At 35.6% G+C, this 72089-nt stretch overlaps 2 protein-coding genes across 2 annotated transcripts; both read right to left on the reverse strand.

The window, feature by feature from the left end:
• Positions 1–15223: 15223 nt before the first annotated feature.
• On the reverse strand, positions 15224–28296 carry LOC146135651 (uncharacterized). The gene is made up of 17 exons (XM_083396105.1): positions 28168–28296; positions 27404–27462; positions 26791–26887; positions 26270–26428; positions 25455–25573; positions 25040–25125; positions 23880–24019; positions 23101–23159; positions 19997–20082; positions 19425–19579; positions 18764–18822; positions 18104–18200; positions 17849–18007; positions 17364–17512; positions 16814–16899; positions 15624–15785; positions 15224–15399 (listed from the first exon to the last, which is right to left on the reverse strand). Exons 3-17 carry the CDS (start codon positions 26836–26838, stop codon positions 15224–15226), a joined length of 1740 nt encoding a protein of 579 aa, XP_083252231.1. The 5' UTR covers positions 26839–26887; positions 27404–27462; positions 28168–28296.
• A 482-nt stretch (positions 28297–28778) lies between these two features.
• Positions 28779–39144, reverse strand: LOC146135652 (uncharacterized). The gene is made up of 13 exons (XM_083396106.1): positions 39027–39144; positions 38054–38109; positions 37278–37374; positions 37007–37171; positions 36539–36678; positions 36259–36344; positions 31544–31689; positions 31079–31137; positions 30400–30496; positions 30141–30302; positions 29815–29933; positions 29330–29415; positions 28779–29044 (listed from the first exon to the last, which is right to left on the reverse strand). Exons 4-13 carry the CDS (start codon positions 37085–37087, stop codon positions 28779–28781), a joined length of 1242 nt encoding a protein of 413 aa, XP_083252232.1. The 5' UTR covers positions 37088–37171; positions 37278–37374; positions 38054–38109; positions 39027–39144.
• Positions 39145–72089: the final 32945 nt, after the last annotated feature.

A 72089-nucleotide genomic window follows, 5' to 3' on the forward strand; every position in this document is an offset into this window, starting at 1 on the left:
TGTGCCCAAATTGAGGGTTTCCATACCTAAAAAGAACCTTTCATGGTTAGAAACTGATAGTTAAGTTTCACGGATGGCTGTATTTATTTGTATTATTGATGTATCTTCAGTTATTAGTCCAAACATAGATCTTAATGTTAAAAAATTTGTTCAAAATAAAATTCCTTACTATTCTTACCTTGTAGGTTTTTATTAAAGAATAACAAATCCATGACATTTAAACCAAGTCTATTACTGTGTTTAGGACATTGGCTGGAAATACTCCAAGCTTTGTTTAAAAACAACCGAAAATCATTTTGTTTAGTAGATTTTGTTAAATACATGTGTGATGTATACCTAAACCGGTGGTTTAAAAAAAATTAAAATTTTTTACAAATTTTTTTTCCACATTTTTTTTTGACCAATTTCTTCGGTTTTCTGTCTGATTCTTCGGCCGACATAGTCGCTAAGTCGCCAGCTTTCTGCCATGCTGAGTATAATGTTACAAAGGTACGACATTAAACATTACTCTTACAACACCTGTTGTTCTTGAGCAAACTTATGCACATAACCAGCTCAAATGCAGTTAAATCACAAGTAACATAAAAAAATACTGTTTTTGTTAAAAACTTTAATTAAAATGATCATAAAAGACATTTAAATGTTGATATAAATAACGGTATTTATATTCTATTTTAACAGAAATTATACTGTAGACTTCATGAATCATATGACTTGTAATGCCATAGAATGCGTATAGTCTTTTGTATGAATGGATTTAAGTAAACAGATTAAAATTTGTGCCAAAAAATTGATGTTTTGCAATAAAATTTATCCTTACATAGTTAAACTTGGCTAAGAGAATAGGGCGGTGGTATAGTCTGGTGGCCCTGTGATGCAACAATGTACAAAGATAAAAACTCGCTGTACCAACTCTAATTACAGTAGAACAAATGTACGACTATAACATGGCCCACAAATGCATAGTAGAAATAAAATACTATAAAAAAATAGCTCCTTACATATAAAAAAAGCCTAAAAGACCAACATTTGGGCTGCCAGGCCACAGTTTTCCGACCACTGATTTAAACAATGAATTATATATATTTTCAGTCCTTTACCTTTCTATATTCTAAAAAATTTTAGCTTTTTTTGGTGACTGTGGTTAAGCATAACCCTCACTTGAATGTAAGTTATGGCAATTTAATCAAAAGTTGCGAAGCAGGTGTATAATATTTTGTGACATTATTTACATATGGGGATGCAAAACTCCAACCTGTAGGTGCACAATTCTGATTTTCATGGACACTGTTTCATAGGTTGGTTTTACTCGAACTTGTGTGCAAACATGCAGCTGAAATCCAGTATAAGTTTGCGATGCAAGACAAATGGCTTTTATTTGGTTAAATTGCTAGAAATTTTGAAGCGACACATTAGGCTCCTAAAAGAGATTCGCATATTGCCGGAAATATAGGTATTTATAGTCCAATTTAATGGAAATTGAAAGTTCTGATTTACATAACAAAACATTTCATTTCCGCTTTGCGCTTTTGTGCTCATCAGATTTGCCTAATACATAGACAGGACAGGAACATAGCAAAACTCAATTAGTACGCACGAGGCATTTTTTTGCATTGATGTAATTTAAAACAGACAAAGAATATAGTGTTAAAACAGACAAAGAATATACAAACTATATTGAAGCCAGTGCGATTTGACCCACCGGTGACTCGCATAATTTTTAGCAACTTATCGAGTAACGCTTAACTATTTGCTTTGTGTGATAGATCATAGGTTTTATTGTGAAAAATTTCTGCTTAATTGTTGCAAAATGAATCCAGCATCGTTTTATGGGGTTGCGGTTGTCGTATATTTTTCAGGGCCCTATTTGTATGGGTGGTTCAATAATTGGGTTATTATAAATAGGGTTGATTACCAGGTTAATTTATTATTATTATATATTGCACTTTGGTTTATTTGTTATATGGTACTAAAAATATTGTAATTTTAGCAAAGTTCTTTCAAAACTATATCTGAATATTGGGTAGTGGCTGTTAAACTTCTTTAGGTTTTCCTGTCCATTAAATTGCCAAAAATATACTCATGTTTATTTCTTGGTTGAGTAGTAAAAGTTAAATTAAAAGCGAATCAAATGCTACTCTATTATGTCATTTGCCATTGTGACTTTACTGGCATTTGCTTATTTTATATAAATAAATAAGTTGAGTCCTTGTGTAAATATTATAGCTTTATTTGTATTGTGTAGTATTTTAAGTAAAGGATTGTACAGCATAATATTTAAAAGTAATTAAGGTTCGACAGTTTTAAAGGCTTCTTACATTTTGTTTAACAACGCTTATTTGGAGTAAAAGCTTCCGCGCTCATGATAATTAGTTAAATATTATCGTTTCCTTATTTGTGTTTTCAACAGAAGTCATCTGATGCTGCTTTTGCATTGACATTTTCCGCCGAAATTGTTTCCCAATCTTCCGGACTTATTTGTCCAGAGGTAAGTTAGCCACATGCTACATTATAAATATACATCTTGCGCCTATTAGTAAATAACCAACAGGCTGTTATAACCGATTTGTTAAACGCGGACAAAATCTTAGACAAAACTGTTGATGTAACGCAGATGTGCACAACACAAGTTCCATCAATTCACAAAATTGTTGTAACAAAATATAGTCATAACGTCTCTGCAAAGTAGCAAAAAAGTGACACCCTTGAGAGCAAAATTACCTTTTATGGCTTGAATGAAAATATTTTAGCCTATAAGGAAACGTGATGCATTGCCACAGTAATTTACGCTAGAGATTCTCAGCATTTTATGAGTGGTAGCCTCCTTAAATGTGCTTTTGTTATTTTGCGACCACTTTATTCACGTTTTAACAAACTCTCGGAGGCGCACATTACTGTATAATTTTTCGTCGTTTTGTGAAAAACACATCTACCTTAATACCTTAATATGATTCGATCTTTCATTTTAACCTTTTATAAACTTCATTAAACAGAAAGCTGATGGTAATTTAGCGTCGACTCTCTCCGTCGAGACAACGTCCACCCTACCGAAGCCTCGTCTCCTGAGGTGAGTAAGGTTCTGTGACATTATATATTAGGATTACCAAATATGCTTCAGTATGCCAGCGTGGGTTGACATATACTTACACATTAACTTTAGTTATTTCACAAAAGCCAATATTGTTTCCATATAACGTTAGACTTGTGTTTTTAGAATACCCGTTTGGCTTATTCTGTTCTTCCAACTAACCAAGCTAGAAAGACTTCCGGAAGTTTTGTTCCCAATTTCAAATATGACCTTGTTTATTTCATTGCAAAGTTGTCTTTTGAGATGCGAAAAAACATCCATTAGTAAAGCATCAGTTTTTTAGTTGCTACGTTTTACCGGATCAGCTTGCGTTGCCGTCTTCAAGTTTTCAAAAAAGTTCTTTTACGGCCCATAACATAGGCTGGAATATTGTAACATTTAAGCCTTACATCGCCCCATACAGGTTATCATAAAAATGGCCTAAAATTCAGCAAACATGTTATGATCAAAATGCAATGTTTTAACCACTCTGAAGTTATGCGTCGGTTTTCTTGCAGAGTTCTTGTTTTGACCTTCCAAAGATCGAAGAGAAAAACTCGGGTTATTCAAACAAGGTAAGCTGTTAAACTAACACATGGCAACTCTGCAATTTTATTTTTCATACTATAAATTATTGCGCTCATTGCTTATACCAAAGTTTATTTTTTTATTTTACGCATAAAATTGAGGAAAAACAGCCAATAATGACAAAATTTCCTGTTTAAATCTGAGCGAATTTTCCTAGGCGATGAAGCATCCCATTCTAGTAAGGTTTTTCGGAAAAAACCTCGACTCGTTTGAACGTTGGTGTCTGATAAACTGACAGTTGTTTTTCATGACAACTGTTTTACATCATACAGTAGTTCGGAGGTAAGTTAAATGTTTACTTCATTATATAAATCGACACAGAAACGTAGCCACATGGCTTTAGTGCAAGATAATGTTGACGTAATTGATATCGGTTCGACGTTCGTGGAGCAGGCAATTCAGTTCTGCCGCATACACATGTTTGTCCATGGGCTTACCTTACTTTTTTTGCTTTCAGTTCCTTCCGATTATACAAACTGATGCAGAGTCGTCTGTGTACCAAGTTGAAGCAACAGCAAGTGAAGTGAGGCTTGATGATTGTTGTGTTTCAGGCGACCTACTTTCCCCAACTTTCAATGTTGAGTTGGATACCATCAGCGATTCAAAGCCGAGTAAAACACATATTTCGTTCATTTGTTTTGGACGGTCGACAATTTTAAATGTTTTGTTCTTGGGTTCACCTCATTGAGTTTAATAATGCTAACTTTACAAGCCATTAATACCTCTCTGATGGTGTCATTCGTCAGCCAAGAGCTATAGCGAACCTACAAAATCTCCTATCTCATCCTAAACTTTCACTGGCATAAAAAAACATATTTATTCAGAATTTAGGAAAAAAAATATTTAGCCATCACACTAAGACAGGTCTATATTTTATAAATATCAAAAAAAAAATATATATATACATATATATTAATATTGAATATTTATATTCGCCGAATATTACCTGATAAAAAGATTTGCCAACCGTTTGACCAACAAATTGGGATAGGCCTTGATCTCACCTTTGTAGCGATGCTACACTTGATGTCACTTATTATTATTGGGTTAGGGTTTAAATGGACGATAACCAAAATTCATACTTATAACTGATCGCGATAATCGTTAAACACCTGAAGCTCGCACAGTTCAAATAGGGACTGGACGAAATTTTAGCACGGCTGTTAAGCCAAGCGTTGGAGCACGGGCATAAATAATATATAGATATTACTTGTTTATTATATTATTTTTAGATTATAAGGGTCATATTGTATTAAAAACAAACAAAAACAGATTTGAGTATTAAAATTAACATTTAACTTTCCTGAGGAACACTGTAGGATGCAAAAGTGTTGCATGGAAAAACAATTGCTAATTTAGCAGGCACCATCGGTCAAGGATTTTTCCGAACAACCTTTCTGGCATGAGGTGTTTTATCGCCACGAGAAAGTTGCTAAAATTTAAATATTATATACGATTTAATGCATTAAGTTTAACGCGTAAAACAACAAAATAGCATTCTTTATAGAAATTACCGCAGTAATTTATGAAATATATAATTGCATAGTTGATGTGTGGTAACTTAACGTCTTACTTCGTTGGAAGAACCCGAGTTTTCCTCTTTGATCTTTTGAAGGTCAAACAAGGGCTCTGCAAGACAAACGGCCGCATGTGTCAGTGTATAGGTTTATAAGGGTTCACCTACCGTATTTTTCAATATCTGTTAACAATTTAAAACTATAGTAAAGTTGAAAAAGTTGCCTGCCAAAAAGGATCGATGCAAAAAATCATTTGATATCTTAATATGCTACGTCACGGGCTGTGACGTCAACGAACCTTGCTCACCTCGGGAGACGAGGCTCCGGTAAGGTTGACTGTTGTCTCGACCGAGAGAGTTGACGCTAAATCTGCATCAGCTTTCTGTTTAATGAAGGGTATAAACGGTTTTAAAGCAGTGGTTCTCAACTGGGGGTCCGCAGAAAAAACTTCTAAATATACCTTTATTGAATTGATTAATGCTGGGAAACATGCTTAATAAAATCGTTTATAACAGTCTCATGGTTATTTACTAATACGCGCAAGATGTATATTTATAATGTAGCATGTGGCTAACTTACCTCTGGACACATAAGTCCGGAAGATTTGGAAACAATTTCGGCGGAAAATGTAAATGCAGAAGCAACCTCAGACGATTTCTGTTGAAACCACAAATAAGGAAACGATAGTAATTAATTAATTATCATGAGCGCGGAAGCTTTTACCCCAATTTAGCGTGGTTAAACAAAATGTAAGAAGCCTTTAACTGTCGCCCCTTTTAGGCACTTTTAAATATTATGTTGTACAATCCCTGTGTAGGTTTGCTGAAGCACGTGTCACAATCTCTATAACCTATGGTTGCAATTGGCCTGTAAAGTAATGCATGCTTTCATGGTCGGTTGATAGCTATTTTTCCAATAGCGCAGTGCTGCTAAATTTTGTCAGAGTGTTATTAGGTAGTTAACTATATTCCTCCAACGGGTCTTGTTTGTCGCTTTCCGTATGCTCGCAATGTTATTTTCCGTTTCGATGCTTTAGCAGGCAAAAACGCACGTGACCCGAAGTTGCGTGTCATTTCTGGGCATGGTGTTGCGCCACAAAGTAGATTGCCAGTGGACTTTGTCAGAGAACTTATTAAAAATATATATAAATAAATATATTTATTTTTTAATTTTTTAGGCACTTGAAACAAAAAAATAATTAAAATTTAATTTTGACCTAGATATTCGAACTGTGATCTATTATATAGCATTTACTTTCAATGTAGCCGTGCAGTGCGACCTAATCATTTTTTCATTACTTGCAGATAACCTTTACCTGATCAAAATTGTGTGTCTATCAAATGTAATTGTGCGACAGACTAACGTGTAATGCCAGGCGCAGACATTTTCGCCATCTCCTTATATGCGTTAAGTTTTAAAATTTTCTTATTATCAGAAATAGCGCTAAAGCCTCGGACAAACTTTAGGTTAATTTTAGAAAGAATTAGTATTTGGACCATGTTTTTGTTTGTTTTATATGTGCATTTTTATCCATCACAATTCCTTGTGAAATAGCTTTAAACAGACGTTGTTTATTATTTGTAATATTATGTTGTATGACATATATTAGCAAACTGTGTTGTATTTAATTGCTGTTTGCTGATTATAAACGGTATATTATGAGTATTTAACACCTCTGTTAAGTCTTTTCTTTGCACATTAGCCGTGTTTCCTTTTTTTAACTCAACTATACATTGCACCCAGTAGCCTATTCTGCCCATGTTAAATAGCTCTAAGCACACACAAGACGCAGGCCAAATCTTGTCTGTTTGACTTCTTGAAAATTAACATTGCTTTATACTTCTAATTGGTGTCTTTTTGTTTAGTAATGTTTTACTGGATTTGCATTTTGTCTCACAAACATGTTTATACTGTGACCCAGTTGTGATTTGGGGCCTAAAACTGAATTTTATTAGTTAAAACGCATAGAAGGCTTTACGTCAGGGGTCGGCAACCCTCCGCTTGCCAAAAGTGGCACGCGAGATGATTTTTTAGGGCACGCCAAATGACGCGCACGTTATACCACCTTACGAAAGTGCAACTATTTCATCACTATCACATCATTAACCTATCATATCATTATCACTAACGCTAACTAATAAATGGTTGCACACACTTTCCAGTTCGATCTTTTGCTCGTGTCACAATTCAGTGTCTTAACTGTTGTATTGGACGTTATTTTTTGTGGCGTGATGTTTAGTAGTTTACTGCGTTAAAGCAGGTTATTCTACAATAAAAGTAGCACGTGTGCTTTTGTGCGACTGAGAAACCAAGCTAAAATCGAAACTGATAGTTAACACTTCTGGTACCGGCTGCAAAACGTTGAAGTATATTCAAAAATAGCGGGCACAGTATTGTGTTTGTGACAGTTTGTTTTTTCACGTGGGTTAGAATATCTTTTTAGGATATACTTTTGAAATTAGGTTTAATGGCGTCTTCGAAGATGCGTAAATTAGATGTCAGATCGTTCGTAAATTAGCAGATCACAGCAGGGCTGCGGAGTCGGTCTCGGGACTCGCGAAAGACTATAGGTAAAACTACCTGAGTGCGACGGGTGCGCATACGCAGTACAAATTTCGAAACTGATAAGGCAGAGAACTGTAAATTGTTACGGTGGAATAGCAAATGGTGGCATATTTTACATGAGCCCTACGAAGGATTGCTGAATATCCATCTTATTTTAGTCACGTAAATCGGTTAAATACAGACTGTAGATTCTGAGCCGGATGCGGGATTCGACAAAATCATTTGACCAGATTGGGACTCGTGTTGTGTTTAACCGACTCCGCAGCCCTGGTTGACAGTGAAAGGCCAAACAAAGAAAAATGTTTTACACGCGAGTTGTTGATAATAGAAATTATTCATAAACAGGCACACTGCATACGAAAGGTTGCCGACCCCTGCTTTACGTCATACATGACATATAATGGCCCTAGTTTGACCGGTGCTGCTGTTTTGCAATCGCATTGTTTGTCCTGCGTTGGTGGTTCGGAATTGGGTTAGGGTTAAAATATTAGGGGAGTTAGTGATGTATTTGAGGTGGGGTTTGGGATTAGGTAAAATGTTGTATAGGCCTTATTCTGGCCATTTTGGTCTTGTTCCCACAGGTTTCGGACTTATTCCGATTGAGACGGTATTCCGATTATTGGTTATTACACCTAGTTTAGTCTTACTCCGAAGTGTGTTTTTTAAGTTGATGTTGTTTTTATAGTTCCGCCGTATGGCTAAGTTCCTTTTTGCATGTAATATTTTGGACTTGGATAACTCAATTTAAAGAGATTACAGAATCTCCCGCTTAAATCCGCACCCGTTCAAGTCCACAAGAAAATCGGGATTCAAAGTTATGCTCGAAGTTGTTTGCTTTTACTTTCTTCTGACATCAGAGCAGATCGTTTTTGAATATCTTCTCTATTTCGCCAAACATTTCGAATAGCTTTTTCATCTACATCGTACGTACTTTCCTGCAAGACTTTGCTTACGAGGGTGGCCTGGGTAACTCAATGCAGGGGCGGATTAAGGCGGGGGCTGAGGGGGCTGCAGCCCCAGGCTCACCGCTAACAACTTAATATGACCAACCGAGGTTATCTTTGTATAAAAAGTTATATTCTAGAGATATCAGCACATCTTGTCAATTTTAAGGCCGTCAGACTGTAAACTTGTGACGTCTGTACATGTTTGTTACTACACAAATTAAGCTACTATGCGAAAACAAACTTATAACAAACCACAATGAGCTACCTTAAGTTATGTTTAGCTCAGCCAGATTGTTACAATACCTAAAAATCGTGAATGTTTCGAATTATAATTTCGGTGTTGTGCCACAATGCTTCGTAAGGTAACAAGCCTCATAGGCCACGTTAAAAGAATTTGTTGTGCAGAGGCGGAGTGTTACAAAAGGATATTCTACAATAACTTTTTTCGCGCTTTGCGTCAACATTTTGCTGTCTCTGTAAATGTAACTAAACACGTTTTTAAGTGCAAAAAATATCCGAGGCTCCCCTGACTGACAGTTGATCTAACATTTCAATAACACAATTCTTAGTTATCATTTTGTGAGGCCCGCAGAGACCTTTTTGCGTTTGGTTTTGGCCCGCGACTAGAAAAGTTTGCCGACCCCTGTTCTACTCTATGGGCCAAAATAGGTTGCATTCCTTAGCTCCATTCTGTATTAAAAACGAGATTTTGAGAAAAAATAGACAGCTATGAAGTTATCCACAGCATTGCTTTATGTTAAGCTAGAAAACATGTTAATTGAATCTGTTTGATAGGTGAATAAAGCAGTGGTATTTTATATTAATTGTGGTTGGAACAGTAAACAGAACGAAAATAGACCCATAGGCCTCTGGCTACCATACAGCCCCAGGACCATACCATACAGCCCTCTGGCTACCATACAGCCCCTGCAGTAATGATTTCTGGTCTCTGAGATTCACTTAATCACTTGCCTTTTTCTGACATTTCGTGCAGTTAAAATTGCAGTATTAAGTTGAATTTACTAGTGTAACACTACTTCACGCGTTCTAGGATTAAATGGGGAAACCTTGATTTTAATTTGTTACAAATTTTTAGCCTGTCCGTAAAGTTTCAAATAACTTGAAATAATAATTAATGTATTACGTTGCTTAATTAAAGTTTTGCTTTTGTGCTCACGTGATTTCGCGCTTGTTAATTACAGTATTTTTGCTCACGTTATGGTACGCGCCATAAAGCAGCGTTACGTGTCGCACAGTTAATTAATTAATTAATTAATGTCAGGTTTGGCTGAATTATAATTTGGACATGTGTACAAGCACTAATTATACGTAAAAGAGTTGATTGTGCTGAGAAGTGGCCTATTTTTTTTGTGCTACCTACTGTACTGAGTGTACCCGAAAAAAAAAAGTCGTATACCTACCAGGTAAGTCCGCACAAGCTTTTGAGATTCAATTTGAGGACAACCGGGAGATTACTGCCGTGTAATATTTCACCTATTTTTGGTGTCAACAGCCTAACGCTGTTGGCACTTAAGACTCCCCGCAAAATGCAATTTCTACCAAAATATATATAGTTAAATATAATTTTCTATTCAACTTTGCAATATGGCTATTGTGTCATGAGTAACATTTATTCAAATTTTAAAACAATATCACGTAATGTATTTTTTACGTGATTGCGGGTGTCGCCATTCAGCTGTGTAGGTCAGTGGTCTTCAACCTGTTGGTCGCGATCCAAACTGAGGTCGTTTAAAATTTTTGGGGTCGCCATAACTCACTATATTTCCGCTGTTTAAGTACGATTTATTCATTTCCTTTTCTTAACAATCTCGTCCCACTGATAAATGCGACTGACTTCATCTTCTACATAAAGCGCATCGAATTGCGAACTTTCTTGAATTGTGTCTTTTCAAAGTCGATATTTATACTATTTACTCTTCCAAAAAATACTCCACAGTATAACCTGTCTTTGATAAAACTAAATATTTTAAATTCACCCCAATCCTTAATCGTAAAATAGCATTAATTACCGTACATATTTTATCAGGGTTTATCGCAGAAACGAGTCTCTTTGAAGGGGTTTAACAAAAAGCCAAATAAGTTACAGGTAGGCATTTATTTATAAACAAGATGGACTGTAGGCTATTTTTTGACAACATATAAATAATTAAGCCGTATACACTTTAACTTAGACTTCAAAGTTTTGCCCGAATGTGCTACTAAAAATAAGACAAAATATATTCTCATTGTTTACGAGGAATAAAAATTCAAATAATCCAAGCGAGAAAATTTGCTACCGTCATACGAAAACTTCATTGAATACCTCATTTTGACATACCAAAACTTGATTGAATACCTCACGTTTTATTTATTGAAAACGTCGTTATTCCTGAAGTAGCTTTATCTTCCAAACCGTGTTTCCTATAAAATGTAATAATTGCGTTCTTCTTGTGTCCACATCTGTAACTCTGCGACCAAACTGTATACGGCAATGAACCCGATTTCCCTACATCGGTATCTTGTTTCCATACTTCATATACAAACACTAAACTAAAGCATGGGACATTACATCTATAAATAGAATGGGAATAATTCGTATTCTCAAAAGATAAAATCTCCAACCATTCTGGTTGTTTTCAACATGCAGCAATATAGCTACTGAAGATTCTCTTGTATGAAGTTTGGAAACAAAAGCGTAGCGGCAAAATCAAGATGATTCATTAAAATCTGATCTTTCGAAGGTTTGGCAGGTCCTTTAACCACCAAAACGTTTGTGACATCATTATTTCGTACAAAAAGTGCGCGGTATACGGTTGGAATTGCTTTGTCTTGATCAAGGCATTTTTAACAGACTCTCTTTAATAAACCTTTAAACCTAGTTTCAGTTTTCACCACAAACATTTTGTTCCATCATTGACTGGTATATTTTGCTTTCGTGGTTCAAACCAAAGAGACTCCATGACATTTGGTTGTCGCGTTTACAGCAAAAATCAACAAAAACAAGATGTGACAAAAGTAATACAAGGATGGTAAGCGTGAGCATACGAAGCATTGTTGATTAAATTGCTTTCAATTTTCACATAATCCTAATTGTTTCTCTTCGTTCAATTCTGGAAAACAAATAAAGTTATGTTAAGGAAATTAATTTAGTCGAAACAAACACCACATGAGCTAAGACAAAAATGAAAGGACTATTGGTAATTTATTTTTTTGTCTTGTTTGGTTGAACCTTTAAACGTTGTTTTGTGGTCGTATTCAACCTATTTATCAGTCTGTCTAAATCAGGGGTTGTTAAACTTTTTTACCGCGGACCCCTAAAATATTTTTTTGCTTTGCATGGAACCCGGTTGGCAAGAAATGCTCCAAAATGACGTCATAATATGACGTCGCAATACAAATAGATTTCATAACTTTGTTTATTTCGGTCTGAAAATGTGAAAGTTGAATGGAGTCTAACTATACATTCAGTGCAAAGCCGTTTAATTTTTAATTAAAGTGTTTTCTTTAAAAAATTAATTACTTCGTATGTATACACTAGTTCTTTAATTAGGCCTTCATGGACCCCCTAAAACTAGTTCACGGACCCCCAAGGGGTCCATGGACCCCAGTTTAAGAACCCCTGGTCTAAATAGATTTCAATGGAAAACGCCATGCTGCATGTCTGCAAGTAACAATTTGTAAATGACTTGACTCGACTTAAGTTTTATGAGGGTAATGAAGTAACTTGAGTTAAGTCTTTGAGACAAAAGATTGGTGTGACTTAAGACGTTCGGACAAATAGCTTGGATAGAAATAAGATGTTTTCATTAAACGATTTTTTTATAAAATTGACGTATTTATCTTAACGTTTACACGTAAACAATTTACTTGCTTTATATTAATTTAATATTTTTAAATGATATATTGCTTACTCTGATGATTTGACCAATTTTAATAGTTTAACGTAGTATTCTCATGGCAAGGACTTGACTTTGAGATGACTTTGCACAAAATGACTTGGACCGAGACTTATTTATTAAAAAAGACTTGACTTGGACTTAAGACATTTCAAAATGTTTGGTTTACAACACTAAGATTTTAGATCCAATTATTACCCCGCTTCTAAACAAAATAATTTCCATCATTTTAGACATTGTGGCCTTGATTTCTTCTTTGGAAATTTCTGCACCATTAGTTCTGTAAAGGATAAAGTTTAGATTTACATACCAAATATTCAAACATATTAAAGCACTTTGTTTTTTCTTGCAAAACGCGTGGCATTCTTTTAAGTTAGTATTGAGAGTATTTAGGGTACCGGTATACAAATAGTGATGAAAATATTTTTATTAAGTTCTTAAATTGCAGCAACGTTTTTATTGGTTTGATTTTATTTGTTAAAGTGGACGATTCTCACTTTGACAAAAGAGTGTATCCGAGAACAGCTAGACCACTGTTGGATTGAACTGACGCTTTGTTTTTCATATTATACTTCTTTCGATCAGGTGTTGACACAATTAGTTTTGGGCTCGTATCCTGAAAGCAAAACCACTGTTTTTCACGGAATGTTTAAATAAGATTTAACCAACTTAAAATATATCCCACCAGGGTAGGAAGTGGAACAAAATGATTTACTACCCCAATGTCTGGCCTTTTGGCCTGCTAATTTAATGACAAATACCAATTATTTAAATTCTGGTGTACCAGGTATCAAACACTAAATTTGTTGTATCATCAAGCGTATTCAACATGGCCGAACTTTTTCAAAGCACAATTTATTTGGGATTAAAATTTGATAGGCACACTCAAATGGATCCTATTAACGGGAAATTAAAATTCTTTAGAAAATTTGCCGAATAGGGAAACAACTTTTGTCACTTTCAGAAAATATTAGCAGACACTATGATTTAATTTTTCAGATAAAAAAACATCGTTTACCAATTGGCTAAGCATTCGAATATACTTACTCCAGTGAGGGGCAGGTAAAAGTACACCTCGCAAACTGTTGCATCGCCGGCTGAATACACTTGGGCGCCACCATATTGCAAGATAATGTTTTGGAAAATAAGCACACCATCAAAAGTACCAAACTTGCCCCTTCCATCTGCTCCGAGATTTGAATTTACCTTTCAAAAACACTCAGCATCGTTATTTTTAGGCTAAATTAAGAAGGTCGTTTTCGAACAAAGTCCTTATCTCTCCTTCATCAATGTTACCTCTATAGAGTATTGTCCTGGCCCGGCTTCAAAATCAATAACAAAAAATGCGGTGAACGGATGTACGGTGAAGGTTTCAAAAATGTACGATGCACCTCTGATAATAATTTAAAAAAAAAAGGTATGCTACATGTTTTAAAGGGACAACCACTAATAAAATTAACATATTTACGAGTATCTTCTGTCGTAAATTGCTCGTTGACGTGTCGCATTTCCCACTTTGAAGTAAACCTGGAAATATAACTTTATTGCTGAAAATTAAAAGTTGTATCGGCAATGAATATATTTTTTCAAAAGTATAGATAAATGTCGCGGAGTTATTTAATTTTCGTGTAAGTTATTGAGGACAGAGAATGAAAAAAAAACCAGTAATAATATACCTGATTGCATCTGTTGCCTATTTAATGTATATATTCTGTCCAGGACAGCTCCCAATTGCACCATGCAGATGGGTTGCTGAGGGGATTTTATTTATGACAACACAGAATCATATCGGTTCGTTTTTTTTCTCTCAAAAACTCAGACTTAGGCAGAGCCGTATCTTCGCCAGCTGGGGTCCGCTACAAACTCTAGTATGTGGCTCCCATATACAATAGTATTCTGTTAAGATATTTTTCTTAGGTATAAAATTAGTTTTTAGCAGTAATAAATAACAATTATTTGTTTAAAACCCCGTGTCTTGATTCCTTACTTTTATTTATAGCTAAAGTCATTTATAGCCCTAACTTTTTCATAACTCAGTTGAACTCAAGATTTCCTTATATGAGCTCACATAAAATGTTACCAAGTTAAACGAGTTTTGTTTTGGTATTAAAATGTAATATTCTATTTATTTTAGGACACGCTGTAGGCCTATTTTTATATCGTTAAAAAGGAACAATTACGACTCAGGCAATGCTTAGTACCAGCCTATATTTCATATACGCAAAATTGTTTGAAACCTGTATGTCAGGTGGTTAAGACAAAATCACATAATAAACGAAAAAAAAGCTACAAAAATAAATATACCTGTAGCCTACTATCTCTAAATCAAATATTGCCAGGTCTATTATGTTAGGTGTCATCTACATTTTACAATAAAGTCTAGCAATGTGGGGGCCTTTTTTATGGGGTCCTGGTGCACAGACTGAGCCGGTGGTTGTTACGTCACGGTACTTAGATTATCCTTAATTAACGATGAAGTCACGATAATACCTTTCCATAGAACAGTAATAATACCTAAAAAGAAATACCAGTCATTCAGTAGTTTTTTAAAAATCCCACATCAATTTAAGCAAACCGAAACGCCATACTAAAAAAATGCTCTAAACTCTAAAACATTGTTTCTAACAATATTTCTCACACACATTACGATAGTAAGAGCACGGCACTTGCCTTATTCCCTTCGTCAAACATATCCCTTCCTCCGTCTGATATTGCATTTGCTGAAAATCCTCTCGAAAATCTCGGAAACTTATACATGTGAAAATTGTCGATTTGCCGTCTAAGACTGAACGACATCTTTGGAAAGCGCTCAAACAATTCTAAAGCAATACGATTTTTGGTAACGATACTCCTATGTCAAATATATTTCAACCGTTGCTTCACATAGGGGGAAATGATAGCTTTGAAATAAACTGAATGATTTTATTTTATTATGCTATAGTTTTCTTCCTTGAAAACTCTGAAGATTAAAGGTACAAATTATCTGTCAATAATCGTTCACCAACAAAATGGTTCGATTTGCACAGAATAAACTAATGCATACCTTTAGCGACGCATTTTAAACCACTGAATGGACGACTTTGGGTTTGGTAAGTGCTGGAAGTTTGCAGACATGGGCCGCTGGTGCAACTTCGGCTTCTTATTTGGATCCCGTACACGCGACAACTGATAGGGCTGGCCGACCAAGATGTCCAACGACTCCAAACTTAATTTGATATAACATTTTACCAACAATCAATAGTTATCTCGCAACCAGTTTAATATTCCAACTTCAACAAAATGAAACCTAATTATATAAATAAATTGTATACTGCACAGAGGTTTATCTATGATAGGAATAACATATGTCCTCTTTTTCAAAAAAAATGCATGGTCTTTGGAGGACACTAAAAAAATGTCATCGTTTTGCAATTTGCGTTTTCTTGTTAGTCTTTTTAACGAAATAAATTTTCTGTGCGATTTTTCGGCATTATTCATTTTTAAATGAATGTTTGCCATTGACAAATTAATGGAAACATCCAATATTTATGTTGTGAATTTCCTAAATAATCTGCCTTGTTATCTTGTGTTCCTTTGCTGAAGTAAAATTCCATTTGCAATGTGTGAACAAAACTGGCCTCTTTTAAGGCGATAATTTATATGGTATAGGCCTAGTTTATAATTATAGATGTGCAGAGTAGGGATCGTTTATTTTTAATTTTAAGGTGCAGCGGATAATTGTGCAAAAAAAATGATTTTCAATCTACAGAGTTGTAAACAAGTCATTTGAACTGAATAAAGTTCCAGTCAGGTCATTCGTGAAATAACTTAAGTTCAAGTAAAGTAAAGTCTTTTCAAAAAATAACAAGTTAAGTCGTAGTCAAATCAAAGTCCTAATCACCAGTTTCCAAAATAAAGTCCAAGTCAATTCATTATTATTATAGCAAGTCAACTCAAAGTCAAATCACCGACATAACAATAAAACAAAAAAACATTAAAATTCGTTCGTTTGATTCTAAGCAATAATCCAAATAAAAAACACCAAATAAACGGCATGTATCAACCTAAATTAAATGAAGATTGTATTCTTTTTTTATTTTAATTTACGCATTAATGTAGACGCGCGTCTAAAGTGTACCAGTATTATCTAGCAATGCACCGGTATATAAGTAATTACATAAAAGCACGTATATATAGACTGATTGTGAAACATTGTACACAAACATATGTATAGCGTAACACGAGCGACTTTACCTGAGTAATCAGCTCCCACAAGGATATGAATCATGGCAAACATCGTCTCATTGATTTCTTTTATGGCTATTTTCTCACCAGAAGGCCTGCGAAGTTGATATATCGTTGGTCGAGCAACCATTATTTCTCAACGTAACAGCACTTATTTAGAAACAAACGAGTAACATGAATGCACCTGCTATGAATGGATAACTTCGTTTAAATGTTTAATTGGGTGCTTTCAAGAACAGATAAGCAAGGAGTAACAATGCACTTTGTGTGAGTTTATTTAAATTTATCTAAAGAGAAAATTTAATTTTGTTTATCTTTAGACTGTAGATTATATTTCACGACTACTGTTCCCTTCAATCTCATGAAATAGCTACCCCTGTTTCTTAACAAAAATCTGTTCTTAAGAAACTGCGTTTTCCTATTACAATGTGCCTGCTGCGACGTTGTACCACCCTTACCCTCCAACCAAAGCAATTTTTGACTGAAAAAGTATTTGCAGGGACTGTTGTCAGCAAAACGCTTGGAACCGTTAAACTTTAGTCACATTTGGGAAACATACTTCGAAAGAAGAGTATATCCGAACACGGCCTTGCCGCCTCCCGATCGGACAAAAGCAAGATTTTCTGTTTTCCTTCCATGTTTACGTTTCCAATGATACGAAGGAACATCGCGCTCTTTTGGCCAAAGGACAAGACTGCGGTTTGAATTCTGAAGCGGAACAAAAAGTGTTTCACAAAAGCCTTGCCTGTCAGGGGTTATTGTATCCAGAAAATAACCGCAATGTACTCGATTTTACCCTGAAAGGTGCACTTTAAAAAAAAGTTGGTTCGCGACTGGAGGAAACTGAAACAACTTATGAAAAAGCAAATTGTGACAAAAAAAAACTGGAAGAAATCTTATGTCATTTTTAACTATATCGCTTATGTGATTATAGTAATGAAGTTATTCGGTATGGGATAAGATCGCGATACATTTTCTCCAACTTGCCGAGTAGCAAAAAAATAATTAATCAGACATCCCTAGTTGGGCCCAGCTACCACTTACTGGAGTGAGCGGCAGGAAAAAGTAAACTTCGCAAGCCGTTGGATCCTTTTTGGAAGACAGTTGCGTGCCTCGATACTTGAGAGTGTAGTTTTGAAGGAAAACCGAGCCTTCGAACGTCTCAAACAAGCCACGGACGTGTGTGTTGAATTCGGAGACAACCTGTAAATTTGACAAAGTCATCCAGAAGAAATAGGTAAACGCTAAGACTAGGTTGACTAAATGATGAAATGCAATCGAAAAACGTGTTTTGCACACCTCTATTGAGTACTGTTGAGGACCCGATTTTTCATTTAGAAGAAAGACTGCTGTAAACGGATGTACAGCAAAGGTTGCAAATGTATACGATGGACCTCTGAAAAAAAGAATTATATATCAGTGTTTCTTAAACATTTTTGCTGCGGACCCCTAAAATTTAGTTTTGCTTCGTTAGGCGAAACTTTTTTTCAAAAATGACGTCACAATACAAATAGAGTTCATAGATAGACTTATTTCTGTACAAAAACATAAAAGTAAAATAGAGTCTAAATACAGTCAATTCTAAAAGTTTTATTTTTTATTCAACACTGTTTATTTGAAACTTTAAATATTTCTTAATAATTCACTATATTTCAATTAGGCCCTTATGGGTCCACTAAAACTAGTTTGCGAACCCCCAAGGGGTTCATGGACCACAGTTTAGGAACCCGTGGTATAGATTAACGAAAACCGGCGGTAGTCAAAAGCTAACAAAACCTTTAAAAATTTCCGCTGAAGACAAAATCATCCAAATAAAGGATAACGCCACTTTTCCAAACAAACTCCAAATTAATTGCGGTTAACTCTTAATAAATACACAATAGACTTTTCCTTCCGGAGCGATTGGTTTTTCGTCGGGACTATTTAATTTGTATCGTTATTTGCCAACATTTTACTGACCTGTAAGTTTTGTTGTATACAACAAGTTGTCGAGGCTCGTCACCAATTTTGAAATACAACTAAAATGCAGAAGAGTAAAGTCTCAAGCAATTGTAAGCAAAACATCAATTTAAATTGCGTTGACTTTATTCATTTCGTTTGACTAACTTGACTTGAACTAAGGTTTGATACGGTAAATTACCATTAGCCTGTGTTGGTGGTGACAATTTCATTATATTTCGCATTGTATATAATTTATATAATAATTTATATCTACATATTTTTTAATTTGGTTGAAAATGAATAAATATATTGGTGCAGCATTTCGACGGCAGTTAAGTTCACATGATCTAAAACAGTGCTTCTTAAACTTTTTTAGTTTCGTTCACCCCTTGGATTTATCTCCAGATTTCATTCACCTTTGTCTCATGATATAATAAAACTATCTCGTCTATTTATAACAGAACACCCGGAATATCCGCCCTACTCGCGAGCTATCTTCAATTGCTGACAGTTCACCCCTATTCACCCCATTTGGTTGGTTCGTCCCTGCAAAAATTTTATTCACCCTGGGGTGATCGATTCACCCGATTAAGAAAAACTGATCTAAAATATGTTGGTAAACAAAAACGGGCGTTTATGTCAGGCGCTTCGCATTATTTCGTGGTTGTATTCTGTTCACCTGATTTCCTGTTTTGAATACATTTTCCACCTTTGAATATCTTCCACCTTTTTTCATTAGGGTTTCCTCAGAATGGGTGGGCAAGGGGAAGGGGTAATAGTTTGCGACGTCCCTTGTGAAATTGCACGAGTTGGATCGAACGCGCTCAAGGATTTCTTTTATAAAGTAAAACATGCAATTTACAAGACACAGAATACTCCTTTTAAAGATTTAGCGCCCAACAAAAAAAGCAGGGCATTTTTATCTATATAAATTTGTTTTAGGTGCATCGACAAAAAGCAAAAAAATAAACACGATTTTCTCTTTTTGTTATTGTTGCGGAAAAGGTTTTCCATCTAATTTAATCTAAATCAAATAATATAAAGACTGGGAATTATATAAAGACTGGGAAAGAAATTTTTGGTAAAATCTACAGAAATATTTTAAGCTTTCTGTACACTAAGTTATTTTGCTTCTCTAACTAGATTTAAATATGCCGTACAATTTATTAGAAAATGATTTTCAATCACATCGTTAAATGTAAAAGTGGAATGTTGAACTGAAAGATGTTAAAATACAAAACCTTAATTTACCTGCTTTATCACCTCCCAAAATGATATGCATCATTGTTCGCATTGCGGTCTTAATATCTTCTTCTGAGCATTTTATTCCGACGGGTCTGCAAAGTTCGTTTATGTAAATCAACAAAAGTTGCTTCAGGAGGCAAGAGTTATAACTGTAGGCCTACTATCTAAAACATTATTAGCCGGATATTAATTTGTTTGCATTATGGATCCCAATATAAAAAGTATGTATAACACTGTTGATCAAAATAAGGATAGCTTCACACATGTTACATTTAATGTCGTGAAAGCTGTAAATATATGTGAAGCATTCACATTTCGTCATAAAAGATGATGTATAATCATATATTTAATGAGCAAATCAGTTCGTCAAGCGTAATGCGGACAAATCTTACTTTGATAAGAGAGTGTATCCAAGCACTGAAGCCCCATCGCCAGACCAAACCGACGCATTAACTGCTTCACTCCGTCGTGTTGGAAAAGTGTACGACAAATTGAATTCGCGATTAGACTTCTGGAAGGTAGAAAACAATCGCTGATCTTTCATTAAGGTACTTCCAAGGCTGGGACATATGACACTCGTAACCGTCAGTTGTTAATATTACATAGAAACCTTCACGTAGGGGAAGTGCTGGATCCATGGAACATAGAGACCAATGGAACAATGGCATATTGCCCCCCCTGTTGGCAGAACTAAATAAAATTTAGGTTGTGGGAATAAGATTTTATGTTCAGAACTTTTTCCAAAAAGGCTATAGCATGCTTTTGGAAATGGATGATTTATTTCATTTTTCACTTTTCTGGGTGAAAAGTATAGTTTGTAGCTTGACATTCGTAAGGTGTTTTGATAGTCTTTAGGTAATTGTAAATCAGTGAATAATTTTTGTGGAGATGAGGGTTTATCTAGGTACATACGAGGGTTTATCTAGGTTGAAAGTTTGTTTAATTGATTTGGTTCAGAATACTGGCTAGTCATGAGTATTTTTTTAATGGCGATTAGAGGACCCTTGGAACAGTCTGTTCCATTGGTCTCTTGAACATTTTATGATCATATTTTTAGATTTTAAGGATATTAGTATGCCAACTTTTAAGACAAGAACATCTAATAAGGGGTTGTTTCACTGAGGACCAGGGGTCGTCGGACTCGGGCCTCGAAGGAGTCGGACTCGAGACTCGAGTAAGACCAGACCACGTAAAATAACAGAGTACCGAGTCCGACGTGCGCATGCGCAGTACTAAGAAATAATATTGCCGTCAATTGCATTTTTTTAACAAGCGGAATAGAATATGGTGGATATTTTCAAACCAGTTATTGTGAGTGGATGAATTATACGATATCACTATGAGTGGATTGCTGAGTATTTAGTTACGTAAATTGGCGTAATATAGGCTGTAAAGTCAGAGTCGGACTCAGGACTCGACGAAATCGCACATTTGACTGTTATTATATTTCTAGATATGTTCTCCTAAAAAATAAAAACAATTGATATAATAAACCTGGGTGGCAAATTATACCAGAAATAAAAAAAATATCATTTCAGCATTTTGTGCTTGTTTCCCTGTGTTTTTATTTAATTTCTCCAAACACATTTTCTTGTGCCACTATTAATACACCATTAACTGAGTAGTTATGCACTTCAGGAATAGTCAGCGCAGTCTTTTTAGATGCAGTCATGCTCTGTTCCATAGGTCCTGTGGGTGGGACCGATGGAACAAAAAGTTATTTTTTTATATATATAAAAAAACTTAGAAGGATATGTCAGATTTAAATTATTTTTTTCATGTAGGATTGTAGGCATCCATAGCTGTAAGCTTTCCAAAGGAAATAACAGCGAGTGTTTTTGAGTTGTAATTCGAAAGATATTACGGAAAAAACAAATCCGTTCCATGGGTCCCACACCTCCCCTAATGGATCAGTGGAATGGACAAGTCATGTTTATTATGGTCTTCAATTTGAATTTTTATATTTCCTTTAAAAAAGCTGATATCTCTCCAATAATTGATGATTTGTATCCAATATTGTGATTTAGATTTTATAAAAGAAACTTGTATTTGGAAATCATTCTTTTCACAGTTATTAACAATAAATATGCGTTAGTTATTACTACTACTTTGTATTTTTACCCAGTAATATTTTATTTGACAAAGTCACTTCTCGCTAGCTTCCTATTTAAGTGCTTCTCAAAAGAGTTTATGTAGAACCATTATGATTTTTTTTGTAAAAGACTAAAATATGGTCAAGAAAACTGAAACACTTTAGGAAGTAAGGAATCTCCCGCAGACAATGATCTAAGACTGTTGATAAAAACAGAAAATTTTTTTTACAGAATTATATTTTTCGCCTATAAGGCATCGTCAGTTCGTCGGCGGAATATATATTTCTGTAAAATTTTAAGAATTTATTTTATGTTTTATCTGTCTTATAAACAGTCTTAGATGGTCAAGAAAGAAAATAAATTCACATTATTTTTTTAAACTTCTTTACAAAAGGTAAAGTTTACTGCGCATTTTTAGTTTGAACATCACATTAACCCTGTATGATATTTTTGAATTGATTGATTAGCCTAATTAATGAAAACATGTCAAGTTTATTTTGCTTGTTTAGGGCAATTTTTAAAATGGAGAAAAAAACACGATAATTAACAAGGTTCACAAAATAATTATTCCAGAATTCTTACCGTAGTCAGCGGAAAGAAAAATAGGATTTTGCAAGCCGTTGAAATCCTGGTGGAAAATGTCTGCGCACCTCCATATTTCATCGTGTAGTTTAACCAAGTAACAGATCCATGGAAATCTTCAACATTGCTACTTCCAGCGAAATCTGAATATACCTTTTAAGAATGTAGCATTTTCAGTAATCTGTTAAAAATTTTAACAAATAAAATATAAAATCGTATGCTCACCGAAATTACGTAACGTTCAAGGCTAGAATTGCTTTTAAGAAGAAACATTGCTCTAAAAGGATGTGTTGCGAATGTTGTAAAGGTATACGACGGCCCACTTAAAAGACATAACATTAGAAATTGTCCAATGATGCATTCTATTTAAGTTAATCGCCTGATTGGCCAAAAACACATGCAGTGTATGTAACTGCTTTACGTTTACTAACTTACGTGTATTTCCTGTTGTAAATAGCAGTTTTGAATGGCGCTTCTCCCACTTTGAATGACACCTGGAACGAAAATATTTTAGTACACAAAAGCTGTCATTGACTGGCTTTGAACAGGTGACTGTAGCACGTAGATAGAAGATTTCGTGATTTTTAGGCAGACTCACCGCATGCAGGCTAATATAAACTAACCTGAATTATGATCTGATGGACTGAGATTCTCAACTGGTAGGTTAAATACGATACGAGGGTTAGAAAGCATAAAAACTAATTAAAATATACGAGACGATCCTTCAACAGGTGAAATTACAGGATTTAATCATTTGTTAATGCGGCTTATGGTGGCTTTACATTGCCAGTTATGAAGCCGCGGAACATACCAAAGGTGCATAACGAAGCTTATATAATAATTATTACGAATTGACTATAAGCTATTTTCAGTTTAGGTTACATTTTGTTGTCAAGCTGCATTGCATACTTTTGCTACTTTCTTACAAGTTTAAACATAGTATATAGGCCTACGTTAATTTGAACATAACATAATAAAAGAATGTTTTTAACAAAAAAGTGATTCGATAGATCGGAGAAAACGTGTGTTCCGACAAATAAGCAAATGTCTTATTTTTATTTCCAATATGTATGTGCGCTCTCGGAATGCACCGGTGACTTGTGTCACTTATATGCACTTTAAATTGCAAGATGTCTGCCGTTTAATGTTAACTGGCATTTCTTTAGGTAAAAAAGGGACAAACCAGCAGTTGTAAGTCGTTTAATCAAACTTACATAGTTTCGTCTGTTGTTTTTCTCCACTAAATGGTCGATAAAATGAGAAACCTCCTTGGGAATTGGCAGCAAGTAGCGGTGAAAGTTTTCGACGAGCCATGTAAGAATGCCACGTTCTGATAGAAAGCGCTCGAATATTTCTGTAGAAAGGCAATTTCCATAATATTGATTGGTAGACAGCAAGCTGAATATGGAAAAGTTAGAATAGTGGCAAAAGGCAGCAAACGTTTGTGTTGTTTACTTGTCATCTAATAAAATTAAAAGGATCAATACGGTCTGTGTAAAAGTCAATTTCAGTCACATGTGTGTTGTTAGAGTATAAGACCCCAACGAAATCTACATAAAACTAATCACACTTTTTTCACCCAGAGCGTATTTAAATGGGACATCGAAACTTAACATATTATTAAAAATTTCAAAAAATACAAAGTTCGAAAAAAGTACTTGACACCAATAATGTTGATCAAACAGTTTGAAAGCCAATTTACTTTCTATAACCAATTAAAAAACCCAAAGCGTCAACATTTTACGTTATTCATACCTGCGGCCCAAACCGGGATGCTGCACGGCCGTGTTTCCCTTTCAACTCTGCTGTTGTTTTGCGGACAGGGGCCAATAATGCAATTCCGGAGTCTTATTTGTGTTTGTTGCCCAGGGCAGTTGTCGGGACAAGATGACCACTGGGACCAGTGGGTCCAAACTTAAGACAAATCATCGTAACTTATATGGGACTACGTGTTGCAATTAAGCGCAGCCTAATACATGGCTTACGTATTTTAGTTTGGTCGCAAATACTATTTCATAATGTGGAAAACATTCAAGATTTTGATTTTCCTAATAATCCAACAAAACTCATTAAAAACAAAAGTTAAAAACAGAAAATATGTTGCAATAAAACACTCCATTTAGATTCACGTATTCAAACATATTGCAATTTTTTACATTTGCTTAAATCTCAGTGGCAAAAAAAAACAACCCATCATCCAAAAACCACGTATGACTAACTTGAAATCTTTTGACATCTTTAATCAGTTACGAAAAATTGAAAAAAAAATGTTTTACAACTTTAATAAAGGGTCAGTTTAATGTTTTGTAACGTTATTCCTTTTTTATCGCAATCCCTTTCGCCCACGTGGACTTGATATTATAGCAGCTCATACCTTGCTGGTCAATTCCCAAAATAAGGTGCATCATAGACATCATCGTATCTCTGATTTCGTCCATTGTAATTTCAATTCCGTCGTATCTGCAAAGTCGAGATAAGCGCCAAAAATGTATTCGTGCGGCATGGAAAGTATTTAGCCAGCAAAAATTTTAAATTAAACACAGAATATACTTGAATATTTACGATCTAACAAGTTTATACACAACACCTAGTAGTGTGTATAAATTCTACGAATTCTTCAAAAAAAGAGCGGGAAAACAGGTAGATTGTTGTTTCAAATATATTTGCAGAAAGGTTTTTTAAAACAACTATTTTTCTTCTAAATAAAAGCATAATGTAAATGCCCGATTGTTTGACATAGATCTAAGCAAACTGAATAACAAAGCACTCGTTTTGAAACATATTCTCACTTCGATAAAAGTGTGTATCCCAAAACAGCTGGGCCACCTCCTGACTGGACCGACGCCTTATTTTCCGAATATCTTCTCTCATGATCCTTTGCTAGAAAGACGAGTTTGTCGTTAGATGCCTGAAATAATACAAAGTGTTAATACGGACTTGTTGTATTTACAGTAATCTGCATTTCTCGTAACTTGGAATATTGCCCATTATTCTTGAAATGCTCAACATATGCGTTCTTATCTAACTTTCGACGGTTGTAGTCTTGACCAAAACGTAAGAAACGATTTCGCTCATTCAATTATCGATGTTCTTCATGAGTTCACTTCAATTTCAATTATTGTTCTTTTAGAGTAATAAGGCAATTTAGTAAATACTTCTGAAACTTCAATGAAAGGAACACACAGGTGGACAAACACTGTGATCTAGCCTATCTTAAGTCATTTTTGATAAACCATAACGGCTTACGCATCATAGCATCATAGTACAAGCTTCGACAGGTCAACAAAATCTGTCGATAAAAATGCAAGCAAGACAGGCTAGAAAAACAACTAGCCTGCAGTGGACTCACGACCGGTTAATCTTTCAAAGGTTTACGGTTCACTTATGAAACTTGTTTTGTTTTAACCCATCTCAGCTCAGGTTATAGTGTTGTATTTCATAAGTACTTGACCCGCTGAGTCGAAATTATGTATTTTTGACAGCTCAAAGCTTCAAATCTTTAACTGGTCTAAGGTTCTGTACTTTGTCTGTTGTTGGTGGGTAGCATTGGATAACATTTAGCCTTTCAGAAAAAGTTTTTTACTCGTTTTCTATACTTACTTACCGACGTTAGTGGCAGAAGGTAGTAAACTTCGCAAAATGTTGTCGCACGTTTGCGGTAATGCTGCGCTGCATTAAACTGAAGCGTATAGTTTCGAAGGGACACTGACCCCTGATACGTTCGAAATCTGCCGGTTCCAGGTCTATCAAGTCCGGACTTCACCTGCCGAGACAAAAATTGTATGCAAATTGTGTCTACGTTTAATATGTCCGATAATATCGGATAGGAGACGATACCCGATTTCATATTGTGATAGCATTGCTACTCGTCCGATCCTAGGATGGCATCACTGCCGATCCAATACCAACCTAATATAGGCATTTCAGCAACTATTGCGATGTAACCTACCGGTTGTCACCTTAAAATGTAAATTTATTGACAAATTGTTGTTATACAACGGGCGGTAACTTAAATTTCTTAATGCTGCATCAAATTTAAGTATCAGATATTGCTATCTACAATATAAGCAATAATTCTAAACAAACTTCTAACGACTTACAGTCCCAAAGAAAGCTTTTACAGACCTCGATTGAATAGGTTTTCTTGTCGGAATTGCCATCCAAGACAAACATTGCCGTAAAAGGATGGATTGCAAAGGTTTCGAAAAAATACGACTGTCCGCTGCAAACAGTAGTAACTGTATTAGCATATAAAGCAAGCCTAAAAAACTATAGTAGCTTAAGTCAGGGCTGCGGAGTCGAAGTCGGACTCGGGACTCGAGTAAAACTACGTAAAACTACCCGAGTCTGACGTGCGCATGCGCAGTGCCAATTTTTTTAACTGATATAGCCGCCAGGTGGAAATTCTAAAGGTCTAATACAATGTGGTGAATATATTCCAATCATATATTGTAAGTGAATGAATTATACGACTCCCCTATAAGTGCATTGCTGAATATCCACCTTATTTAGTTACGTTAATTGGCGGAAAACCGGCTGTAGAGTCGGTGTCGGACTCGGGACTCGACAAAATCGCATAGTTGACCGGAGTCGGACTCGGGTTAGTTTTAACCGACTCCGCAGCCCTGGCGTAAGTATTGTTATGATTTCAGTTAAATTTTTAGATCTTTATACCATTAGTGATGTTAAACACTATTTAAGGCTCTTGGTTCAATTTATGTTGTTTCCCTGTACTTACGAGTAACTTGTGTCGTACGTTGCACGCCGCAGAGGCTCTTGTCCCACTTTAAAATACACCTGAAATATTATTCATCACAAAGAGTTCGTGAAATGAGGTTATTTCCTTTGAACTATTTAGTAACAAAATTACCAGATTTGGGCACTCTGGGAGCGTATAGCATTCTAGATTGGGGTTTATAAACTGGGGTAGGTAAACTAGTTTTGGTGGTCCAGGCTTGTCACCAACTTAGTATATTATTGATAAAATAGAACGTAATAAAAAAAAATGTATTAAAAAAAAATGCTAAGCTGAATTTCCTTGATGTATAGTTAAACTCCATTGGAGTTCCATTTTTGTTGGACTAAAAACAGCAGGTTTCTTCTAAAGTATATATGTTTTATGACATCAATATATAACGCTACCTTAACACTTCTTTGCTCAACGAAAATTCCATGATACTATTCAATTTGGTATTTTCGTGTACGCGAACACAGTGCGATTATGTTTACACAGAGCATTCATCTAGGATTTTATGACCATGCAAATCGCTACAAATGCACCGCCCAATTAATAGTAGTCTTTCTAAACATCGTACAGTTTGAATAAAGATTTGGGCCTAATACTTAACGTACAATTTTATGGCCTTATACATTACGTACAAAATATTTCTTACGTACAATTTTTAAGTAATAAGCAATTATATCGGACACACACAACTTATAAAATCGTGAAGCAACTTGGAAAACATTGTACTTTTATCCCGTTGATTTGGCAATACTCACGTAATCTCTCTCTATACCATAATGAGGTAAATTAACATTCGACGATGCTTTGTTATAAAAATAGGCGTAAAACCTCTTGACGTTTCTCGAGATATCGGGGGAGTTGGCTCGAACACGCTTGAAGATTCCTACAACGAGATAAATACAAAAAACAGCGCATTTAATCTGAATGTTCGCTTTTACTGGTATACAAAAAACATTAGGTTGTTGATACGTATATATTCCCCCAAATTTAATCAAACATTTGATCGTGTGTTTTAGATGAGTATTTTAACTTTACATTTTACTTACGTAATACCAGTAAGTCAAGCTTTATAATCGACCAACAGAAATCTACTCTCAAAGGTTTCGGATACCATAACAATAAATATATATAAATCCTAATCAAGAAACTAACTTCGTACATGAACCGCAAAGGTTATTGCGTAAAGTCGTACCTATAGTGTTAAGTGCACTTAAATCAATGTTTTATATTACTTGATTGAACTAATAGTCGCAACTTGCTATTTGTTTTGTTCTTGGTGTTTGCGATGCAACCTATTGCTCAGAATTGGTCTTGTTCAGCGATGTTGTAGATAAAAAATAATTTAGAATGTGACGTGACATGGATCTCACTTTAGGCCAATGACTTGTATCGGAATCTGACGTAACAAAAATGATTTTCGAAAATGAGTCGACTTGGAATTTAATCTTGACAAAAAATTTCCAACACTCTTACCTTCTACCCAGGCCGGTGCGCTACATGGTCGTTTTTGCACTTCAACAATGTTGGACGTTTTCAAGCAATGTCCGCTGGTGCAGTTTCGGGTTCTCGACTGAGTTCCCTTTTGTCGACAACTTGAGCCATCAGCTGACCAGGTGGTCCAAGTACTGGCGACTAATGCAAAATATAAAGCTCTAAATGATCCAATATAGGTTGCCTTTAAAACCGTGTTTTGATGTTTCAAATTGGTAATAGGCTACTTTGTAACAACGCATGTCAGAAAAAGATGTAGTGTGGAAATTATATTTTTTCAACAAGTGTAACAACTGGTTAGGAAAAAAACTTGTGACGTTTTGAATATCGTTTTGTTTTGTTTATCTTTTTTTAAAGCCGAAACTCGATTGTTTTTAAAGCTGTAACTGGAACTATTAAATACAACAGAGGCGTCCATGGGTTTACCTGATTGGTCAACTCCCAAAATAAGGTGAAGCATTGTCAGCATGCTTGCCTTGATTTCCTCTTTCCAAATTTGTTCACCTTTTTGTCTGTAATGTCATGATTATATTCGGCAAATAATACGAGACTATTGATTTTCTATTTGGTTAAACTGGAAGAGGGATTGTTTTACTAGAACAAAAATGATCGGGTTTCGTCAAACTTACCATTTAACTTATCCCGCTAAGCCAAATATGTTGCTTAAATATTTTGCGTTATACAAAGTTATTCAAGTTATAACAATGCTGGTGTATAGATGTGTTTAGTATCAAGTGAAGTGAACGGAGAATCCATAACTTTATAAAGATCGGAGCCTGACCGGTTTGCTAACATTAAGTAAACATTTGGCCATACAGTTTAACGCAGAATAAAGAGGTTGTTTTAAACAAGATTAGTCATTCGTTAAGTTGTTGAGGAGTAGTATAGGAAACTTTTTTTTTTTTTTTCACTTTGATAAAATTGTGTATCCGAAGACGGCTTCGCCTTTTCCGGACTCGACCGACGCCTTGTTTTTAAAACTCCATCTCCCACGATCTGGTATTAGCACTGACAACTTGCGGTTTGAATTCTACAAAGAAAAGTTGCTTGTTAACATCAGGAAACACTGACTCACGAGAGTAAATTGAATTTGACCAAACGTGCTCAAATTATATATTTAGTAAATTTATTAACTTGCTATAACGTAAGGTTACCTGTGTGTGATTGAGCAAAAAAACTGTTATAATTTATAAACGAAATTTAGCATATGTAGTCGCACATGTAGCCTGTTACTTACCGATGTTAGGGGAAGGTAAAAGTAAACCTCACAAACGCTGGAGACATGCAGCCCCATGTAAATTTGAACGCCTTCGTATTTAAGAGTATAATTTCGCAAAGAAACCGAACCATTGAAAGTCCGAAGAATCCCTTTGCCGCGAATTAACAGCGTGGAATCAACCTATTTCCAAAAAGCAATTTTTTTGTTTTAAATTCGGGCAATTAAATATCGTAAGACAAATAAGACAAACTATGTTAGAAATCACAGATACACTGACCTCAATCGAGTAACTTTCTGGGCCTGAATTGGCGTCAAGAAAATACATCGCTGTCATGGGGTGCATTGTGACAGTGGCAAAGATATACGACGGACCCCTGAAAGTAATGAAGACGAGATTCACCGGATTATTAAGGTCTTGTGTTGCAGTTTGTCAATCTTAGGCTACTCAATATTAAAAAAAAATATTAAAGATAAATGACTTAAAAAGTTTACACAAGGTCCTGTGTTGCAGTTTATCAATCGCATTCAATGTTAAAAAACTAATTAACGATAAATGACTAAAAAAAGCCCGTTTACGTGGCCATTCCAAGGGCAGTCGATAACCTATTACAAAGTTTTGTGTCATAATCCTACTACATCAAACAGGGTAAAACAAAAAAACACCACAAGGTAATAAAAACTGCCCCGAAAAGCTCGCATAAGTGTAGATTCTTTTTGTGTCATTTATGCGCGTTGGCTTTTCATCATCAAATCATTTTATTTAAGTGTCGGTTAACATATGTGTAAAACAATTCAAGTCATTTTCTCGCTATTTGAAACACCTCAACCGGGTGTTTCTTAAGTGTGGATAAAAAATTATCGAAAACGTGTAATTGTGATGTAAGCACAAGTTTGTGATGTTCAATAGATAATAGTTCACGTTGACAAGACACCTCAATTATTGAGTGTTAACTTACGTGTAGGTTTTGTTGTATGCTGCACTCACACGGGAAGTGTTTCCAACTTTATAATAGATCTGAAAGAAATCATAACTTGTTTTATGTGTTATTCATACGTCGTAATTTTTATAGAAAAACAGTTATTAGCAAGTATTTTACGTGTACTACTTTGAAACAAGCATAACAGCTGAATACAAGTTTGACCCAAAACAAGTTATTATTTTATTACTGAAATATAAACTGTTTTTTTATAAAATACAAGTTTGACCCAAAACTGACAAAACTTGTATAAAAAATATATATATAATACAAACAACACTTAACTTCATTGTGTTTCGGAGCTTGTTTTAAAGCAGTTTATTTAAAGGTTTCTTTCTCGTGCAAATTATCTGTTCTTCTTTAGAGTAAAAAAAAAATTCATAGTGACCCCAACTTTAACCATTCTTTTAAGGTAAAAAGATTACACGTGCTAAACGCTCTCACTTGATTTCCACCAGGAAAACGGTACATTTTCCAGTTGCTCGTGGTCATACTATATACATCGGGAGGATCTGGTATCGGGTAGGAATAAAAGTTGTCGACCTTCCTTGTAAGATTGCTAATGTTAGACCGAATACGCTGAAAGATTTCTGAAAACAAGATACATAAAAATAGCCTCGTCAATAGCATTTAATAACTAGAGCCACAGCAAAATTCTGTAGATTAATAAAGAAAAATATTTCGCCCAGTTATTTGAAACATTTTTACCAAAATACAACCAATATTGTACTTTTCGGAAACTCAAATGTCTATTTAAAGCAATACCTTTATATTGTAGCGTTTAGCGAATCTGTGGCAATCGAAACTTAAATGTGGCAATTGGACCCTTAATGTGGCAATTTGAACTTGAAGTCTCTTACACGAGGTAAGGCTGGTCGTCGTATACATCTGGCTCTTAAAAAATCGGGTTTTGGATTCCGCACAGAAACGACTTAATGAGATCTACGCAACGTCACTTTACTTATTTAATTCTCACTTTAATGCAATCACAATTACAACCGTATCCGAAATACTCAGAATACAACAGCATAAACGATATTTTTCAACGACTCCGGTCAACAAAGCATACATTATGTTGTATTCTTGTATTGTTCGCTCGAAGAGTAGAATTGAAAAAGGCGTAAGAATAAAAAGGCACAAGCTTGTATAGCTTGGATAATTGCCAATTTACATAGCACACACGAGTGGTAATCACCACAGGCAAAACAGTAAAGAAATGCGGTACAATGAACGAAACACGCGCATTTTACAGTCACAAGGACAGTAAACGAAGCGGGACCACAATATCTCCCCTTCGAAGATCGAAATCCCCTCATCAGAAGTGAAATCGCTCAGGAAGTTTACGCGATCTGTTCGTTCGTCGAGGATTGTCGGGACCGAATGAAGGAGAGCTGTGATTCAGTGACATGTCTGAATCTGCACTAGCAGTAAGGCCCTGCGGAATACTTGCTTCCGCTCCCGGTTCCAAATCCTCATCGGACGCGTATCGAGCGCGTAGCTGGTCGATATGACGTCTCCAAATTGGACCACGTGGAAGAACCTTAACATGAAAAGTACGGCTGCCACATCGTTTAATAATGGTGGCAGGAACCCAGCGAGCATCCTCGGTACGTCTTGGACCAAGATAGAAAGCGTAACATGGGTCTTCAATGTTAAAAGAAGTGATCTTCACGGGTTTTCGTGTTCCCTGTGTTTGTTTACGTTGCATCAGGTGTGCTGGCGAAGGCAACAGAGTATCTATTTTGGCCCGAATCTGTCTGCCGTTAAGTAGTTCACTTGGTGAAAATCCACTGGCGTTCGGAATACGCCTGTATTGCAGTAGAAACTCTTAAAATATGCCTCTTTGGGAGGTTTAGAAGACTTCTTAAGTGCCTTTTTAAAAGTTTGCATTAATCGTTCTGCCGCACCATTTGTAGCACGAAAGTATGGAGCTCCGGTCAGATGAACGATGCCCCTTTGTTTGCAGAAGTCTTAAAACTCGGCGGACATAAAAGCTTGCGCATTGTCGGAAACAATAGTATGGGGGTAACCGAAATGGGCAAAATCTTGTTCCAACAACTCCATAGTTGTTCTCGATGACATAGATTGCGTTTGATGTACACATGGGTATTTTGAGTGAGCATCTATCATCACAAGCCAATTACCTCCCAGAAAGTTAACTGCATGATCAATGTGTAATCGACTCCATGGCTTTTCCGGCATCATCCATGGATGTACAGGCGCCTTTGGTGGATCGTTTTGATGTTCAGCACAAGTTTGGCACTTGTGACAAAGAACAGTAATGTCGTCATTGATATTTGGCCAATAGACTGCAGTTCGTGCTAGTTGCTTCATTCGTTGAATCCCAAAATGTCCTTGATGAAGGATCTGTAGAACTGCAGAACGAAGTGATTCCGGTATAACTAACCGTGAACCATACAGTAGACACCCAAAACTTGTACTCAACGAATCCACAACCTTGCGCAACTTTGCAACTGGATTGTTGTATTCAATAGTAGATGGCCAACCTTCTCTCGTAAAACGCATGACTTTGGATAAGGTTGGATCTTTTCCACTTTCCTTTCGGAGTAACGCCGAATCGGTGGGTTGCACTTGTAAACTAAGACTGGTGATTGCACAAACCGTGTCGGTGTCATGTGCACTTTCCTCTATGTCGAAGAAAAAGTGCCCACCGTGCTAAGCGATTTGCAGCTAGAGCAGGCGTAGCTTTAGTAGGACAGAACAATGCCAGTAGTGGCTTGTGGTCTGTCAGTAGAATAAATTTCCTACCATATATATATTGGTAGAATTTCTTCGGCGCAAAGATGATAGCAAGAGCCTCCTTCTGAATTTGGCTGTAGTTGCGCTGGCTTTTAGTTAGTGATTTGGATACGTTGGCAATTGGTCTCTCGCTTCCATCATGATAGCGGTGAAAAAAAACTGCACCAATTCCAACGTTTGATGCATCGCAGGAAATCCCAATAGGTAACATTGGGTCAAAATGTATCAGAACTGTATCAGCTGTCAGCAATTCTTTTAATCTGCAAAATGCAGCTTGCTCGTTATGACCCCATTTCCATGCGATGTTTGACCGGGTAAGTCGATACAGTGGCTCTGCCACGCTTGAAAATTGTGAAGGCAGAAACTTGCAGTAGAATTGGACCGAACCAAGAAAATAACGTAAGCTTAACACATCTTTTGGTGATGACATTTTAATAACGGCATCCACCTTTGATCCTTTGGAAATACCATCTTTTGACAAAATGTGTCCCAAGTATTCCACTTGTGCTAGCGCGAATTTACATTTTTCCAAACGACAGCGTAGACCTTTGTCGTTAAGCCGTTGAAGAAGTTTTCCTTTTGCTTGTACGTCGTAGGGGTTTGATTGGTAAGAAAAACTTGAGCCACCCTCGTTTCTGGTACAGCATGTGCCTGTATAAACGTTGTAAACCTGGACCAGTAGTCGTCCCACAGCTCCGACGTGGAGTCGAATGAGGTAAAGCTTGGTGTAGCAACGGAAGGTGCAGCGTTTTGACTTGAACCGGCTTTCTCGACTAGGGCAAGAATTTAACTTCATTTGTTCATCATGGCGCCTTTGCTGCTCTTGTAGTTGTTCTTGCATCAGCTTTGCAACTTTCTCCATCGTTGAAAAGAATATCTTCGATACCAAACTGCGTAGAACTCGTTCAGTTGGTAGAATCCCCTTCGAGTTTAGTACTGGCCACCAATAACTCTGTTGTATTCTTGTATTGTTCGCTCGAAGAGTAGAATTGAAAAAGGCGTAAGAATAAAAAGGCACAAGCTTATAAAGCTTGGATAATTGGCAATTTACATAGCACAAACGAGTGGTAATCACCACAGGCAAAACAGTAAAGAAATGCGGTACAATGAACGAAACACGTGACTGTAAAATGCGCGTACGCGATTACTGCCTTAAGGACAGTAAACGAAGCGGGACCACAACACATTAGAATAACATATTAGAGTGGTGATGCGTTTTACCCATCCAGCTCATGCGCATTGGTCACACTTGAGCGACATCAGTGACGGAACATAAGAGATCACGTTAAACAGGGCAGTTAACTTACTGGTATTGCGTTACCTGTTATATGCAAATGATACAATCTGAAGTCGCAAGTCGGCCAAATGACTACGTGCGATGATTTGACAAGGAAGTTAAAAAAAGAATTGAAACGTCATTCGTAACCGAATTAATCTTAAAAAGTCAGCCCTGGCTTAACTTTGTGGACGCCCTAGAACAGGTGTCGGCAACCTACGGCCCGCGGGCCGGATCAGGCCCGCCGATGAAATCCATTCGGCCCGCCGTCTCCTAGACAAACCAGACACGAGTCTATTTGACATACTTTTTGATTAATTTAACTACGTAATTGCGAAAAATATTCGCGCTTCGCGCGAATGTTCATTATATGTTTGGTTTGTATACGTATTGAAGCTACCTTTTTAACTAGGTCAGCGATTCTCTACCGTTGCGCCGTAAAAGGCTGCCAAGTGCGTCGCAGACAAACGGAAAACGTATTCAAAATTATTGGACATATATTTTTTAACATTTTTTTATTTTCGGCAATGTAACAAAAACTTGCAAAAAATTTAAAAGAAATATTTGTATGCCAAAAAAAAAATCGCGCTCGCTTCGCTCATCTGGTGCGCCTTGACTTAAAACGGTTAACAAACACTGAGCTAGATTAACTTTAAATGTTATCGCGTTCCCTCAAAGTAGTTTTATTACACTCTTCATTAGTAGCATGGATGACGACGTGTGAACTTGAATTTTTAACCAAACGAACGCTTTTTTTCGCGCTTTGAGTCAACAATTTACTGCCACTGTAAATGTGATTAAACGTTTTTAAGTGCAAAAAATGCCCAAGGCCCGCCTGATTGACAGTTGCTCTAACATTTTAATACCACAATTCTTAGTTAACATTTGTGCGTCCCGCGGAGACCTCTCTAAGTTTGGTTTTGGCCCGCGACTAGAAAAAGGCTGCCGACCCCTGCCCTAGAATATGTCGACATATAAATTACACTGTATAGAAGTAAAACTAAACAAAAAATCGACATGCAACCACTGAAATATCTCATGTGTGAGTAAAAGATTGGGTAAACTACGATCATCACTGGGAGATAACTTTCTTACGACTCGCAACACTCAATGCGTAACATACCGCTTCGATCGCCATCCAATATGATATGCATCATCGTCATCATTGTTGCGTTGATTTCTTTTTGCGAAATTGTTTCACCAGTTGGTCTGCAAAAGAAAGTAGAAATTATAAATAGAAAAATTTAGAAAAGCTAATAGCTCTATTTAGGTTATTTTAATTTTGCAAACGAATACTTTCGCATTTCCACCTGACTTAGACACTTTTTTGACCAAACGAGTTTTACGTGAGCTTAGAAACTATAATTTTAGTATTTTGCGAGATTTATTAACTGCTATCTTACTTTGACAAGAGTATGTAACCAAGAACAGCTTGACCACCACCAGACTTCACCGTAGCCCTGTTTCTCGAATAATCTTTATAACGTGGACGACGTCCAGTATCGTGATATGACGTCGACACAACAAAAGTACGGTTCGAGTTCTGTTGAAAATATCAAAAGATTTATTTTTTCTTGAATGAAACTTTCAACAATTAAACAATTATATTAAAAGGTATGGTTCCAGATGGTATTTGAGTTCCCTCTGCATTCGTCAGGTACAAATTTGGACAGACGTTTCGCCGCAGTTATAATTAAAGTATTATTAAAACAATCTTTTGTGTAGCTTAATAAATGCGAAAAAAATGTTGAATAAAATGTACATGGAATAACGAGTCTGTTTTTCTATGTTTTACACTTGCAATTAATTAATGTATTTGCTATTTTCAACAACCGTCAAAGTAAGGTATCCGAGTTGTCACATATACCTACCGGAAAAAGTGGCAGAAAAAAGTAAACTTCGCAAAACGTTGGTTCTTGGGGCGCGAAATCCTGCACGCCTCCATATTGCATTGTATTGTTTCGCGTTGAAACCAAGCCCGCAAAAGTCTCAAATTTGACTTCTTCGACGCTAATGTAAGTAGGGAAACTCTGCACCTGGTCACAAAATTGCGTTTAAGTGGACTATTTCAGTGATGGCATGCGTAATCTAATTTCGTAAAATAATCATGAAGCAATGTTTCATAATAGTATAAACACTGACCTTTATTTCGTACTTTTCCGGACCAGATTTTTCACCGAGAAGAAAGAGTGCTGTGAATGGTGTGACACCATACGATGTAAATGTGAATAAAGGTTCCCTGAAATGAACTGGATTAAAGGATGCTTTTCATAATCTACTACAGCCAATTAAAAAATGTTATATATGCGGTTTTATACAACGTCATAACCAGATAATATGGAACAAACCATTTCCAAGCCAAGCGATAAGAGGTTATGTCCAATACAGGTATTACAGGTACGGCAAGTGACATAATTAAGATAAGTGATAAGAAATGAAAGTTAGTTTGTATTTACGCTTACAGAGAGATATATTTGGCAAAAAATAAAACAAAGTTTAGCGAAATACATTTCTCGTTCAATCTTACAAAATCCCTGACTTTGATTACGTCAGGCAATATAAAGAATATAAGCTACTTCAGGGTCGCACAAATATTGACCCGTGGCTATAAAAAATGTTGCAGATCATTTTGATATAAAGGCCGGGTTCCGATATATTAACCAAACTTGGGGCATCCTTTAAAAGCGTCCTACTAATCTGGTGAAAGTATAAATAAATAGAACAAGCTTATAGAGTCAATGGAATCCGACCGCTTTTTAAACGACTGAATAAACTCACTATAGTTGCTATATTAAAAATAGGCAAGCTTGGCACAGTTTAACTATCCTCCATGATTCTTCCGAACTTGCCACGCTCATGGGATAATTAATTTGTGGCAGATGCGCCACCCGAAATACTGACGTTCCCTTTGAACTCACGTGTAAGTTTTGTTGTAAATTGCACGTTTTGGTCCTTTCTTTCCTTCGAAAGATACCTGAAAACGCGTTCGATGGGTTAATGAAACATTTTCTTTAGCAGTTAGTTCGAGCAGCTCTTGTTAACCTAATCCTAGGGGTATAATTACGAGTTACGACTAATGGGGTTTAATTAACCAAAGGAGTAAGTAATCCTAATGTGAATGTTTAACAAATGTTTGTTTTTCAAAACAAATGTTTGTTTTTCACCGCAGTTCAACACATTTCAAAAAGTTTATAGTAAACAGCTTTTCAGTTTTAAATTATTTAATGTTTATTCAAATACAACATAATTTAAACATAAAAAATAGAAGTTTGACAATGGAATAATATTGCTATATGTTAAGGCTGTTAAGCAAAATGTAGTATCCAACCTATGGGATTGTTTAACATTTTTGGGTAAGGAATACAAATTATTAGGCCATTCTAGTGTTGTTCAATCACTGAAAAGAGTATTTCATAAAAAAAAAAATTGTTTGAGGTAACGATATTAAAAAAGTTAAGAACCAATAACATAGATCAGATGTGTTGAAATGGTTTCTGTCCGCAACAGTCAAACCTGACAACATGATGATCCGCTAAACACAACAGCAAATATATTGGACATGGTATTTTCAGTGTGCTTTATTATAGTACCGTGCAACATATTAATAACCTTGTAAAAGTTAAAAGTGATGTATGCAAGATTGTTTCAGTGAGAAAAATATTTATAATGAGTTGGTTTAGATCTACTCACAATAGCATTAAATCTGAAATAATGCAAAAAGTTTTTTTTGAGACTAAATTGGACGATGCGCACAAGAAGTTGACAAATGGCAGATCGAGATCCGCCATTTGAACACCACCGACATAAATAATCAAAATTTTGTTTAAAATTCAATCTTATGGTTTACTATTAGATATCCGAGATAAATAAGCGTCTGGGATTTGTGCTCACATGGTTTCCATCTCTTCGCCCGCCCTTGCGTATTTTGTAAACTCCCGGGGATGAGGGTAACTTGTAGAAGAAAAAGTTTTCCACGTTCCCTGTCAGATTAGCAGAGTTGCTTCGAAGGCGCTCGACGACATCTGTTGAAATATATGTAATACATTTTGTTTATAATTAAATTGGAGTTTTGAACCGATTAAGCCAGGGGCCCCAGGATCCGTTGAGGGTACGTGGACTAGTTTAAGGCGTCCACGTAGGCCTAACTGAAATATTAGTGTATTATTTTAAAAGCGAATGATTTAAAGTTTTTTTTGAAGAAAATATATTAACTAAAACAAAACTCTTGGAACCTTCTCCTTAAATGTTATTACATTCCATTTCAATTGCAAAACATTTGGAACGCAAACGGCAGTTTTGCCATGTTTACTACTACTAGAAAATCCTGCCGACCATGTTCTACGCAAACCAAAACAAAATTTTAGTAGTCCCCGTTACAAAAGTTTAAGCACCACTGCCACCGAAGTAATTGATCACAGTATAGTCAAAGCAGATGCTACTAAACACCATTGTATTGTGTGTATAATTTTAGTCTTAATTGCACAAATTGTTCACACATTTAACCCGTAAATCTCGCGATGGGTTATTCAAACTTTTGAACGGTTTCGCGCGGGTAACCATTTCACATTTGCAGAAACATGTTACCAAGCAAAATTAAAAAAAAAAATGTTAAACAAAAAAACGCAACTATAACATTCTCGTTTTGTTTTATGATAACAAAATGAGGTTTTAAACCTAAATTTGGAATACTGATACAAAAAAGTGAATGATGCCAGTTACGAACAAACACATGTGTGTATAAATTTTAATTCGGCTGTAACGTGGGACAATTAGTGATTGGTTTTAACAGTTTTAACTTCAGACCCTGGTGTTTGGTTTTTTATTTGTATAAGATTCATTTGGATTAAAAAATGACAAATTAACGTTTTAAAAGGTTAGTTTATCCTGGGCGGCTTTATTTGGAATTCCAAGTCATAAAGCTATTATGTGTGGTCACACGATATGTACTTAGGGTGTGGAAGTACAGAAAGTATGTTTATCTATATTTGGGAGGAAGGTAAAATAATTGTCCACCACTTCATTCAAACATAAAATAATTATAACAAAATTAGTTTATATAAAAACACACGAGGCAATAATGTACAAATTGTTTATAGCGTGACTTTCACCTTACAGTTCAGAAAAGGTTTTATGAATGTTATAATCACCATTCGCGAATGATGCAGTGGTCTCTGACGCAAATGCTAGAAACGAAAAATAAAGATCAAACAATTTAATATGCGATAACGCTATTGAATCGACATTATGAAAAAAGGTTTAGTCAACGATGCACTATATTCTTCGTAGAGGTGTTTTTCTTATTCAGACAAACCGCGAATACGTTTACTGTGCTTTATAGCGACGCGTAAAGATGTCTATTATTAGCCTGTTAGCCGCTGTAGGCGTTTTCCTAGAGGCAATCATGACAGAAACAATTATTTTTGCTGCATAATTGCCACGCATGACGAAATCAAATTGACAATTAAGAAAAGATGACTTGAAATACAAAACTATGGTATAAAGCTGCATTTCTCAATTGGTGCGCCAGAAGGTTGTATTCTGCGCCCAAGCCCGTCGAAAAAATATTCGAAATATATTTATATTTATTCCTTTCTATTTCGGCTTACTTTGTTGAGTGCGCAGTAACAAAACGATAAAGCCTATAATACAATAAAAACGAGCATGAAATTTACGATAACTACCGGTATACTGCGTAAAAGGTACGCACTGCGCAAAAAAGTTCAAAACAATTGTCGTAGGGTGCTTGGCTGTTGTGTAACCGAGCGGTCACTTAATACCTGTAGACGTTGTATTTTATAGTGTTGTAAACCAGATAACGTGCTACCAAATAGCCACTTTGCTGGATTTAGCTCGTCTTATTTTTGTTGCTGTAACGAAAACCATTACTTATTTGAAATTTTACGCAATACAGTAACACAAACACGCGAAAAGAAGTCATCATGAAAACAGAAAACACGTCAGGGCTCACTTTTCAAGATATAACGATTCGGTAACCGACGCACGTTATGAATGTGGCCTCGGGTGTATGAAAAATGTATTTCGCTGAGTGTAATTGTGTTAATTTGCGGGACTATCGTTGAAAGTGGCATATTTTGTGTGCTGTGAAACCTAGAGTGTAGCTTAACTATGTTTGGGTATCTAAGATTTGTTTAGACTACTTACAGTAATTCTCAACTGTATTTTACTGTAAAATTACCGTAAATGAAAAGGTTTGTATGAACGTTCACTCAAATTATTTAATTGACAAATACGAAGTAGGTTGGTACTAAATACAAAAGTGGTATGCACGTGCCGTACGCGTATACACATACACCACTTACATACAAACACACTAGCACACACACACACACACACACACACACACACACACACACACACACACACACACACACACACACACACACACACACACACACACACACACACACACACTAACACACAAACACATAAACACGGACTCATATACACCTGCGTCAGTTCTAGACAATGGACAAAGTGCGGACCGGTACAGAATAAGTTATTAGTTGTTTAGTTCCGCGGTGACCAACACTTTTTGTCCAATTTTTTTTACTTTTACTTAAGATGCGCCGCACAATTTCATTGTTTCAAGGGGGACACACAATAAAACCTAAAAAGCAACAAAATCTAAAGCAGAAAAATCTATAAAACCGTAATATTAAGATCAACGACATAAAAAATCCATGCCCAGTATTATTCATGATAGAATATGGTCTAAATCGTTTGAATAAGACAAAAAAAACTTGTCGGATTAAATCCTAAATTCATCGAAATAAAGGTGAAATGCCAAAATAACGCCTGAAATTGAAGGAAGAGATTATGGGACGTTTGGGCGGCCTATAGTTTGAATGGCTAATTTGAAGCGCCGCTGTTTTGCAGCGCATTTTTCGGCCCTGTTTAGGAATATTGGTGGGAAATGGGTGGGGTAAGAAAATTGGTTAGGGTTTAAATTATTAGGGAAATTGGTCATGTAGCCTACTTAGGGGTGAAGTTTGGGGTTAGGTAAAATGTAGTGGAGGCCTGATTCTGGCCATTTAGTTCTTATTCCGTCGGATTTGGGACATTTTTACGATTTAAACGGCAATACAACAATAAGGTATATGCTCTATTTTGGTCTCATTCCAACGTTGCGTTGTTCTTATTTCGGTCCTATGGCTGGAGTTCTTTTAAAACGATAACTAGATACATACGAACAAATTGTATAATAAACAACATCCTATACTTTTCTGTTGTACTTTTTAAAAATAGCATATTGTTATTCATTTTGATAAGGTATAGGCTATACCTACTCTTTATTGTACAATCTTGAAGGTATGTTGCGCAACTGAAAAACATTAAATGGGCTATCCTACATTATTTTTTATTAAAAAACTAATTTTTGCCATTAGTAAACTGAGTAAATACAAAGTGGCTATAGGTTTCTATGAATTTTCAAAATCGCAAATATATACCTTTGCTTGTTCCAGTTGCGAAAACACAAATCAAGAGCAGTATTTCCACGAAAACTGTATCCTTCCTATACATTGTGCCTAAAGAAATGACTGAAAAACATGTTTGTCCTCTGTAGCGCTGTATAACATTCCTAAGCGAAACAGTCATTATGGATTTTCCTGTTAGCGCTTCGTCATTATAGCCCACAGGCTTGATTGTATGTTGGCAAGTAGCGAAAGCGGTCTTAATTTTAAAGTCGTTTCTGCTATAGCTTTAACCAGTGGTGGCGATTCAGTCGGTTCTCACTGGTTGTGTAGAACCTTTTCACAACATTTTATAAGATCAGCGAACCGGGTAGCATTACTGGTTACCTTCAATGAATTTTTGCTCTTATCTGATACACCGATTTTTGAGATCAAAGTAGCTCACGTGTTTTGTTTTTTTGAAAGTGTGCATGTTCTCTTTTTTTATTGATCCCTTGGTAAATGTACACCAGCTGGTTATAACATTTATAGCTAATTTCACCCAGAAATCTACAGGCTAAATTGAATGGTGAAAAACGGATATTTTCAATATTTAGTTTTAATTTAATTAACTTTTCATTTTCATTTCCTTGTATGATGCAATACCATCACGAAATATTGCGACTTTAAAGCCCTTTTTTGTTTACTAACACATTTTTAGATCATGTAAACTTAACTGCCGTCGGAACGCTGCACAAATATGTTTATTCAATTTTAACTAAATTAACAAAAAATATATATGTATATGTAAAGTATGCAAGGCGAAATAAAACGGATTGCTAGGATTTTAACAAGTGCCCTACATTTTGTGTGGTACACAAACGAGTCACGTTATAAGTGCCAAAAAAATGTCATCATCAACGCGGAAGGCTAATGGTAATTTACAGTGTCAAAAAGCGAAGTTAGTCATGAAACGATATGAATAAAGTCAACGCAATTTAGATAGATGTTTTGCTTACCATTGCTTAAGACGTTACTCTTCTGCATTTCAATTGTACTTCAAAATTGGTGACGAGCCTAGACAACTTGTTGTGCACAACAAAACTCACAGGTCAGTAAAATGTTGGCCAATTAGATGTAGCGTTAATAATTAAATAATCTTGAAGAAAAAACAATCTCTCCGGAAGGAAAAGTTCATTGTGTATATGATGAGTTAACTACAATTAATTTGGGGTTTGTTTAGAAAAGTGGCATGGTCCTTTATTTGGATGATTTTTAGCAGAACATTTTAAATGTATTGACAGAATATAGATTGTTAGTTGTTGATTACCACCGGATAATCTATGCCTTAGTTTTGCAATAAAAAATTGTTTACAGCATTTTTTCTTCTAAATGAAAAATCTGGTCCTCAACAGTACTCAATAAAGGTGAGCAAAACCTGTTTTCTATTGAATTTCATCATTTAGCCAATGTAGTCTTAACCTTTACCTATTTCGTCTGGACGACTTGTCAATATTACAGGTGATCTCCGAATTCAACACACACGTCCGTGGCTTGTTTGAGACGTTCGAAGGCTCGGTTTTTCTTCAAAACTACACTCTCAAGTATCGAGGCACGCAACTGTCCTCCAAAAAGGATCCAACGGCTTGCGAAGTTTACTTTTTCTTGCCGCTCACTCCAGTAACTATTTAGGCCCAACTAGAGATATCCGATAATTAATTTACAAGTTTTACGACTCGAAACTTTGGAGAAAATGTACCGCGATGCCGTTTGATACTGAATAACGTCATTACCATGATCAAACAAGCGACATAGTTGACAATTAAATAAGATTTCGTAGTTATTATTTTGTCACTATTTGCTTTTTGATAAGAGGTTTTAATTACCTCCAGTGACGACCAAGGGTTTAAACCGTCGCAAAATATAGCTGAAATATTTGGATTAATTTTGTATTGGATTACAACAATACAACCCTAGTATTGGACCAGTTCCGATAACATTACTCCGTCAGGTATTAACTTTAAACCGATATTGTCGGTCATCCCTCTATAGGCCAAAAGCAGAAATATATATGGATTTCTGATTTGGAGAGCGATTGTTTAAAAGGGAAACAAAAACTTGTAGTTTATTCTGGATGGCATTAACACCACAGTTACAACAGTTACTGATCTTGGGAAATACTTTGGACAATAATGGAGATTACAGCAATAAACAAAACTAAAATATGTGGTGATGCTGCAAAATTAAAGTAGAATGCTTCGACGTAGTTTTTGCAAATTTTCTCTAGCTTTAGAATTTGAACTTAAAAGCTGAGATTTTCAAATTAGAGGTCCATGGGAAAGGGGCGTCGGCAGAACATTCCTTTTTATAGGCTGAAAAGTTGTATTGGTGCGACAATAGATCTCTTTTCAAAATCTATTAAAAATATTTTTTTAACAGCTGTTAAACATTGTTCTGAAAAACATTCAAGTGGTCAGCCAATATTTCAAGAAAACCTAAAAGGGGTCCGCAATGTGAAAACGTTGAACCACTGCTTTAAAATGATTCTTATTGTACGTTCTAACAACCCGTTACACGTTTTTAAAACAGATTTTATCGTTAAATGTTGTTCACGAAATGCCACGTCCAAATCTGGACGTTTGGCAACCCTTAAACTTACACAGAAATCGGATTTGGACAAACGGATCGCACATATTGTTGCGCATTTACAATGTTTTGTTACCTTTCGGCAGATTTTTACAAACATAGCCCCTCATTCTGGTTTACTTTATTCCCATTAAGGAGGGTATTTTGTTCTCATTAAACATCATTCCGGCTTAATTTCTTTTTCATAAAGGAAGAAGAGTTAATTATTTAGGTTGACGTCTAACTGTCAAAAGAGATCAAACAATTTAACCTTTAAGACAACCGTCGACTACCCTCGATGTGAACAATTTTTTTTGTGTTTAACTGTGAAAAACCGCAGATTTATCAAAGCACTTGTTGCGCTTCAGAATTCAAAACGCAGGCTTAGCCTGTGGCCAAAAGAGAGCGATGTTCCTTCGTATCATTGGAAACGTAAACATGGAACGAAAACAGAAAACCTAGCTTTTGTCCGATCGGGAGGCGACAAGGTCGTGTTTGGATTTACTCTTTCTGTTGAAGTTTTTCAAATGCGACTAATGTTTACGTTTACGGTTCAAAGCTTTTTGTTGAAAACAGCTCCAGTTAATAATTTTTCAGCAAGAAATGGATCTGCTGAAAGGGATATTGTAGACTGTCGTAAAACTTTCGCAGCGGGCACATTATAATAAGTAAGCGCAGTTTCTTAGGAAAATACTTATTGCTGAGACATATGGGTACATATTTCATAAGATTGTAGGGCAACCTGCTAACGCAATCCTGCAACGGAATTCGTGAAATGCAATCTACAGGCTAAACAAAACGCATTTAAATTTTATTTTTAGATAAATTTTATTGAACTCATACGAAATGCATTTTTACTCTTTGCTTATCTGTTTTTTTAAAAGCACCCAATTAAACATTTAAACAAAATTATCCATTCATAGCAGGTGCATTCAGGTTACGTTGGTTTCTAAATAAGTGCTGGTACTGTTCTTCCAACTAACCCAGCTATAAAGACTTCCGAAAGTTTTGTTCCGAATTTAAAATAAGACCTTTTTCATTTCATTGTAAAGTTGTCTTTTGAGATTCGAAAAAACAACCATTAGTAAAGCATTAGTTTTTATAGTTGCTACGTTTTACCCGATCAGCTTGCGTTGCCGTCTTTAAGTTTTCCAAAAAGTTTTAAACCATCGTTTTTGACCCATTATATAGGCTGGAATATTGTAACATTTAAGCCTTACATCGCCCCATACAGGTTATCATGAAAATGGCCTAAAATTCAGCAAACATGTTATGATAAATGCAATGTTTTAACCTTTCAAAGATCGAAGAGAAAAACTCGGGTTTTTCAAACCAAGTAAGACGTTAAACTAACACATGGCAACTCTGTAATTTTATTTTTCATACTATAAATTATTGCGTTCATTGCTATATCAAAGTTTATTTTTATATTTTACGCATAAAATTGAGGAAAAACAGCCAATAATGGCAAAATTTCCTGTTTAAATCTAAGCAAATTTTCCTAGGCGATGAAGCATCCCATTCTACTAAGGTTGGTCGGAAAAACCTCGACTCGTTTGAACGTTGGTGTCTGGTAAACTGACAGTTGTTTTTCATGACAACTCTTTTGCATCATACAGTAGTTCGGAGGTAAGTTAAATGTTTACTTCATTATATAAATCGACACAGAAACGTAGCCACATGGCTTTAGTGCAAGATAATGTTGACGTAATTGATATCGGTTCGACGTTCGTGGAGCAGGCAATTCAGTTCTGCCGCATACACATGTTTGTCCATGGGCTTACCTTACTTTTTTTGCTTTCAGTTATTTCCGATTATACAAAATGATGCGGAGTCGTCTGTGTACCAAGTTGAAGCAACAGCAAGCGAAGTGAGGCCCGATGATTGTTGTGTTTCAGGCGACCTACTTACCTCAACTTTCAATGTTGAGTTGGATACCATCAGCGATTCAAAGCCGAGTAAAACACGTGTTTTATTAGTTTTGGACGGTCGACAATTTTTGTTTTTGAGTTCACCTCAATGAATTCAATAATGTTAACTTTACAAGCCTTTTATACCTCTCTGATGATGTGATTCGTGAGCCAAGAGCTAGCGAACCTACAAAATCTCGCCCTATCTCATACTAAAATTTCAATGGCATAAAAAAACATATTTATTCAAAATTTAAGAAAAAATATTTTACCACCACACTAAGACAGTTCTATATTTTATAAATAAAAACTTAAAAGAATATCAATATTGAATATTATTATTCGCCAAATATTACAAGATAAAAACATTTGCCAACCGTTTAACCAACAAATTGGGATAGGCCTTGATCTCACCTTTGTAGCGATGCTACACTTGATGTCACTGATTATGTGGTTAAGGGTTTAAATCAGTGTTTCACAACCTTTTTGACACTACTGTCCCCTTGGGCTTAATATTATTTCATAACGCCCCCTTCACCTTGCTTTACAGTAAAGTATTATATTGATCGTTGTATAACATCATATTGTCTTCACATTCGTTTCGATAAGCCGTCAATCTAATTTTAGGTTGTCTAACATACATTCACTATGGGAATTTATGGATTAATTAATTCACCAGGTTATGTCACCAGGAAAAATTCAACTTTCTGCACCAATACTTTAAATCAGGGGTCGGCAACGTTTTCTTGTCACGGGTAACAATCAAACTTAGAAAGGTCTCTGTGGGCCGTTTTTATAATATTTATTTTATGTAAAGCTCAGCGCCCCCCCAAATTAGAAACAGACCCAAAACGACCCCTTGTAACTCGCCAACGCCCACAAGGGGGCGGTACCGCCCACGTTGGGAACCTCTGGTTTAAATTGGCGATATCCGAAATTCATACTTATAACCGATCGCGATAATCTTTAAACACCTGTAGTTCGCACAGTTCAAATAGGGACTGGACGAAATTTTAGCACGGCGTTTAAGCCAAGCGTTGGAGTACGGGCATAATTAATATATAGACATTACTTGTTTATTATATTATTTGTAGATAATAAGGGTCCTATTGTATGAAAACCAACGGCATATTACAAACAAACAAAACCAGATTTGCATATTAAAATGAACATTAACTTGTCTGAGGAACACTGTAGGGTGCAAAAGTGTTGCCTGGAAAAACATTTGCTAATTCACCAGGCACCATCGGTCGGGAATTTTTCCGAACAACCTTTCTGGCATGAGGTGTTAAAATTTAAATATGATATACGATTTAATGCATAAGTTTAACGCGTAAAACAACAAAATAGCATTCTTTATAGAAAGTAACGCAGTAATTTATGAAATATATAATTGCACAGTTGATGTGTGGTAACTTAACGTCTTACTTCGTTTGAAGAACCCGAGTTTTTCTCTTCGATCTTTTGAAGGTAGAAACAAGGGCTCTGCAAGACAAACGGCCGCGTATGTCAGTTTTTAGGTTTATAAGGGTTCACCAACCGTATTTTTCAATACTTGTTAACAACGTCACTTGCCAAAAAAGATCGATGCAAAAAATAATTTGATAATCTTAATATGCTACGTCACCGGCTGTGTCGTCAACGAACCTTGCTCACCTCGGGAGAGGAGTCTCTGGTATAGGGTGGATTGTTGTCTAGACAGATAGAGTTGACGCTAAATCACCATCAGCTTTCTGTTCAATGAAGTTTATAAAAGGTTTTAAAGAATGTAAAAGATCGAATCATATTAAGGCAGATGTGTTTTTTACAGAACGACAAAAAATTATTCAGTAATGTGCGCCTCCGTAGGGAGAGTTTGTTAAACCGTGAATAGAGTGGTCGTAAAATAACAAAAGCACATTTAAGGAGGCTACCACTCATAAAATGCTGAGAATCTCTAGCGTAAATTACTGTGGCTATGCATCACGTTTCCTTATAGGCTAAAATATTTTTCATTCAAGCCAAATTTACTAATACGCGCAAGATATATTTATAATGTAGCATGCGGCTTAACTTACGTCGGTAAACAAAAGTCCGGAAGATTGGGAAACAATTTCGGCGTAAAATGTAAATGCAAAAGCAGCATCAGACGATTTCTGTTGAAAACACAAATAAGGCAACCACACTAATTAATTAATTATCATGAGCGCGGAAGGTTTTACCCCAATTTAGCGTGGTTAAACAAAATGTAAGAAGCCTTTAACTGTCGCCCCTTTAGGCACTTTTAAATATTATGTTATACAATCCCTGTGTAGGTTTGCTGAAGCACGTGTCACAATCTCTATAACCTATGTTTACAATTGGCCTGAAAAGTAATGCATGATTTTTTGGTCGGTTGATAGCTATTTTATCAGTTGCCCGGCCTAATATGAGCAAAAAAACAGTTGTAAATTTAGACTGATTATGCGGTTGTTGTATATTTTGCCTGGGGGGTATAGTGCGGTACTACTGTATTTTACAATAGCGCAGTGCTGCTAAATTTTGTCAGAGTGGTATTAGGTAGTTAACTATATTCCTCCAACGGGTCTTGTTTGTCGCTTTCCATTGCCTCACAATCTTATTTTCCGTTTCGATGCTTAGCAGGCAAAAACGAACGTTGTCCGAAGTTGCGTGTCATTTTTGGGCATGGTGTTGTGCCACAAACTAGGTTGCCAGTGGACAAGTTCATTCAAAATATATATAAATAAATATATTTATTTTTAATTTTTTTAGGCACTTAAAAACAAAAAAACTAGACAGGGTGTGCGGTTTTTGTATATTTTTCCATGGGGTTTAGCGCGGTTCTACTATATTATATCAGGGGGTATGGTGCGGTTCTACTATATTATACCAGGGGGGTATAGCGCAGTTCCACTATACTTTACCAGGGTGTTATTCTATATTCTTTCAACGGGTCTTATTTGTCAGTGCCCATATACTCCCAATGTTGTGCTTCCAGTTTCGGTGCTTTAGCAGGCAAAAGTGGATGAGCCCGAAGTTGCGTGTTATAGGTTGGACATGGTGCACTTTTACAAGATTGATTGCCCGTGGTCTTAATTAAATTTTGCTGCGAAGCAAACCTATAACTTGTCTTTATAATTAAAAAATATTTGACAATTTTTTCCTGCACATCTATACGCCTCTAATTGGGGACAAAAGCCAATAGTGTGATGTATTCGATTTATTTATTTACAGCTATCTACTCCAATCTAGCAGCAGAAAACCTTCAATACAGAATTCGTTCATATCGTTTGCTTTATTCTGGCCTCGAAGCGGCCTGCTGTGCTTTTTTTGTCCAGCGCGTGCAACATTTATTGTGTAAAGTGTCTTGTCTTTTTGAAACTAAGCGCGTGCGACTTGCCTTTTAGAAAGAGGGTTCTCTTAGGAAATTTTATTGCTCTTACAAAACAACATATTTTACCGCCGCAAGTTTAAATGAAAAATCTGCCAGGCAGTGTACACCACTCTGTTTGCAATTTTTATTTTATCAAAAAATCACTTTAATTTCTATGTTTGTGGTTAATTATTTTCCCCCATGGGTTAATTATTTTGAGTTGAAGGTCAAAATTTTGCTGTGAAGCAACCTATCATTTGTTTTTACAATTGAAAACTATTTAACAATGTTTTCTTTAGTTTTTTACACGCCTCTAAACACAAAAACGGCCGAATTTTAATTTTGCCCCCCTACGATACCCCCCTTTTTTCAAGAGGTAAAATGTTTATTTTAACATCAGCTTTAAATGGTTCTCTAACATTTGTAAAATTTTCAGATTTTTATATCATTTCCTTCTATTGTAAAAATAGAAACAACTTTGGGAGGGTATTCATCAGTTGTGAAAATTTCATGTTCCAACTATGTTTTTTTCCGTGTCAAAAGTGAGCCACAAAAAAATTGACCGGAAAAATAAAAAAATAATTCAGACAAAAACAACATGTGTCCAAAAAAAAAATTAGTTTTTTTCGGGCCGCATAAATAGTTAAAATTCAATTTTGGCCTAGATATTCGTACTGTGATCCATTATATAGCATTTACTAGTTGTGAACTGCTGCGATCTATTATATAGCATTTACTTTCAATGTAGCCGTGCAGTGCGCCCTAATCATTTTTTCATTACTTGCAGATAACCTTTATCTGATCAAAACTGTGTGTCTATCAAATGTAATTGTGTGACAGACTAACGTGTAGTAATGCCAGGCACAGGTATTTCGCCATTTCCTTATATGCGTTAAGTTTTCAAATTTTCATATTACCAGAAATGGCGCTAGCCTTGGACAAACTTCTAGGTCAGTGTCCTGGAACGTTTAGGAAGAATTAGTATTTGGACCATGTTTTTGTTTGTTTTATATGTACATCTAGTTATCCATCACAATTCCTTGTGAAATAGCTTTAAACAGACGTTGTTTATTATTTGTAATATTATGTTGTATTACATATATTAGCAAACTGTTTTGTATTTAATATCTGTTTGCTGATTATAAACGGCATATTATGAGTATTTAACACCTTTGTTATGTCTTTTCTTGGCACATTAGCCCTGTTTCCATTATTTACCTCAACTATACATTTTACCCAGTATTCTGCCTATGTTAGATTGCTCTTATCACAGACGACACAGGCCAAATCTTGTCTGTTTGACATTTTGTAATTGTGCTTTACTTCTAATTGGTGTTAATGTTTTTTCTGGTTTTGCGTTTCGTCTTACAAACATGTTTATACGTTGACCCGGTTGTGTTTGTGGGCTTAGCTGATTTTTATGATTACTTCAAACGAATAGAAGGCTTTACGACTACGTCATACATGAAACAAATAGTATTGAAATATTCGTATAGTAGTCCGTCTTCTTCTACAAATTTTGTTGCTTGTTCCCTCCTAATCACTACGTCCGCTGCCTCCTTTAGTTTATCAATTGACGTGTCTTCTCTGTGTGCCATTTCGAATTCAGCCTTGTCCGTCACAGGCCATTTATCACATTTCGGCACCACTAGCGGTTTCTCTTTATCTTTTTCAGGTATCTATTAAAAACGCGTTTGGACAGCATTCGCTTCTTCCCACAATATATTTATTTTTAATTTTTTTAGGCACTTAAAAACAAAAAAACTAGCCATGGTGTGCGGATTTTGTATATTTTTCCAGGGGGTTTAGCGCGGTTCTACTATATTATATCAGGGGGTATGGTGCGGTTCTACTATATTATACCAGGGGGGTATAGCGCAGTTCCACTATACTTTACCAGGGTGTTATTCTATATTCTTTCAACGGGTCTTATTTGTCAGTGCCCATATACTCCCAATGTTGTGCTTCCAGTTTCGGTGCTTTAGCGGGCAAAAGCGGATGAGCCCGAAGTTGCGTGTTGTAGGTTGGACATGGTGCACTTTTACAAGATTGATTGCCCGTGGTCTTAATATAAATTTTGCTGCGAAGCAAACCTAGAACTTGTCTTTATAATTAAAAAATATTTGACAATTTTTTCCTGCACATCTATACGCCTCTAATTGGGGACAAAAGCCAATAGTGTGATGTATTCGATTTAATTATTTACAGCTATCTACTCCAATCTAGCAGCAGAAAACCTTCAATACAGAATTCGTTCATATCGCTTGCTTTATTCTGGCCTCGAAGCGGCTGGCTCCCTGCTGTGCTTTTTTTGTCCAGCGCGTGCAACATTTATTGTGTAAAGTGTCTTGTCTTTGTGAAACTAAGCGCGTGCAACTTCCTTTTAGAAAGAGGCTTCTCTTAGGAAATTAACTTATTGCTCTTACAAAACAACATATTTTACCGCCGCAAGTTTAAATGAAAAATCTGCCAGGCAGTGTACACCACTCTGTTTGCAATTTTTATTTTATCAAAAAATCACTTTAATTTCTATGTTTGTGGTTAATTATTTTCCCCCATGGGTTAATTATTTTGAGTTGAAGGTCAAAATTTTGCTGTGAAGCAACCTATCATTTGTTTTTACAATTGAAAACTATTTAACAATGTTTTCTTTAGTTTTTTACACGCCTCTAAACACAAAAACGGCCGAATTTTAATTTTGCCCCCCTACGATACCCCCCTTTTTTCAAGAGGTAAAATGTTTATTTTAACATCAGCTTTAAATGGTTCTCTAACATTTGTAAAATTTTCAGATTTTTATGTCATTTCCTTCTATTGTAAAAATAGAAACAACTTTGGGAGGGTATTCATCAGTTGTGAAAATTTCATGTTCCAACTATGTTTTTTTCCGTGTCAAAAGTGAGCCACGAAAAAATTGACCGGAAAAATAAAAAAATAATTTAGACAAAAACAACATGTGTCCAAAAAAAAAATTAGTTTTTTTCGGGCCGCATAAATAGTTAAAATTCAATTTTGGCCTAGATATTCGTACTGTGATCCATTATATAGCATTTACTAGTTGTGAACTGCTGCGATCTATTATATAGCATTTACTTTCAATGTAGCCGTGCAGTGCGCCCTAATCATTTTTTCATTACTTGCAGATAACCTTTATCTGATCAAAACTGTGTGTCTATCAAATGTAATTGTGTGACAGACTAACGTGTAGTAATGCCAGGCACAGGTATTTCGCCATTTCCTTATATGCGTTAAGTTTTCAAATTTTCATATTACCAGAAATGGCGCTAGCTTTGGACAAACTTCTAGGTCAGTGTCCTGGAACGTTTAGGAAGAATTAGTATTTGGACCATGTATTTGTTTGTTTTATATGTACATCTAGTTATCCATCACAATTCCTTGTGAAATAGCTTTAAACAGACGTTGTTTATTATTTGTAATATTATGTTGTATTACATATATTAGCAAACTGTTTTGTATTTAATATCTGTTTGCTGATTATAAACGGCATATTATGAGTATTTAACACCTTTGTTATGTCTTTTCTTGGCACATTAGCCCTGTTTCCATTATTTACCTCAACTATACATTTTACCCAGTATTCTGCCTATGTTAGATTGCTCTTATCACACACGACACAGGCCAAATCTTGTCTGTTTGACATTTTGTAATTGTGCTTTACTTCTAATTGGTGTTAATGTTTTTTCTGGGTTTGCGTTTCGTCTTACAAACATGTTTATACGTTGACCCGGTTGTGTTTGTGGGCTTAGCTGATTTTGATGATTACTTCAAACGAATAGAAGGCTTTACGACTACGTCATACATGAAACAAATAGTATTGAAATATTCGTATAGTAGTCCGTCTTCTACAAATTTTGTTGCTTGTTCCCTCTTAATCACTACGTCCGCTGCCTCCTTTAGTTTATCAATTGACGTGTCTTCTAACTGTGCCCTTTCGAATTCAGCCTTGTCCGTCACAGGCCATTCATCACATTTCGGCACCACTAGCGGTTTCTCTTTATCTTTTTTAGGTCTCTATTAAAAACGCGTTTGGACATCATTCGCTTCTTCCCACAATGGATCGGGGGTCTTCCGCTCCTCTAGCGCCCTGAATGTTTCCGATTTACAGATCATGCAAACGATCGGATAGACATAGAGCTTCTACCTCGCCTGTCCAAAATAGTGTATTGACCTTTATCTTTGCCACCTCGGCAGAAACGACAGAGCTGTTGGCCAGCTTGAAGAGGCCTAGCCTGTCAATCATTTGGTCATCTCGAACAAAAAAATTCTATCAATTAGAATACCTGTTCAACCGGGTCTCTTGATACATTCACCGTTTTATCGCCAACTAAACCTTTCGACAGAGGCAAGTTATATCCGACTGAACAACACTCCTTGGTGCGCATGCGATCAAGTTTGAGATTTTCGGCGGCATTGCGCTCCTATTGCAATCCTTGGCTAGATGCTCTATCTTATCGCATATAAAGCACCTTCTTGTGGGTCTGTCGTCAGTATTATACGTTTGACAATTTCCACACTGACACACGTCCTACATGACTAGTTTACAACACTGCGCGCCAAACGAGGGTTACCGACCATTGTGAATGATTTGTCAGGAGCGTTGACCAATTCCACTTCAGCATGCGTAGATCACAAAATATACTTCAACCTTATGTCTATCCCTTTACTTCAATGCTTATCTGATATTTTATATGTAATGAATTAAATGCTTGAACGTCATATATGTTGGCTTTCTAATATAGTGCCAGGATGCTACTAGCATATAGCTGTCCAAAATGTTATAGGACAAAATAAATGCTCTTTTTGTCATTTGCCTATAGTAGGTAATACGCTTTGCTTAACCATATAGCAAAAATGAACAAAAACAAATTGAACATATAGTTAGAAAAGTAAGAGGTTGCACAGTTTTTTTAAGATTTCACTCTATTTCTCTTTCAATAGGTAACATTATAGATTTGAAATTAAAAAAAAACCTTTGAGAACAAAATTAAACGTCCTTACTTTGAGGTTTCATCCCTTAAGAGAAAGACAGAATTAAAAATGTACATTTTAAAAACACAATCGATTTCATATATTTTCATTTAATTTTTAGGCGATAAAAATATGAAGAAAACACATCACACAAGCAATCATTATTGTTTTGTTGCCTTGCTTTCCTCGATGACAATCATCTGGAAAACATAAATTCCTATATTAGTTAGCTGATGAAAATTTAATATAAAAGAAATATATTTAGCGAGTGCAAATAGATATACTAAGCATATTTATTTTAATTAAAACGCACCTCGTTGTCATTGGAGGGAAGGCAGCAGCCAAATAATTGTCTCTTTCCAAAAGAAAGACATTTTCGCCACCAAGGCTTCTGAAAACAAATATTAAATTATTGGTCGATTGCTGTTCCATTAAAAAGGCTGTCTTCGTGTTAAAAAGGGTGCCAAAACGATATATATTCACATATATATGTATACAACGTTGTGATTTCTGTTTACCTGTGCATTTATTTCTTCTGGCTCCTCGCAAATTTTATGTTGCGGTTCATGAATCGCTTCATCAATCTGTACAAAACAACTTTCATGAGAAAAGTTAAAAAATGCAGTTGGATAATTGGGTTATTTACATTTAGTTTGCTCTGCCTTTTTACAAAAAATCAAAATATCCTTTCAGGTCAAAAACTTAATTTAAAACGGTAAAATCAATTTAAAATAACTGAATTCCAAGTCAAGTCGTTTGCGTAAATCAAACACTGATTTCAACTTACATCAAGTACAGCTAATTCTTCTTTGACTGGAGATGGCGAATTGAAAGGTGCAATCTTAAAAAAAGAAAATTGAAAAACGTTATTGGTTAAGGCAGTAAGTCGTTTAAATTCATTTACTTGTTGTCAAAAAGTACTGTATAGCCAACCTTGTTAAAAAATAAAGGACTACCTTATTTCGCTGTTTGTTAACCACTTTAGGAAAGACTCGTTTCGATGGCAAACCCTGGGAAAATACAATTTAAATACATTTTATCCCTATTACGGATGGCGGTGAGTTTTAAATATGAGGTTTACCAAATGTAAAAAAATGTTGCATCAGTTTTATTACAGTCTGAATATAGGCTAATTATACAGTTCAGACATGGTATTGCGATATTGAATTTAATTAAATCAACAATCAGGAAAGCTGAAAAACTTTAGGAAGTAAGGAATCTCCCACAGACAATATAATGTAAAAAAAAGATTCTTGTTTTCGTATCAGATGATCTAAGACTGTTTTCATAAACATTCGTAGATCAACAATCAAAAAATGTAGATTTGAATATATTTCTGGATATATATATGACTGAGGCACATCGTAAAATCGCTTGCTTAAAAAAAACACCAAACTAGAATTCAGAAAACAAGAATTTCTTGAAGTTCTTCGTTAACCCTTATTATCGATAAATAAGGTTAGCCTTATTATCCGTTAACCCTTATCAAGTTCTTCGTTAACCCTTTTTATCAATATTACAACAAGTAGTATTTTACCTTTTTAACTTTTTTTCCGCTCATGCATTTTTCAGTTTCCACGCGCTTTAACTCATTCAAACTGACAACATTTTTCTACAAAAACAATTAATACCAATTTGATTAGAAAAGTTTGCGCAAAATTCCTTGAAAAACCAACAAAGTCGACGAACTATCATGCGGAATTTTGGTATCTTGTAAGCTATAACGAATTATATGTGGCCTAACGTTTACCTGTGGAATTGGAGGTAATTTCCGCATTTCGGTCTTTGATGAAGATGCCATAATGGAATTCTAATAACAAATAGAATTGGTTTTTAGCAACGCTAAGTGGTGTTAGTTTTAAAATAGTGTTTATCGTTTTTAAACAGGTTTTTCGTTATACGGATTTTTAAATCCTATTTTTACTATTAAAAATGTTTTTCGTATATTGGGGAAAATTTCCAGTTTCTTTTTTTATAATAACCACCTGAATTCGCAATGGCGGAAGGGGTTCGTCAGTAAGTCGCTTGTAAGAAGCCTGAACACAAAAACACATTAAATATATGCAGTATAGTACAATACACCCTTAGATCAATATTTTATTACTTCACACAATAAATAAAACTTTCATTGGTAAACACCTTAGTGGGCAATGGTGGCAGGGGTTCGTCAGTAAGTCGCTTGTGAAAAGCCTAAAAACAAATTAAATATATTTTGTTGCTTCACACAAAAGTTAACAATTACGTTTGCAGTTAGCTACCTGGGTGGTCAATGGTACCAGGGGTTCGTCGGTGAATTGCGTTTTGGAAATCTATAAAAAACACTTTAGGATTTTTCTAGCAAACAGAAATTTACAATAGTTCTATTCTTTTCAAAACTATCAAATTTATTACTTTAAATTCCCAAATTAGTATACTTTGAGACTGTAATAGATTGCTTTCAGTTTCAGGCAACTGTTAAAAACTAGAGTAAGGTTTACCTCGTTTAATAAGGGTTGATGTACCAGTTCATTGTTTGCATCGTCGTTGGACATTTCCGTCTGTTCGGTAATTTGGACGGGTTCGGCAGATTTTGACTGATCTTTCACCTTCGGCTCTTCAATAAGTTTTGTCTCTTCATTAGATATTGGGGTTTCTTCCTTATTTAGATATTCGCCAGCTTGTTTTTTATCGGAAAGTGAGCTTTCGACATCCTTGCGATTTCTGGCGACAGGAGGCTTTTCCACTGGTGTGTTGGTTTGGTTGAAAGCACTTGCCTCGCTTGTCTGTAACTTACTGCATTTTGTCGCGGACTGTTCCTCACTTCTAAATGCAAGTTTCTGAAAGAAGATCTCACGTTTCAATCAAAGTTTGACAATTGTTTTTTTTTTGTTTTTTTTTAGCGAAAAGCATTTTTTGCGCGTAATAGGTAAAACTTGTTTTACATAACAATAACCTATCCCAGTGGTTGTCAACATGGATGCCGCGGAACCCCGAGGTGCCATTTATAATGCAAGTAGGATTAGAGTGGAACAAATCAAATTACAACATTCTACGCTGTTTAGAGTCAATGTGTGTTGTTGCAGTTCCGTTTATTGTGACATTCTAGTGAATTACCTACGGTCTTGTAGGGGTGCCGGAATATTTTTTTCTTATTTCTAGGGGGTTTCGCGAGCCATAAAAGGTTGAGAACAACTGGCCTATTTCAACGGTTATAAAATAAACAGCCCCTAACAACTTGGCGATGACCAATTTATAACAGGATCCTTAAAACTACCTACATTGTAGAACCGCCTAACTAAAGATATTTTGCGAATATAAAGAAATACAAAATTACAGATGTTATCTCAGAAGTGGCAGCATCAACTAGTGAAGCATTTTCAACTGATTTTATATTCCTGGTTGTCTCATAGGGTTTAGTGTAGGAAGTCTGACAAATGAAAATCAGTTATATTTTATTGTTATTTGTTCAAACTTTAACGTACACTGTATGCGTAAGGATTTTTTCGAAAATCAACTTGTTTTTAGTTACGCAAAAAGCAATATTGTCTTCTGCCAAAACTTATATCGTACAGCAAGGTCCCCCCTTCCCCTTAAAAAGAAATATCGCGGGCTCGCGAGAACTTCACTGACTGATTGTACGTGAACTTTGTCTTGTATTTCAACGCAATAGTCACTATATAGCCGAAACACGAACTAATATAAAGCGCGAACAGTTTTACGTGAAATATTCAAATAAATATTCAAACGTTTAAGACATACCTCATCTGGCTTGTAAGCACTTTCTGGGCAGAATTTCCAAAACGGTTGAGCCTGCGAGAAAAATACGTTTTAAAACAGAATTCCAATAAAAAATCCATAATATCCTTATTGTTTTGGTAGAAATTTGCATACATAAAATATCAGGAATGTTAGGGTATGTGCTATCAAATATGACGAATATGTTTCAGAAAGTTATACACGGCAGAGGACTTTTACCATAAGCTCTCAGGATAGGTGATTAAGGACTATTTATATTGTAAAGTAACAATTTTTTTACAGTATATGAAGCACGGCATTTAATAAACGTATATTGTTAAACAGCTCTTTAGAGATTTGAAGCTTTACGACGTTAAATGATCGAACGAAAGATATTCAGAGAGATAAGGTATTTATATTAGAGATAACTCACAGCTTGTATAGCGTCTCCAGTCTTTTCAAATTCACTCTGCAGACATAACAACAATATTATAACAAACTAAATTGGCAATTATGCGCATAAATTCAATTATGTTCATCTTTCAAAGCGTTTTTAAACAATGAAAACTGGAGGAAACACAGTAAACAAATCTTTGTATATGGCCGTATTTGTCTAATTTTAAATAGAGGAATCGGGTGGCACTGCATAAAGACAAATTGTATTAAATTCCCGACATTGACTTTGACCTGATGAAGCACTGTTGTGCGAAAGCTTGTCGAGAATTCAATGCAATTTGTCTTTATACAGTGCCACCTGATTCCTTCACAGTAAATAAACAATCCATTAGCATTTGGTAATGGAGAACGAAAGTTAAACACACATGTTCGCTTAAAATTATTTCTGCATTGATTTTTTATTTGTTTAGATATTTTTAACCTGTTTTTGTTGTGTAAAAAATAGAAGGACAAATTTACATTGCAATGGGAAGTTATTTTGAACAGGTGCAGAACAAAACTTTAAATTGTCAAGACTTTAACTTATATTACAAGGTTAAGAAGAAAACAATATAAGGTATCTGTGTATTCAATTTACTGATCACACTTTGTGTCTAAATTACGAGTTAAGTATTGTAAACACTTACCCTGGCAGCAACTAAAACCCGAAATCTTTCCGGATCGTGTATAACTTGATGGAGAAAGTTGATCTCTTTAGGAGTTTTGCCTTCTTTTTGTTCGATGAGAGAGACATAAAGTCTGAATCGTTCTCTTTCAACTTTCGCCAAATCGAATATCATTTTATCGAGATAAGCGTCTTCCCCTGCGGTTTCAAAGTCTACTTCGTTTTCTTCGGCAATTTTCGGCAGAACTTTTAAGTTGGTGAACATTTCGGAAGCTTCTCCAGCAGGATAGTCGAAGCTCGGAGGAGGGGATGAAATGCTGGGTAGGTCGGGAAGAAACTCGTCCCACATGTTTTCAGACTCCTCTTTAGAGTGTGTCGATGTAATTGATGTTGTATGAGGAACTTTGAGAGAGGAATTATCGTCCTTTTTCTCAGCAAAAGGGGTTTTCGAGAGAGAAGACGCATATGACATGGAAGGAACAGTGACACTGGGTGTTGTGTCTGGAACATTAACGGTAGAAGTTGCACAAGAAGACAAAGCGGCGACATTAGATGCTGTGTGTGAAACAGTAGCGCTGGAATATGTAGAGGAAAGCGCAGCAGAGTTAGTTAATGTTGAAGACGACGGAACAACAGTTGATAGTGAGAGAGACAGCGAAGTAGCGATTGGTGCGAAAGATTGTGTCTTAGCAATTGGTAATTTAGGACTTTGAACGATTTTGTCCTGGGCGAACGTCTCCTTTTGCGGAACAGATTTCCTTGGAGCAATATTAGCGATCGGCAGGCTGGCAGCAGTTTGCTTTGCTGGGAAGTAAGTAAGTGGGGCTTCTTTGTCGTCTATGTTTTCTTCCACGATTTCGTCTTCTTCGTCGGAACAAATTTCAAAGTCATCTTCGTATTTGTCGTTTGATTCAGAATCACTTTTGGACGATCGAGGACTAAAGGAATCAAAGGACGAAGATTCGGTGTAGGTACATTTTACCTGCTCTTCAATGGAGGATTCCTCAGCTGATTGTTCCGATGAAAATTCTTTGCCAGCATTGGAAAGGTCGTGGTGCAAATATGTGGAAGCCAGTGTTGGCCGGACATTCGTCTTAAAGAAGTAAAATAGGAATTGGTAAACATATTGAACAATCATTGCAATCAATAAAACTTTCATTTGTATTTGTAAAATATTTTTGAAAATCTTTTGTATCAAAGTTCATTTAACACATAATACACTTTCTAGCAAGTTTTTTTGCAGGAATTGCTCCCTAAATGTTAAGTTATTTTTATATATTAGCTAATCTTGATTTATAAAAAAAAACTTACCCCAGGGGCAAATTTAGATCGAGGAGGTTTAGTTGATTTGGGATTGTTACCCTTTGTACTTGCAGCGAGATTTTCCATCTTCCGTTTTTTATTCAGATTTCCTCCGACCTTTATTGCAGCTTTAAAGTTTTGAACCTTTTTGACTTTTACATTTTTGTCCAAATTTGCCGATCTTTCGGCATCTCCCGGCATTTCTAACTCAGCTGCGTCCTGAAATCGAATGACAGATTGCAGATACGTTTATTGCATCGTGGGGTTATCATTCTATAAATTTCTATTGTGTGTTTTCTTCATTAAATAGATCATATATAATACCGTTATATTGAAACGTTCGTCGTGATCAGAATCCAGTTGTTCAACTGTTTGGCCTTTTTCAATCATCTGTAGGTTAAATAACGCAGTTTATCATATGATGCAGATTTGATTTAAACAGGCTCGTGTTTGGACCCTAATCTTACCTTTTTGCTTGACTGTTTCTCTGTCGTAAATTCAGAAGCGCATATTTGAGATGGCTAAAACGGAGAATAAGTTTTCAAAACCTCTAAACGAGACTGAAAAACTTTACAGTGTTGTAATAAACTCACCACGCTCGATAGTTTATGCTTCTGCTTTGCTTGTTGCAGTGCGTGCTTCTTTACTCTTGATCGTTCGTTGTCCATTTTCACCTCCATCACTGTAACACCTTCTTTTCCGTTATCAACATTTTTCGTATCACGACGAAACTCGCCTTTATTAAGATTGCTGCAAACATTCGACCCCTTTCGGTTAACCGATCGCTGATCTCGTGATTTTTCCAGAGTGACATTTCCGTAAGTAAATTGCGTTTCTTCATTGTTTTTGTTATAATCCTGCATATAAGTTAATAATAGGTTAACGCGTTTCGTGACACGTTACAACAAAAACTTCATACATAGACCAACATTAAAGAAATAACCGTTATGATTTGATAAATGATGTATTACCGCAGTGACAGCGAGGGTTTTTGAAGCTTCCATTTGTCCACTTTCCGAGTCAGTTTCGGATTGAGAGTCACCTTCTATGTTCATTCTTAGACTAAAAAACCGACTATCTGCCTCTTGTACGGGGAGATTTCCTCCAATAAACTTTCTCGAAGAACTATCTGACGTCGACAAATTCTTTGAACTAGCTTTGGTTTTAGAAGAAGCAGCATCTCTGGATTTTTTTGACTTGCCCTGTAACAATAAAAAATCCAATGTGATGTCATACATAAGCCTGTCCATAGGGCATGTCTCTTTAGGCGCCAATCACTAACACAACAAATCTTACATTTTTGTTTGGTATTTTCTTCACTCGCGAGTTGGAAGTCCTGTGTGTTTCCTAAATAAATAAGACAGATTAAACAATTGTGTTTTTACTCCCAAACAGTAGGGGCATTATGGTAAACAACAATCGAAATAAAGTTGACCAATAACACATGTTTCCAATATCTATCATGCCAAAATCTTCATTGTCGGTGGCGTTTTATACACTTTTGCCAATAAAAAGCATGAAATTGTGACGTACTAATTAATGAGCAATCTTTTGCAGGAAAAGCGTGCAGATTCCTTTTATCATTTCACCGTTTTCGGTTTATATGAGCCTGTTCGTGTTCGCTAAACCCTCAACTATGACTCGGGCAACAATATATTACGGAAAAATATATTTTCGAAATAATGCTGACAGACGATTCTTGTTGTGAACATAAAAACAACCTCTGTAATTTACCTTGAGTGTGTTGCTCTGTACGCCGCATGACGGACCAGGTACAATTCCTATATTTCCTTCACGCGCACAGCATTGGCCACATGAAAGGACCTGGAAGAAATTTGCTTTAAAGTAATTAAAAAATAGAAAATTTGCATACACGTAAAACTATAGCAACTTGGGTAAGTCTAAAGTATTTAGTTTCCCCTTCAATGTTGAAATTTATGTACATTAAAATATGTTTAAAAACAACACAAAATCTATTTTACAAAACGCGAATATTTTTTTTAGCGGGTTAATCTCCTTATAGGAATATAATTTCAAAAACAAACCACCTTGATTGACAAACAGCTTTTAAACATTTTTCTGAAAAACTTTGTTTTTGATTTTTTACGCTTCGGAGTGGCACTGTTATTTATTTCATCACTAATTGAAGCAATTTCAAAGCCCTGTGATCCAAAATAAACATCATTATGTAACAATTTAGTTAAAGGAAGCCCATCAACTAAAATATCTTATTAATTGCGCAACAACAATATCACCTCAACAGGTTGTGGTTTCCAGCAATTCACTTCGATGAAATCCTCGGAATCGCTTATCGATGAGTCGCTCAATTCAATAGGAGCTTGACGTATAATAACATGAACCTCAATTGCCTGTCAAATTAAACTTAACTTTAATAAATACAAAGTGGGAAAACTTAAGAAACAATCATATACCTTTGCCTAACACAAAGGTGTTTTAAGAATCTATTAAAGTTTTGAGTAAGTTGTAAACATGTAATTAGTTTACAGCCTATTATACAAGTTTAAATGTCACATGTTTTGTATTTTTCTAATTAAATTATACTACCGTAATGTGTAAAGTATGTCCTTGAATCCGTTGGGAGATAAAACTAAACGAACTGTTTTTAGGTAAAAAAATATTTAGGGGACCATGTTTTATAAGAATATTTAGGGGTCCGTGTTTTTAAATAATACTAAGGGTCATATTGTGTTAAAACCAACAGCATACGAAGAACATAAACAAAACCAGATTAGTATATTACAATGACCATTTAACTTGCCTGAGGAACACTCTCGCGTGCAAAAGTGTTGCCTGGAAGATCATTTGCTGAATTACCAGCCACCATCGGTGGAGGATTAACAACCGTTCTGGCATGAGGTGGTTTTTCGCCAAGAAAAAGTTGCTAAAATTTAAATAGGATATTTATCATATATTTACATATATTTTATCAGCTTTTTCAAAGCCCTGTAAACCAAATAAGCATTACATTGAGGTAAAATTTAGTTAAATGAAGCCCTGTCCATCAACACAAACGGTTGATTAATTTCGCAACAACAATAATACCTCAGCAGGTTGTGTTTTCGGGCCATTCCCCTCTACAGAAACCTCGGAATCGCTTGACGATAAGTCGCCCAATTCCATAAGGGACTGACGTATAATACAATCAACGTCCATTGTCTGTCAAATTAAACTCTACTTTAATAAATCCAACGTGTGGAAGCTCCAGAAACGAACATTTAACATTGACTAACACAAAGGTGTTCAAGAATCTAATAAATATTGAGTGAGCTGTAACAAGCAAGTAGTTTACAGCCTAACAAGAAAGTTTAAATATTCACATGGTTTTGTATTTATGGATTAAATTGACCCTACTGTGGAAAATATTATAGGATCCAGTGGGATATAAAGCTAAAAAAACTTTTTAGATAAATAAATTTTTAGGGGTAGGCTACGTGACCGCTTTAGGGCAAACAAATGTTTTTTTAAAGACAAAAAGGGTTAAACCACAGGTGTAACTTACGGTGGCTCTTACTGCCTTGTAAAATGACCCTTACTACAATACTGTTTTACTTAAAGAGAAAATTGTTTTGAAATAATTCTAAGGGTCATATTGTATTAAAGCCAATGGCGTATGAAAAACATAAACAAAACCAGATTAGTATATTACAATGACCATTTAACTTGCCTGAGGAGCACTTTCGGGTGCAAAAGTGGTGTCTGGAAAATCAATTGCTGAATTACCAGGCAACATCGGTCGAGAACTAACAATCTTTCTGGTATGCGCTGGTTTTTCGCCAAGAGAAAGTTGCTAAAATTTAAATAGGATATTTATCATATATTTACATATATTTTATCAGCTTTTTCAAAGCCCTGTAAACCAAATAAGCATTGCATTGAGGTAAAATTTAGTTTAATGAAGCCCTGTCCATCAACCCAAACGGTTGATTAATTTCGCAACAACAATAATACCTCAGCAGGTTGTGGTTTCGGGCCATTCCCCTCTACAGAAACCTCGGAATCGCTTGACGATAAGTCGCCCAATTCCTCAAGGGACTGACGTATAATACAACCAACGTCCATTTCCTGTCAAATTAAACTTCACTTTATTAAAAACAATGTGTGGAAGCTCCAGAAACGAACATTTAACATTGACTCACACAAAGGTGTTTCAAGAATCTAATAAAGTTTTGAGTGAGCTGTAACAATGGATAAGTAGTTTACAGCCTAATACACAAGTTTTAATACTCACATGTTTGTTTATTTAACGATTAAATTGACCCTACTGCGGAAATATTATAGGATCCAGTGGTATACAAAACTAAAATGTTTTTTAGATAAAAAAATATTTAGGGGTACGTGACCGCTTTAGGGCAAACAAATGTTTTTTTAAAGACAAAAAGGGTTAAACCACAGGTGTAACTTACGGTGGCTCTTACTGCCTTGTAAAATGACCCTTACCACAATACTGTTTTACTTAAAGAGGAAATTGTTTTTAAACAATTCTAAGGGTCATATTGTATTAAAACCAATGGCGTATGAAAAACATAAACAAAACCAGATTAGTATATTACAATGACCATTTAACTTGCCTGAGGAGCACTTTCGGGTGCAAAAGTGGTGTCTGGAAAATCAATTGCTGAATTACCAGGCACCATCGGTCGAGAACTAACAATCTTTCTGGTATACGCTGGTTTTTCGCCAAGAGAAAGTTGCTAAAATTTAAATAGGATATTTATCATATATTTACATATATTTTATCAGCTTTTTCAAAGCCCTGTAAACCAAATATGCATTACATTGAGGTAATATTTAGTTTAATGAAGCCCTGTCCATCAACCCAAACGGTTGATTAATTTCGCAACAACAATAATACCTCAGCAGGTTGTGGTTTCGGGCCATTCCTCTCTACAGAAACTTCGGAATCGCTCGACGATAAGTCGCCCAATTCCACAAGGGACTGACGTATAATACAACCAACGTCCATTTCCTGTCAAATTAAACTTCACTTTATTAAAAACAATGTGTGGAAGCTCCAGAAACGAACATTTAACATTGACTTACACAAAGGTATTTCAAGAATCTATTAAAGTTTTGAGTGAGCTGTAACAAGGGATAAGTAGTTTACAGCCTAATACACAAGTTTTAATACTCACATGTTTGTTTATTTAACGATTCAATTGACCCTACTGCGGAAATATTATAGGATCCAGTGGTATACAAAACTAAAATGTTTTTTAGATAAAAAAATATTGAGGGGTACGTGACCGCTTTAGGGCAAACAAATGTTTTTTTAAAGACAAAAAGGGTTAAACCACAGGTGTAACTTACGGTGGCTCTTACTGCCTTGTAAAATGACCCTTACCACAATACTGTTTTACTTAAAGAGGAATTTGTTTTTAAATAATTCTAAGGGTCATATTGTATTAAAACCAATGGCGTATGAAAAACATAAACAAAACCAGATTAATATATTACAATGACCATTTAACTTGCCTGAGGAGCACTTTCGGGTGCAAAAGTGGTGTCTGGAAAATCAATTGCTGAATTACCAGGCACCATCGGTCGAGAACTAACAATCTTTCTGGTATGCGCTGGTTTTTCGCCAAGAGAAAGTTGCTGAAATTTAAATAGGATATTTATCATATATTTACATATATTTTATCAGCTTTTTCAAAGCCCTGTAAACCAAATAAGCATTGCATTGAGGTAAAATTTAGTTTAATGAAGCCCTGTCCATCAACCCAAACGGTTGATTAATTTCGCAACAACAATAATACCTCAGCAGGTTGTGGTTTCGGGCCATTCCCCTCTACAGAAACCTCGGAATCGCTTGACGATAAGTCGCCCAATTCCTCAAGGGACTGACGTATAATACAACCAACGTCCATTTCCTGTCAAATTAAACTTCACTTTATTAAAAACAATGTGTGGAAGCTCCAGAAACGAACATTTAACATTGACTCACACAAAGGTGTTTCAAGAATCTAATAAAGTTTTGAGTGAGCTGTAACAATGGATAAGTAGTTTACAGCCTAATACACAAGTTTTAATACTCACATGTTTGTTTATTTAACGATTAAATTGACCCTACTGCGGAAATATTATAGGATCCAGTGGTATACAAAACTAAAATGTTTTTTAGATAAAAAAATATTTAGGGGTACGTGACCGCTTTAGGGCAAACAAATGTTTTTTTAAAGACAAAAAGGGTTAAACCACAGGTGTAACTTACGGTGGCTCTTACTGCCTTGTAAAATGACCCTTACCACAATACTGTTTTACTTAAAGAGGAAATTGTTTTTAAACAATTCTAAGGGTCATATTGTATTAAAACCAATGGCGTATGAAAAACATAAACAAAACCAGATTAGTATATTACAATGACCATTTAACTTGCCTGAGGAGCACTTTCGGGTGCAAAAGTGGTGTCTGGAAAATCAATTGCTGAATTACCAGGCACCATCGGTCGAGAACTAACAATCTTTCTGGTATACGCTGGTTTTTCGCCAAGAGAAAGTTGCTAAAATTTAAATAGGATATTTATCATATATTTACATATATTTTATCAGCTTTTTCAAAGCCCTGTAAACCAAATATGCATTACATTGAGGTAATATTTAGTTTAATGAAGCCCTGTCCATCAACCCAAACGGTTGATTAATTTCGCAACAACAATAATACCTCAGCAGGTTGTGGTTTCGGGCCATTCCTCTCTACAGAAACTTCGGAATCGCTCGACGATAAGTCGCCCAATTCCACAAGGGACTGACGTATAATACAACCAACGTCCATTTCCTGTCAAATTAAACTTCACTTTATTAAAAACAATGTGTGGAAGCTCCAGAAACGAACATTTAACATTGACTTACACAAAGGTATTTCAAGAATCTATTAAAGTTTTGAGTGAGCTGTAACAAGGGATAAGTAGTTTACAGCCTAATACACAAGTTTTAATACTCACATGTTTGTTTATTTAACGATTCAATTGACCCTACTGCGGAAATATTATAGGATCCAGTGGTATACAAAACTAAAATGTTTTTTAGATAAAAAAATATTGAGGGGTACGTGACCGCTTTAGGGCAAACAAATGTTTTTTTAAAGACAAAAAGGGTTAAACCACAGGTGTAACTTACGGTGGCTCTTACTGCCTTGTAAAATGACCCTTACCACAATACTGTTTTACTTAAAGAGGAATTTGTTTTTAAATAATTCTAAGGGTCATATTGTATTAAAACCAATGGCGTATGAAAAACATAAACAAAACCAGATTAATATATTACAATGACCATTTAACTTGCCTGAGGAGCACTTTCGGGTGCAAAAGTGGTGTCTGGAAAATCAATTGCTGAATTACCAGGCACCATCGGTCGAGAACTAACAATCTTTCTGGTATGCGCTGGTTTTTCGCCAAGAGAAAGTTGCTGAAATTTAAATAGGATATTTATCATATATTTACATATATTTTATCAGCTTTTTCAAAGCCCTGTAAACCAAATAAGCATTGCATTGAGGTAAAATTTAGTTTAATGAAGCCCTGTCCATCAACCCAAACGGTTGATTAATTTCGCAACAACAATAATACCTCAGCAGGTTGTGGTTTCGGGCCATTCCCTCTACAGAAACCTCGGAATCGCTTGACGATAAGTCGCCCAATTCCACAAGGGACTGACGTATAATACAACCAACGTCCATTTCCTGTCATATTAAACTTCACTTTATTAAAAACAATGTGTGGAAGCTCCAGAAACGAACATTTAACATTGACTCACACAAAGGTGTTTCAAGAATCTAATAAAGTTTTGAGTCAGCTGTAACAAGCAAGTAGTTTACAGCCTAATACACAAGTTTTAATAGTCACATGTTTGTTTATTTATCGATTAAATTGACCCTACTGCGGAAATATTATAGGATCCAGTGGTATATAAAACTAAAATGTTTTTTAAATAAAAAAATATTTAGGGGTACGTGACCGCTTTAGGGCAAACAAATGTTTTTTTAAAGACAAAAAGGGTTAAACCACAGGTGTAACTTACGGTGGCTCTTACTGCCTTGTAAAATGACCCTTACTACAATACTGTTTTACTTAAAGAGGAAATTGTTTTTAAATAATTCTAAGGGTCATATTGTATTAAAACCAATGGCGTATGAAAAACATAAACAAAACCAGATTAGTATATTACAATGACCATTTAACTTGCCTGAGGAGCACTTTCGGGTGCAAAAGTGGTGTCTGGAAAATCAATTGCTGAATTACCAGGCACCATCGGTCGAGAACTAACAATCTTTCTGGCATGCGCTGTTTTTTCGCCAAGAGAAAATTGCTAAAATTTAAATAGGATATTTATCATATATTTACATATATTTTATCAGCTTTTTCAAAGCCCTGTAAACCAAATAAGCATTGCATTGAGGTATAATTTAGTTTAATGAAGCCCTGTCCATCAACCCAAACGGCTGATTAATTTCGCAACAACAATAATACCTCAGCAGGTTGTGGTTTCGGGCCATTCCCCTCTACAGAAACCTCGGAATCGCTTGACGATAAGTCGCCCAATTCCACAAGGGACTGACGTATAATACAATCAACGTCCATTGTCTGTCAAATTAAACTCTACTTTAATAAATCCAACGTGTGGAAGCTCCAGAAACGAACATTTAACATTGACTAACACAAAGGTGTTCAAGAATCTAATAAATATTGAGTGAGCTGTAACAAGCAAGTAGTTTACAGCCTAACAAGAAAGTTTAAATATTCACATGGTTTTGTATTTATGGATTAAATTGACCCTACTGTGGAAAATATTATAGGATCTAGTGGGATATAAAGCTAAAAAAACTTTTTAGATAAAAAAATTTTTAGGGGTAGGCTACGTGACCGCTTTAGGGCAAACAAATGTTTTTTTAAAGACAAAAAGGGTTAAACCACAGGTGTAACTTACGGTGGCTCTTACTGCCTTGTAAAATGACCCTTACTACAATACTGTTTTACTTAAAGAGAAAATTGTTTTGAAATAATTCTAAGGGTCATATTGTATTAAAGCCAATGGCGTATGAAAAACATAAACAAAACCAGATTAGTATATTTCAATGACCATTTAACTTGCCTGAGGAGCACTTTCGGGTGCAAAAGTGGTGTCTGGAAAATCAATTGCTGAATTACCAGGCAACATCGGTCGAGAACTAACAATCTTTCTGGTATGCGCTGGTTTTTCGCCAAGAGAAAGTTGCTAAAATTTAAATAGGATATTTATCATATATTTACATATATTTTATCAGCTTTGTCAAATCCCTGTAAACCAAATAAGCATTGCATTGAGGTAAAATTTAGTTTAATGAAGCCCTGTCCATCAAACCCAAACGGTTGATTAATTTCGCAACAACAATAATACCTCAGCAGGTTGTAGTTTCGGGCCATTCCCCTCTACAGAAACCTCGGAATCGCTTGACGATAAGTCGCCCAATTCCATAAGGGGCTGACGTATAATACAACCAACGTCCATTGTCTGTCAAATTAAACTTCACTTTATTAAAAACAATGTGTGGAAGCTCCAGAAACGAACATTTAACATTGACTTACACAAAGGTATTTCAAGAATCTATTAAAGTTTTGAATGAGCTGTAACAAGGGATACGTAGTTTACAGCCTAATACACAAGTTTTAATACTCACATGTTTGTTTATTTATCGATTAAATTGGCCCTACTGCGGAAATATTATAGGAACAAGTGGTATACAAAACTAAAATGTTTTTTAGATGAAAAAATATTTAGGGGTACGTGACCGCTTTAGGGCAAACAAATGTTTTTTTAAAGACAAAAAGGTTAAACCACAGGTGTAACTTACGGTGGCTCTTACTGCCTTGCAAAATGACCCTTACCACAATACTGTTTTACTTAAAGAGGAAATTGTTTTTAAATAATTCTAAGGGTCATATTGTATTAAAACCAATGGCGTATGAAAAACATAAACAAAACCAGATTAGTATATTACAATGACCATTTAACTTGCCTGAGGAGCACTTTCGGGTGCAAAAGTGGTGTCTGGAAAATCAATTGCTGAATTACCAGGCACCATCGGTCGAGAACTAAGAATCTTTCTGGTATGCGCTGGTTTTTCGCCAAGAGAAAGTTGCTAAAATTTAAATAGGATATTTATCATATATTTACATATATTTTATCAGCTTTTTCAAAGCCCTGTAAACCAAATAAGCATTGCATTGAGGTAAAATTTAGTTTAATGAAGCCCTGTCCATCAACCCAAACGGTTGATTAATTTCGCAACAACAATAATACCTCAGCAGGTTGTGGTTTCGGGCCATTCCCCTCTACAGAAACCTCGGAATCGCTTGACGATAAGTCGCCCAATTCCTCAAGGGACTGACGTATAATACAACCAACGTCCATTTCCTGTCAAATTAAACTTCACTTTATTAAAAACAATGTGTGGAAGCTCCAGAAACGAACATTTAACATTGACTCACACAAAGGTGTTTCAAGAATCTAATAAAGTTTTGAGTGAGCTGTAACAAGCAAGTAGTTTACAGCCTAACAAGAAAGTTTAAATATTCACATGGTTTTGTATTTATGG

Source organism: Ascidiella aspersa, chromosome 8 (assembly GCF_963924565.1).
Source record: "Ascidiella aspersa chromosome 8, kaAscAspe10.2, whole genome shotgun sequence".
NCBI lineage: Eukaryota > Metazoa > Chordata > Ascidiacea > Phlebobranchia > Ascidiidae > Ascidiella > Ascidiella aspersa.

Coding starts and splice junctions, on each gene's coding strand:
- LOC146135651 (XM_083396105.1), bottom strand. CDS start 26,838: ATGTTTGTCTTGGATGGCAATTCCGACAAGAAAACCTATTCAATCGAG. Junction 17,513..17,848: donor TTTTCCTGCCGCTCACTCCA/GTAAGTGGTAGC, acceptor GTTCCGCTTCAG/AATTCAAACCGCAGTCTTGT. Junction 16,900..17,363: donor GGATATACTCTTCTTTCGAA/GTATGTTTCCCA, acceptor TCAACTTCGCAG/GCCTTCTGGTGAGAAAATAG.
- LOC146135652 (XM_083396106.1), bottom strand. CDS start 37,087: ATGCAATATGGAGGCGTGCAGGATTTCGCGCCCCAAGAACCAACGTTT. Junction 30,303..30,399: donor CAGAAAGTTACTCGATTGAG/GTCAGTGTATCT, acceptor TTTTGGAAATAG/GTTGATTCCACGCTGTTAAT. Junction 29,416..29,814: donor GGATACACAATTTTATCAAA/GTGAAAAAAAAA, acceptor ATGACATTACAG/ACAAAAAGGTGAACAAATTT.